General features: G+C 42.6%; 2 protein-coding genes across 3 annotated transcripts in view; both read left to right on the forward strand.

Moving 5' to 3' along the window:
• Positions 1-14572: 14572 nt before the first annotated feature.
• Positions 14573-41347, forward strand: HAO2 (hydroxyacid oxidase 2). Of its 2 annotated transcripts, XM_030327624.1 has the most exons (8): positions 14573-14660; positions 23807-23945; positions 25668-25819; positions 27737-28020; positions 29908-30117; positions 34745-34903; positions 35274-35343; positions 40761-41347. In XM_030327624.1, exons 2-8 carry the CDS (start codon positions 23815-23817, stop codon positions 40814-40816), a joined length of 1062 nt encoding a protein of 353 aa, XP_030183484.1. In that variant the 5' UTR covers positions 14573-14660; positions 23807-23814; the 3' UTR covers positions 40817-41347. The 2 variants fall into 2 exon arrangements, with proteins under 2 accessions (XP_030183484.1, XP_030183483.1); XM_030327623.1 differs by lacking the exon at positions 35274-35343 and having other exon boundaries at positions 14604-14660.
• Positions 41348-67518: 26171 nt separating this feature from the next.
• LOC115521812 (3 beta-hydroxysteroid dehydrogenase/Delta 5-->4-isomerase) overlaps positions 67519-72089 on the forward strand; it is a 7841-nt gene continuing 3270 nt past the window's right edge. The window contains exons 1-3 of the mRNA XM_030327263.2: positions 67519-67623; positions 67750-67969; positions 71797-71961. Of these exons, the coding sequence (XP_030183123.1) occupies positions 67825-67969; positions 71797-71961 (310 nt within the window). The 5' untranslated portion in view covers positions 67519-67623; positions 67750-67824. The remainder of the gene's footprint in view (positions 67624-67749; positions 67970-71796; positions 71962-72089) is intronic.

Consider the following 72089-nt stretch of genomic DNA (forward strand, 5'->3'; position numbering starts at 1 on the left):
ATCAACAAAGAAATAGAAAACATTAAACAAGTACCAAACAGAAATCATAGAACTGAAAACTGTGCTACAGCAGATTGTTGTTGGATGAAGTAGAAGAATGGATAAGTGACCTGGAAAACAGGGCAATGGAAATCAGCCAAAACAGGACAGCAAAAATAAAAAAGAATTTTAAAAAGTGAAGATACTTAAGGGACCTGTGGGACAATGTCAAGCAGTATAACATCTGCATTATAAGGGTCCCAAAGGAGAAGAAAGAAAAGGGGTAAGAAACTTATTTGAAGAAATAATGGCTAAGAACTTCCCTAACTTGGGCAAGAAAACAGACATTTTACTCTAGGAAGCACAGAAAGTTCCAAATAAGATGAATCCAAAAGATCTACACCAAGACACATTATAATTAAAATGTCAAAAGTTAAAGAGAGGATATTAAAAGCCCCCCCACCCCCCCACACACACACAAGACTACCAGTTCATTTTTCAGCAGAAACGTTGCAGGCCAGAAGGTATTGGCCTGATATATTCAAAGGACTGAAAGGAAAAAACTTCCAACTAAGAATATTCTACCTGGTAAGGTCATTCAGAATGATCTCACAGTTTGTGGGATCGAGCCCCATGTTGGGCTCTGGGCTGACAACACAGAGCCTGCTTAGGATTCTTTCCTTCTCTCTCTGCCCCTCCCCCCACTCTCTCTCAAAATAAATAAATAAGCTTTTTAAAAAAACTATTGTATAAGAGTTTTCCAAACAAGAAAAACTAAAGTTATTCATCACTACTACTAAACCAGCTTTAGAAATGTTAAAAGGACTTGTTTAAGCTTAAAATAAAAGGTACTAACTAATAACAAGAAAACATATGAAAGTAAAAATCTCACTGGTAAAGGTGAATATATAATAAAGGTAGTGGATTAACCACTACAAAGTGACTAAGAAGATTAAAAACAAAAGTGATAAAATTAACTATATTTAAAAGATAAAACAAAACAATGTAAAATATGACATCAAAAATAAAACAAGTGGTGAGGACAGTAAAAAAAAATTTGGAATGCATTCAAACTTAAGGTGCTATCAACTTAAAATGGATACATATATAATATTATATAATGTTATATGTGAACCTCATGGTAACCACAAAACAAAAACCCATAGTAGATACGCAAAAGAGAACGAGAATGAAATATAAACATAACACTAAAGGAAATCACCAAACCACAAGGGAAGAGAGCAAAAGAAGGGAACAGAGAGGAACTACAATAACAACCAGAAAACAAACAAATGACAATAAGTATATACCTATCAAAAATTACTTTAAAATGTAAATGAACTAAATTCTCCAACCAAAAGACATAAAAGTGGCTAAATGGATAAAAACAAACAGGGGCACCTGCGTGGCTCGGTTGGTCGGTTGGGCATCCAACTTCAGCTCAGGTCATGATCTTGCTGGTGGGTTCGAGCCCTGTGTCAGGTTCTATGCTGATGGCTCGGAGACTGGAGCCTGCTTCAGATTCTATGTCTCCCTCTCTCTCTGCCCCTCCCCTCCTCACGGTCTGTCTCTCTCTCTCTCAAAATAAATAAACATTAAAAAAACTTTTTAAAAAACAAACAAACAAAACAAAAAAACAAGGCTGATCTATATGTTGCCTGCAAGAGACTCACTTCAGACCCAAGGACACACACAGACTGAAAGTAAAGGGATGAAAAAAGATACTCCATGCAGGGGCGCCTGGGTGGCGCAGTCGGTTAAGCGTCCGACTTCAGCCAGGTCACGATCTCACGGTCCCTGAGTTCGAGCCCTGCGCCGGGCTCTGGGCTGATGGCTCAGAGCCTGGAGCCTGTTTCCGATTCTGTGTCTCCCTCTCTCTGCCCCTCCCCCGTTCATGCTCTCTCTCTGTCCCAAAAACTGAGAGCAATACAGTAATAGTAGGGGACCTTAATACCCTCCTTTCATCAATAGATGGAGAAAATCAATAATGAAACATCAGCCATCTGACACATTATACCAGATGGATCTGATAGATATATACAGAAAATCTAATCCCAAAGCAGCAGACTACACATTCTTTTCAAGCTCACATAGAACATTCTCCAGGATAGATCACGTTAGGTCATAAAACACAACTCAATAAATTCAAGAAGATTAAAATCATATCAAACATCAATTACAGAAAGAAAAACTGGAAAAAATGACAAATATGTGAAGATTAAACAATATGCTATTGAACAACCATTAGGTCAACAAAAAAAAATCAAAGGAGAATTTTTTAAAATATTTATTTTATTTTTGAGTGAGAGACAAGAGACAGAGTGTGAGCAGGGAGGGGCAGAGAGAGGGAGACACAGAATCTGAAGCAGGCTCCAAGCTTTGAGCTATTAGCACAGAGACTCATGCGGGGCTCAAACCCATGAACCACAAGATCATGATCTGATCATGATCATGATCATCTGATCACTCTCAACTGACTAAGCCACCCAGGCACCGCTCAAAGGAGATATTTTTAAAACACTCAGAGACAAATGAAAATGGAAATTTAGCAGTATAAAGTTTATCAGATACAGCAAAAGCAGTTTTAAGAGGGAAGTTTATAGCAATATGAGTCTACCTCAAGAAACAGGAAAAATCTCAAATAAACAATCTAACTCTACACGTAAAGGAACTAAAAAGAGGAGAAAAAACGAAGCCCAAAATTAATAGGCGAAAGAAAATAAGAGTAGAGATAAATGAAATAGAGACTAAAAGAAAGTCAGCGAAACTAAGAGCTGGTTCTCTGAAAAGATAAAGCTTTTCTCTGGAAAGCAAAATTGACCAACTTTTAGCTACACTCACTAAGCATAAAAGAGAGAGGATTCAAATACAGAAAATCAGAAATTAAAGAGGAGAAGTTACAATACCAAAGAAATACAAAGGCTACTACAATTATATACCAACAACTTGGACAACTAGAAGAAATGGATACATTCCTAAAAACATACAATCGCCAAGACTGAATCAGAAAGAAATAGAAAATCTGAATAGACTCATTACTAGTAAGGAGATTGAATCAGTAATCAAAAACATCCCAAAAAACCAAAGTCAAGGACCAGATGGCTTCACCAGTGAATTCTAACAAACATTCAAAGAAGATTTAATATCTATCTTTCTCAAGCTCTTCCAAAAATTTAAAGAGGAGGGAATGCTTCCAAAACTCAGTTTACAAGGCCAGCATTACCCTGATATCAAAACCAGATAAGGAGAGAAAAAAAAAAAATTACAGGCCAATATCCCTGATGAATATAGACTGAAAAATCCTCAACAACAACAAAATACCCTCCACAACATTAAAAAGATATGCCATTATCAAGTGACATTTATTCCAGAAAGGTAAGGATGGTTCAACACCCACAAACTGATCAACACGATACACCACATTAACAAAATGAAGGATAAAAATCAAATGGTCATCTCAATAGATGCAGAAAATGCATTTGACAAAACTCAACATCCATTCATGATAAAAACTCTCAACAAAGTGCATATAAAGGGAAATGTTCCTTAATATAATAAAGGCCATATATGACAAACCCACAACTAACATCGTACTCAATGGTGAAAAGCTGAAAGCTTTTCCTCTAAGATCAGGAACAGGACAAGAATGCCCACTCTCACCATTTTTTATTTAACATTTATATTTAAACATATTTAAATATTTAAACATAAATATTTATTTAGTATTGAAGTCCTATCCATAGCAATTAGGCAAGAAAAATAATAAAAGTCATCTAAATCAGAAAAGAAGAAGTAAAATTGTCACTATTTGCAGATGACATGATACTATACATAGAAAATCTTAAAGACTCCACCAAAAAATGATTAGAACTAATCAATGAATTCAGTAAAGTTGCAGGATACAAAATCAATATACAGAAATTTGTTGCATTTCTATACACTAATAATGAACTATCAGAAAGAGAAATTAAGAAAATAATCCCATTTACAATTCCATCAAAAAGAATAAAATAGCTTGGAACAAATTTAACCAAAGAGGTAAAAGACCTGTCCGTTGAAAACTATAAAGCATTGATGAAATTGAAGAAGACATAAATAAGTGGAAAGAGCTCCCATGTTCATGGATTAAAAGAATTAACATTGTTAAAATGTCTGTCCTACCCAAAGCAATCTACAGATTCAATGCAACTCCAATCAATATCCCAATGGCATTTTTCAAAAAATTAGAAGAAATAACTCTAAAATTTCTATAGAACAACAGAAGACCCCAAATAGCCAAATCAATCTTAAGAAAGAACAAAGCTAGAAGTATTATGCTCCCAAATTTCCAACATACTATGAAGCTATGGTAATCAAAGCACTGGCACTGGCATAGAAACAGACACATAGATCATGGGAACAGAATAGTGATCCCAGAAACAAACTCACACAAATACTGTAAATTAATTTACCAAGCCAAGTACTTGCAATGGGGAAAGAACAATCTCTTCAGTAAATGATGTTGAGAAAACTGGACAGCTACATGCAAAAGAATTAAACCAAACCACTACCTATACACCATACACAAAAATTAACTCAAAATGGATTAAAGAGTTGAAGGTAAGACCTCAAACTCTAAAAATTGTAGAAGAAAACATAAGTAGTAAGCTCCTTGTCATTGGTCTGAGCAATGTTTTTTTTTGTTTTGTTTTTTTTTTTGGATCTGACCCCAAAGACAAAGGAAACAAAAGCAAAAAAATTTTAAATTAGACTATATAAAATTTAAAAGCTTCTGCACAGTGAAGGAAAATATCAAAACAAAAGGCAGCCTACTGAAAGAAGATATTTGCAAATTATATATCCAAATAGGGGATAATATCCAAAATATATAAATAACTCATATAGCTCAATAACAAAAACAAACAACCCGATTTTAAAATGGGCAGAGGAGGGGCACCTGGGTGGCTTGGTTGGTTAAGTGTCCGACTTTGGCTCAGGTCATGATCTCACGGCCCGTGAGTTCGAGCCCCGCGTCGGGCTCTGTGCTGACTGCTCAGAGCCTGCAGCCTGTTTCAGATTCTGTGTCTCCCTCTGTCTCTGCCCCTCCCCTGTTCATGCTCTGTCTCTCTCTGTCTCAAAAATAAATAAACATTGAAAAAAAAATTAAAAAAAATAAAATAAAATAAAATGGGCAGAGGATCTGAAGAGACATGTTTCCAAAGAAGACATACAGATGGCCCACAGGCACATGAAAAGATGTTCAACATCACTAATTATCAGGGAAATGTGAATTGAAACTACAATGAGATATTGCCTCAATTTGTTAAAAGGACTATCATCAAAAAGACAAGAAATAAGTGTTGGAGGGGATGTGGACAAAAGGGAACCCTTAAATACCTTTGGTGGGAATGTAAATTGGTACAGCCACCATGTACAGAGATTCCTCAAAAAATTAGGAATAGGAATACCATATGATCTAATTATCTCACATATGGGTATTTATCTGAAGAATATGAAAACATTAATTCAAAAAAATATACGCACCCCCATGTTCATTGCTGCATTATTTACAATAGCCAAGATATGGAAACAACCTAAGTATCCCTCAATGGATGAATGGATAAAGAAGTTATGATATATATACAATGGAATACTACCCAGCCATAAAAAAGAAAGAAATTTTGCCATTTGCAACACTATAGATAGACCTTGAGAGTTTTATGCTAAGCAAAATAAATCAGAAAGACAAATACTGTATGATTTCACTTATATGTGAAATCTAAAAAACAAAACAAATGAACAAACAAAACAAAACAAAGATAAACTCACAGGGAATAGATTGGTGGTTACCAGAGGGGAAGGGGATTGAGGGGGAGTGAAATTGGTGAAAGGGCTCAATTATATAGTGACGGATGGTAACTACATTTACGGTGATCACTTGGTAGTGTATACATATATCAAATCATATTTTTGAACTCCTGAAACTTATGTTATATACCAACTTTATTTCAATAAAAGTAATTTAAATATAAAACAAAACCTAGGGGGAAAAACTATTTGATATCTAAAAGCTACTCAAGGGGGTTATAAAAAACAACGTCTATAAACATTGTATGTCAATTACACCTCGATAAACAAACAAAAGAAAAAAAACCCAATGTCTATAAGATCTTAATTTCATATTCTTCTCCAATCATGTGACTATTTGTTTATTATAAGCAAGAATGTGCAAATGTTTAGAATGTGTTTAATTCCACTGAATGTGAACACTAGACACAAAATACTAAGATCTTGGTATAAAACTGAGGTCTGCTTCTTCCTAGTTGCATGCTCTTGAGTAAGCTTCTTTTTTCCGAGCCTCAGTTTCCTCAGCTGTGAAACCCATAACACCCACTACAGAATGTTGTTCTGGAGATCCAATGGCACAATCCATGTGACTTTTGAATGAGGTGCTTCTTCTCTGACCTCACTGATAGATTCCCTCCCAGAGTGCCCTGTACATTACTTGGAATCGGTATGGTCCAACTACCTTGCTTACTCTCCTAATAAGAATTATTAAAATAACTGTAATTAAAAGGAACTTACATGGGAGATGTATTAAACCAGTAGATTTCAATGGTCTTTGAAAATTCCTCTTGCTGCCCAGTTCTGCATGCCTTGAGTCTCACTCAGGTGCTGAAGGAGTGAACACGCATGCAGCAGCTTCCACTGATGTCTGTCCCAGCTGCCCCCACGGCACCCACCTTCCCACCAGAAGGAGGGCTTCCTTCTTTTTCCTTTCCTGGACTGCCTGCCCCCAGCTCTTTTTGCGGTATGTTTGCCCCTCCACTTATCCCTGAAATCCACCATCCTTACGGAGAGGAGGGGCCTTGATAACCTCAGTTGTCTTTCTTTGGTCACCTCCTTTTTTGTTCCTCCTCTGGCACTTACATCCTGACTTCTCTCTTTCTGGTGGGGAGGGACTCCTTTCAATCTCTGTGTCTTAGGAAACTCCTGGCCCCAACCAGTTGGCTCATCATATTCTTTACGGCAGATTCTCCTCCCCTCGTTGTCAGCCTATCCATTCCCAATGACATTGTGGCTTCTAGTTCCAGGTCCAACTTCAACCACCTCTCTGAGGGTCGGGTTCTCACTTACATATATTTAAATTACATGCAAATCACACATATGTGAGTTACGTATGTATTATATAAAATGCATACACATAGGCATCTACACATCCAGTATAGCATTTGACATTGTGGAGTCCTGTGATTTTTGCCTTTATCTCATATCTACATGCTCAATACAGTAGCCACCAGTCACAGATGGCTATTTAAATTTTAATTAGTTAATATTGAGTAAAATGTAAAATTCAGTTCTCAGTCACACGAGCTACCCTTCAGGTGCCCACTCACCACCTGTGGCCGGTGGCTCCTATAGGAGCATCACTAAAGTTCTCTCAGACAGCACTCCTCCATATCATTTGTCCGTGTCCTTCTGGGTCTCTGGGTCATATTATCATCATCACATCCTTAGGAACCCAGAGGGAGGTATTCTTACTTCTAGAAAGTATTCATCCTTTTTTGATTCCATTCAGCAAAACCCAAGGCCAAGATGGGTCTCAGAACAGAGAGCCTCATCCCAACTTCTGGTTGGGGTCAGGATGCAGAGGACTGCTTTCTAGCCATTAGAAGGAACTGCAGGATCACCGTTTCCCCTCGCCGAGCTCCAGCCCTGGCTTGTGCGTGGTGCTCTTGATACTCTGAGTGAATGGCAGTGACGACATGTTTAATGAAAGGTAAATATTTATGGTCAGTCTCCAGCAGATGTACTCTGTGGGTGGGTGAGGGAGCGGGTGGGTCAGCAAGGCCATCGGCATAGACGCTGGGATCCCGTCGGTGGTTACCCTCTGGGTCCCACTTGATGTGTTGCTGTGTGCCTAAGCTTGACCCTGTTGTTCCAGAACCGGAGCAGGCAGGGAACGGGGCAATTGAGATGCTATGAGCAGCCAGCCAGCCAGAGCAACTTTCCTTGTGCTGTTTTGGAAACTCCCAGAGCCTTATGGCACAGCCATCCAGTCTCCTGGGGTGCTGCTGGCATCTAGTGGAAGACCAGGAAGTGGCTGGCATGCAGAAATACTTGGGGCTCACGCAGGGTCCCAACCAGACCTCACCCTGTGCTGTGGGGCTCACATCCGACACCCCTACTCTAACCAGAGCAGTTACCAGAAGCCATAGGCATGGAAAGATATCGCTCCATTTCACCCAGACAACACCCACAGCATTGGTTCTCAACACTGTCAGAACCAATGCCCCCTTTTTGCAATATAGATTTGGTTTTTGCCCCCTTTTCCCATCCCATAATTAACTCCACAGGTAATATACCTACCTGGGCACATTATTATAAAAATCAATATGATGTCCTGACTGTAACGTAACGATGAAAACATGGTAGCATGTGACCTGTAAAACTGTGTTTTGATATGTGTGTATCCACAGGCAAACTAGAACACATCATTGGGTCACATGCGTGCACCTACGTAAAATGATTGTGAATTTAAGAGAAGTAAGAATATCAGAAGCCACTCTCCACGAGAAGGGCAGGAAAATACAAGAGCAAAAATACAGACAGGTGCACACTGGAATAAAACCTTGTATTCAGATAAATAACAGCAGACCAACCTGGTTATTTGCATGTAATAAGATAGGAGGAAATAACTTTCACAGAAGACAAAAGGAGACGGTAAAATCCCTGCTGGGATCAGTGAAGAATGAAAGTGGGACAGTGTCAGGAGGGGAGACACAAGTGAAGACTGAGAATTCAGCAGAAGCCACCGAAGAACCTAAGAACCGAAGAACTCGGGAAGAACCAGAAGGAAACGGAAAGGTGCTGAGAACCCACGGAAGCTGAGAGGGGAGGGATGAGAACTCCCCACTCACGGAGATGGGAGCTAAGAGCAAGTTTATCTGCAATTTGAGTTGGAAAGAGGGTGGCGGCATGTGACTCGGGTTACATCACACCCCAGGCACTGTGGCTGTCACCTTGCGAGCCTTCTCAGCAGGACATCGTGCCTAGTTGGACCGTGAGTTGTCGGCTGAGTGGCTGTGCCGGTTGAGAAAGCTGCCTTTTGGTTGAGGGCGCCCGTAGGCGGCTAAATAGGTGCTTTCCATACATCACCTGATTCTTGTAACTACCTTGCCAGGTAGTCACTTGTTATCTTCACTTTACAGAGATTAAAACCCAAATTTGGGAAGTTAAATAAGGAACACAGTCAAGGTTTGGTAGGATGTGGCCAAGTCAGGGTTTGAATGCAGCTGTATCTTATTTGAACCTCACACCTGTCCTAGCAGGAAGGTGGGTAGAAATAGGAATCACTGTTCCCACTTTGGTTTGGGGGGACCTGACGCCAGAAGAGACATGACGTGCTAAATGCCATGCAGCTGGCGTGCGATGCGTCTCTATCCTGACTGCAAAGTCTGTACCTTCCATTTACCTATCACCTTGTGATCTTTACCCAACATCTTGTTTTAGGGATGTCAGAAATCAGCCACAAATTAAAGCGACCCTCCTGGCAGGATATGAGCACGGTAAATTATCCACTGTTTCATAACAGACTAGAAATGTAAATGTCATTTAGGGCATTTCGTTAAGATCCGTGCTCAGTATGGGAACAATTAGCTAACGGACTGCAAATAAATTTCTCTGATTACCCAGGAATGGGATAGTGACTTGTTGCAAAGCCACTCTTGAATCTGAGGGTGATCTGGCTTGAACACCTGTCATCAAATTGCTTGTTGGGTTTGATCCTGCATGGTGGGCTAAGCTGTATTGCCTTCCTCCTTTATTGCCCCTTGGATACCCTTCCTAATTTTGCATGCTGCTTCTAAGGTCCAAGAGAGTGGCAAATCCTTTTCCTAACAAGTATGAAGCATCTCTTGGGGACAGAACACTCTGAAATCTGTTTATAAGAACCAATGTTACGGTTCTTTGAACAGTTCCAAGTGGTAACTGTGCACTAGCAGAACAAAGCCTATATGAAGCCGAAGAACTAAAAATTTCATACTGTGGGGTTGGGAATGTGAAATGGTATAACCACTTGGAAGAAGTTTCTGTAACAAGGTTAAAAATACGCCTACTCTGTGACTCAGCAACTTTACTTTTGGGCATCTATGTAAGACAAGTAAAAACATGTTCACAAAAAGAATTGTATGGGGGCGGTGAGGGGGCGCCTGGGTGGCTCAGTCGGTTGAGCGTCTGACTTTGGCTCAGGTCATGATCTCACAGCTCTTGAGTTCAAGCCCCGTGTCAGGCTGTGTGCTGACAGCTCAGAGCCTGGAGCCTGCTTTGGATTCTTGTCTCCCTCTCTCTCTGCCCCTCCCTCCCTCTCTCTCTCTCTCTCTCTCTCTCTCTCTCTGTCTCAAAAATAAACATTAAAAAAATTAAAAAAGAATTGTATAGGTATGTTCATAGCACTTCCATTCATAATAAACCCCCAAACTGGTCACAAACCAAATGCCCACCTACAGGGTCATGGACAGCATATGTGCGGTATGCTAATACAACAGAACAACACTAAGCAACAACACAAAAATAAACTACTCATACAAGCAACAACAGAGGCGAATCTCCAAAGCATTTTGTTGAGTGAAAGAAGCTAAACATACATAAATAATCGTTTCAGTGATTCCAATAAATTAAAGCTCTAGAACAGGCAAAACTCTCAACCAAAGTGATAGAAATCAGAGCACAGCTCACTGCTGTGGCTGGGAGGGCACTGACTGGAAAGAAATAGGACATCTTCTGTGGTGACAAAAATATCCAACATCTTGATTGTGTCAGTGGTTACACCAGTTTTGTCAAAACGCATCCAAATGCACGCTTCAAATGAATTTGTCTTATTACGTGCAAATTATATTAGAATGTTTAAAAATGAAACCTAAGCCTGTTTCAGCAACTGGGAGACCATAGCTGTGTCTACCTCTGCTCCTGCTTTCTCTGGCACTTTTCTCATGCCTCAGGCTTTAAGGGACCAAGAATCACAGTCAATCCTTAGTGGAAATCGTTGGGGTGGGGGCCTGGGGCATTGGGGTACAACTGCAGCTTAATGTTTAAAATGATAACCAACCCATGCTTCTACGAAGCAGATCCAGCTTGTGGACCAAAGAGGTTCAAAGCCCAACAAATGTTTGCTGTCACCCCCCCCAGCAGAACAGCCAGGTGGCACATTCATGGAGCCTGAATTCCCCTACTTCACAGAGGGAGCCGTGAGCAGGCACAGAACACTTTCAGGGAAAGAGCACTTGCAAATTCAGTGTGGCAGGGTGGAAGGAGAAGGGCAGTCTCAGGCAGCCGCTTTCCAGAGGCACCAAAGACTCCTCTTACCCATAGTGGCGTGGCAGGCCTAATGCGGCTCATTCAGCGTCACCGTGGTTGGCTCCAGTGGGAGTCAGTGGTGTGGTGGTATGTGAGCGAGGGGCCAGGGGGCCGATCAGAACCTTAGGACTTAATAAAGCGACCTCCCAGGAAACTGATTGCATCAACAAAACCTGGTGCGCTCACTTGGAATTTGGCCCCTGGATCTACCGAGGTTATTGCAAGTTCAGGAATGTGAACATCAGTCAGCAGTCCAGGAGCCAAAGATATCCTGACCTTTGCATTAAACTGGCCACACTCCTCCAGTGGGACCCGTGGTAGAAAGGAGGAAGAGGAGGGCAAAGCGGGTAGGAATGGGCACGAATGATGCTGACTGCATTCTTTGCCTGCGTCTTTGAGAATTCAGGTTGTAATATCTGTTCCCCAATCCTACAAGACATAATCGTCATGTGCCTACCGTGTGCCAGGCTCTGTGCTGGGCATTGGGATTCAAGAATGAATACAACATGGCTTCTGGCCTCAAGGGACTCAAAATCCTGTAAATGCCACCACTATAGTGGGCCAACTGGAGTGCAGTGTGATGAGTTTCACACACACACACACACACACACACACGCGCGCGCGCGCACATGCATGCAGCCAGCTCTGCCTGGAAGCACTGGGGAAGGCTTCATGGATAGGTAGGCACATCAATTCAGTCTTTGTTTTTTAATGTTCATTTACTTTTGAGAGAGAGAATGAGAGCGGGAGAGGGGCAGGGAGAGAGAGAGACAGAGGATCCAAAGCAGGCTCCAGGCTCTGCGCTGACAGCAGCGAGCCCGATGCGGGGCTGGAACTCACGAACCATGAGATCATGACCTGAGCTGAAGTCGGAGGCTTAACTGACTGAGCCACCCAGGCGCCCCCACCGATTCAGTCTTAAGGACAAATGGGAGTAATGGGAATATTCCAGGAAGAAGGAATAGCAGAGGCGTGTAAACAATGTGTTTTCGTGCAAGTAGGCAAACGTTAGCCAGTGAGGCATGAACGTTTTCCTGGTACCGTGGCCGGTCTCTAAGAGTCCCTCACTAGTGGGGACAGCACGAAGCCTGCTTGGGATTCTCTCTCTCTCTGCTCCCCTCCCCCCACTCTCTTTCTCTCTCTCAAAATAAGTAAAAAATGTAAAAAATAAAATAAAATAAAAAATAAAGGGCCAGATGAAACTCCTGTTTATTCAGATCACTCACTTCCTTGGTCACCCCAGCCAGAACCTCTCTCTTTCTCTTCTGGTCTCTTCTCAGCTACTGTCTTTGGATTAATTATAGCCAAATAGTTACCAGCGTGAACTCTGAGCCCAGATTGCCTAGCTTTGGATCCTGGTGCTGCTGCTTGTTAGCTATGTGATCTTGGACAACTTATTTTACCTCTATGTGCCTCAGTTTTCTCATTCGTAAAATGGGGATAAAGATGATCCCTACCTCGTGAGTTAATACCTTAGAACACTGTCAGGCATATAGCCAATACTCTGTAAATGTTTTATTACTATTATTGACAATAATACTAACTACCATTTATTGGGCGCTTACCAGTACTAAGCACATTGCCAGGCCCTTTGCACACCGTATCACAGGTCAGCTATGAGGCCCTCTGGTGGTCTCAGCAGGAGGATGTCACAGTACGAGGTGACCGTAGGGAGGATATTGTTGCTTTCTCAATAGAAGAAACTTCCCAGCTCCAACCATCCCGCCCCTGCCACCTAACTCATATGTAAGTTATGGTTGGTCCTTGATCAACATAAACCTTCCCAAGGATGCAAACCCTCTTCAAGATGCCAATGGTTCTCCCCTCAGTGCTCTGCTGGTAGAATCCTGCATCATCTCACATGTGGCCCTCGAGCCCTCCACTGAGATTGATGCTCTTAGGCTAAAGCAGTGAAAGCTGACATGACCATGTGTCACTTTGGAAAAGAGGAGGCTCCTTAGCTCAGTGATCAAATTCAAAATGTCCCCCAAACCCTGTTTTAGGTTCAAACTTGAAAAATCTACTTTCAACTAGACTCAAACTACAAATCTAGTTATGAGACCTATATGTTGTATCTATTAACAGACCCTGAAAAGCAGTAACCCACTTACTTCTTAGTAAAGTGTGGGAGATGTTACGAGGAAACTGAAACACAGAGAAATGAAGGAAGGGATCACCGATTTAAGCTTGGGTATTATTCTCCGGTGTCTGTGTTCTGACCACTACGCTAGTGTCTCCTGGAAGTTAGGGACATGATTCAAGATTGGAAAACCACAATGGAAAGTCCGGCTCAGGGGACAATGAGCAGGCCAGGTGTTGGAAGAGCTGACTGTGGGCATGGCCTAGAGGCTGACTGTGGGGGAGTAAAAATTGCTATGGAATTTCCAGATCCCAGGGTATGGGCTCTTTGAAAAGCATTTCTGAGGTAACACTGCCATCTGGTGGTAAGACAACTGATAGCAATTCCTCTCCAAGCAAATCTAGTGTGGAAGAGCGGGTGGGCAAGGTATAGCAAATCAGCAGGGAAGTTATTTTTTTGCTCTAAAAGAGGTCTAAAAGAGGTCTAAAAGAGGTCTAAAAGACCCTAGAAGACAGACAAATCCCACTGCCCTGGTCCACAGAATTGCCTGCAATTTCCACGTGTCACTGAACGGTGGCTGCAGGCTAGAGTCAAATCCCAACTCTGCTCACTATGGATAACAGGGCAAGTTAAATAGCCTCATTTTCTCTTCTGAAAAAATGGGGAAAAAACCATCTGCCCGTATGACTTGGTGAGGATCAAGTGAAATAATGCAGGCAACACGTCAAGCAACATTGTAATAAGCACTTAAATGTTCATTGTTGTTACGGTACTAAGGAGATGTGACAAGGAGATGGGGACTGGCCCAAAGGGAAGGACCTGGACAATTATTAATTGGACTTAATTACTGACCTTCAGTAAACTTCCCCAACCTAGCCTTTCCTTTACAACACAGATGCTTTTGTAATTCTCCACCTGAAATCACCTGCTCCCTTTTCTGAACCATCTTTGATGAATTGGGAACATAATGGCTTGGGAGCAAATAGGCAACTATTTTATTTTGCAGTCTAATTTTGTAATGAACTCACTTAAATTGGAAGTGACCTTGCAACGCCCCCAAAGTTCATTTCAAAATTAACCTTCGCCTGGCCTAGTTGCTCATTTACTTCCAAGCTGGAAGATTAACTTGTAGCCTTGAACCTCTTCTAAACTCATAGAGTTATAGGTAGTGACCTACTGCTCCCTACCACATCCAGCAGCAAGCCAGGCTCCCACCAGCTTCCTCTGGACACCACTCTTCCCAAGGACTGGAAGACGCTAATCTCAGGTTTGTTACTGGGTGTCTTCTGTGTGCTTGCAACAGGAGAAGGAGACGAAGTCGCAGGAGATCTAGGAGAGAGGTCAGAGACTATGTGAGCATCATAGGTGCTGACTGTGAGTTTCCAAGGTGAATGATCCAGCAAAAAGGGGCTGTGTAGAGACAGGTAGGTAGAGGGACTCCAGGGAACTATCAAAGGAAGGCTTTGCTTCAAAGACACTACAGAGAAGGATATGTTTAGCAAAGTTAAGTCTTAACTCAGTGGAATATTTATGGGTGTCCTTAAGAGGGAAAAGTCTCAGCCCTCGGGCAGGTACTTTGTAACTTGACCATTGCTTCCTGACCACCAGCAGAGGAAACCAGTGACATGGCTATCACTTCTAAAAGGCAAAGAAGTTAACTTCTCAAACAACTGGACCAGGGTAGTTTCTTTGAAAAATAAGCTTGCATGGAACTAGATACCAATTCCCTCCAATGCAGAGCCTTCTGGGAGTGTGATTGGGTCAGACGGAATCTATACATCAATCTGGAGGGAACTGCCCAAGAACAGTGATTAAGTCAGCATGGTATTGGTAGAAAGATGGACCAATGGATCAGTGGAACAAATTAGAGAGTCTAGAAATAGCATCAGAGGAGAAATAGTTTTTTGTGATCTTCTACATCCAAACAGGAAGCAAAACTCCCAAAACTTGACTCTTAATCACTAGGCTATTCTGCATTTTATAAGATCCTTTTAGTCATACAAGATCTCTATTAAGATAGTCATATCCTCATTTTATGGATTGCCAAGAATTGGAGCTTGTCTAAACTAAATGGTAGTAGAACATCAGCTGTGAGACGTTGAGAAATATTATTGAGAAAAAAATGGGAATATTCCTAAATCCCCGGATAGTTACCCTTCCCCCAGAAAAGGACTCCTGTTACCCTCTATGCCATAGCAACTAACCGAGAATGAGCTATTGAAATCTGTCTCCTTCAACTTTAAGCTTCTTGAGAGCAGAGATTGAAATCATGTAAGTTTTTCAATCTCTATTGTTCAACACAACACCTGGATATATTAGGTAGGCTTGTTGTGCTGTCATAGAGAATAAACCCTGAAATCTTAGTGGGTTAGCACATAAATATTTATGTCTTGCTCATATAAAATCAACTGATCTACAGGGATACTCCTGTCCAAATGGTGCTTCAGAGACCCAAGCTGCCTTTATTTTATAGCTATGTCTTCTGGGGAACAGGGCCTCCACATTGTTGTAGCAGAAGAAGAGAAAGATGAAGGGGCACACATCGGTTCTTAAATTCCTGGCCCAAGATTTGACACATGTCACTTCCGCCCCAACCCACTGGCCAGAATTAGTCATATAGCCCTGTCTCTCTTTTAGCAACTGGGAAGGAAATGTCAGAGAACATATGATGAGTAGTAAACATCTCTGCCTTCATGGCTGACAGTGTGTACTCAGTGAATCTTGTTGGATGAACTGATAAGTAAACATGACACAGGGTTTAAATGATGCTGTCACAGAACTGAAGCAACTTTTACCTCCAGAGCCTCAGATGAGAATGCACATGCCGTCAACATGGAGAGTAATGCACTTGGATCTACCATTTATTAATGACTACTCTACACAAGGCACTTGTGATGGCACAAGAACTTGACACAGACTGTGGTGTTTAGTCCTCATATGGGCCCTATGGGATAGGCCTTAATATTCTTCTTTCACAAATAACTTTGTCATGGAACCACGGTGAGCAAGTAGCAGAGCTGAGGCTTGAGCCCCCGTGGGCCAAGTTTCAAAGCTTATGAGAGTCTATCTTCTCAACTCCATGGACTCCTTCCACTATGAATGCCTTTTGGAACATCATGAGCAACTGAAAGCAATGGCCTTCAGAATTCCAGTCCAGAGTCATTGCCCCAGTGAGAGTGCTAGGAGGAAGGCAAAGAGAGACAGGGCCATTCCATAGCGGGTTTTCCCCATTTCCAATGGCCTTGTCCTTTCTCATCTCTCTCCTGCTGCCTCCTCCCAGGGACTACCACCATCAGACAGAAATGTGCCTCTGACACTTCAAGTCCATGGTGAAAAGAGTAGAGGTCAGAGCTCATTGTAATCATTTGTGTAGTTTCTGAGATCTGTCTGTCTTGCGCCCTCCATCCTGTTTGAACAAATGAAAAGGTGAGAGCAGTGATCTCCATCCGGGACACGTTTCCCGATAGCCTAGATTGTGTGGGAACTGTGGCCAAGCCCACTTTATGCAGCTCTCCCAACCCTGCAAGACAGAGACCTGAATGTCTCCTAAGGCACCACTAACACTCCACAGCAGCACCACTATAGCCACGGCAAGTCAAAAGGATTCCTGGTCAGACTTTGTTCTTCTCATTGTGTGAGCATAGGTAATTCACCTGGATCCTCTGGGTTTTAACTTTTTCATCTATAAAATGGGATTGTTGTACATCTACTCTCTGATCATGATCTCACTGGGTTATGGTGAGCATCCAATGGAATAGTATATGTAAGAGTGCATTTAGATTGGTAAGACTGCTGAGCTGCTTAACTCGTTATTGTTTATGACCAGCTAAATAATGAAATTTTCTTTTCTTTTCTTTTTTTTTGGAATTTTCTTACTTGAATTGCATCTTGTTGAGGGAAGGGAGCAAAGCTACATATACCCATGGCATTTAAATGCCAACTCTTTCACTCTATAAACCACACTTGGCTGTACACATTTGCTTCTCTTCATGGTGTTTAAGCTCCAAGCTATGGAAGTCAGAACATTACCACATGAGTGATGTTGGGCACAGTATTAACTGAGTAATCTCTCTGAGCTTCTGGTCTCTCATCAATGAAATGGGAATAACAACATTTGTGTTAGGGAATTATCATAAGGGGTGAAATACTAACGCACATAAAACAATCTATATAGTGCATGACATCATGAAGCACGTGATAAACAGTTGCAATTTGATCGACATTTTATTATCAAGGAGCCATCATGCTGTCTCCAAGGGTCTTTGTGTAATCAAATGATCCCACTGCTTAACAGAATTAGAAAATCCCCAACCTTTCAAAACACTGTATGAGCACTTGGATCAATGTCTCCCCGTGTGCTCTCAACAGTCTCCAACACCCCATAGAAAGCACACAACTTACAACATGGCTGTGCTCCAAAACTCTACTTGGAAGTCATTTGTTTGGGACTCAACACATATTTTCCCACAGAAAGAATGCTATTAAAATAGTGGTTGGATTCCCAGGTCATTGGAAATACCCACTTGATTTGCAAAGTAGCAGAAAATGGGCATATTTGCAATGCAAATGAGTATAAAGCAATGCTGTTGCATTGCTAGTCATTGGCCAAAACCGAAAACTAAGAATATTATGTAATAGATAGTTTCTTTTATTTTTCATAAATGATGGCAATAAGGAAAGCAAGCTTACTTAGAGAAAGAAGAGGGTGTTTTCAAAGGCTTTGAAGGCTCTTTATTTGGTCTAATGTGACTTCAAAAATTTTAAACTTTTTTAAAAATTTTTTAAATGTTTATTTTTTGAAAGAGAAAGAGACAGAGATTGAGTGAGGGAGGGGCAGAGAGAGAGAGGGAGACACAGAATCCAAAGTAGGCTCTGGGCTGTCAGCACAGAGCCTGACGTGGGGCTTGAACTCACGAACTGCGAGATCATGACCTGAGCCAAATTTCGATGCTTAACTGACTAAGCCATCCAGGTGCCCCAAACTGTTTTGTTCGTGATCCAAGGGACTATGTAGCACTAATCTTATTGACCACGATGGAGTTATTTTTGGTTTGCAAACAGAAAAGGTCAAGGAAATGAGAAAGATCAGGGAAAGGGAAGACGTGAGAATGATTCCCTGGGGAAAAAAAATCAGCCAATGGTTTGGATACACTGAGGAAGGAGGAAGAGGTATACATATGGAGTAAGATAGATATTACTAAATAGCTATGATAGCTATTTAGAAGAACAGCTTCTAAAAAGAGAGGCATCAAGGCTGAGAGGCAAGAGGGAAGGAAGGCTGTGAGTACCCAGCTACTTGGTGTTAGGAAACAAGCCTAATGATGGGCTCATTCCATCCTGTGCTTCACTGCTATGAAGTACATGGTGAACTAGAATGTTAACAGCCACATCTAAACCAGGTCTTTGCATGTAAGGGCCAGGGAAGCACAGGATGTGAAAACCCCAAGGACCTCAGCCCAACCTTTAATTTCTGGTGCCTTCAAAGCTGGTAGAGATTAAATGGGAACATATGAAAACCTACAGCTTTCAAATGAGGAACTGAGGCCCAGGGAGAGGAAGTAACTTGCCGGCGATCATATCACTAGTTAGTGTCAGTAACCTCCCCAAAGCAGGCCACGTCTCAGTCTGCTGCAGCCACTACACTAGTTCCCTGACCTGGCCACTAGTCTGATTTGTGCTACACCTCGAACTTCAGCTCTTTCGGGCCGCTGTGGGCTAACCAAGCCGGGGCAGAAGGAGAACAGGAGGAACTGGAACGATCCAGGGTAGATCAGTCTCTGGAAGGCTTAGGTCTAGGCTGAGAAGCTAGTTCTCAAATAAGAAGTGAATTCCAGGTACCACTGCCAGACTATCCGGAAGGGACTGCGAGGGCACTGAGCGTGGAGATAGGAGACTTAGGTTGTTTTTCAATTCTGCTCTGGTATGAGCTTGCTCACATTTCTTCCTCCCTCTGAAGTCCCTCTCCACTCTGATTGTCTACTAATCCTCACCAGGCAGGATCTGTGGTCCTTGTGGCCTGGAGAGGTGGGCCAGTGAGTCACTAATGACCTAATTAGGTCACAATAGCTCAGACCCCTTCCAGGTCATGGTGGCCATTTTTTGTTTTGCTCTGTTCCGTTTTTTGCAATAATCATCTCTCTTCTTCAGCCCACCACCCCGCAACCACTCCTATTAGCTGGTTTTCCTTTTCAGTGATTAAACTTCTCCTGGCCTGTAGTCATGTTCCACCATGGGGAGTAGGATGTTTGGGCCACCGTGGCCTGGAAGGGGTCCTGTGTCCTCACTCATACTATGTGAGGGCTCAGGGGAAAGGCCAGAACTGATCCCAGGCTGACAGAAACAACTAGGCTGGCCCCGTGTCCCCTCACTCCTACGCAGATGTAAGTCTTGGTTCCTTAGGCCACTCCAGGGTTAGGGACACTCTGATATCTGACCAGATATTTCTAGAATTCCAACTCCTATACCCTGACCTTTCTGCCCCATTTGGAGGACTCCCTGGGGACTCATGTGCCTCAGTTACCGGCATTGTCGTCACTGTGGCCCCAGCCCTGCACTCCCCTCCCAGGGCTGCCGTTGCTATGGTGATGGCTGTAGGCTTTGCAGCCACTCTCCTTGAGGCTGTCACTTCATATACAGTGATTAAAGCACTTTCAGCCAACCTTGACTGGTGTAATCTCTCAGGCAAGGTCCCCAAAGTGTAGCCTTGATGCTATCTCTACCATTCCAATGAAAAACTTGGCTTAAGTTCTGGCTTGAGGACCAAGCCAGAGGGTCTTGAAGGACACCACCTTTCAGCATCAAGCACTTGCACCTGGAGCTGGGCCCTCAGAGGCAGACTTGGCTTCCCTTATATCTCAATGACCTGCCCTGTGAGTTCCGCCCCGAGATCTCTTAAAGAACACCTAGGGGTTTCTCACACAAATAGAAGCTCTCATATCCCAGAATCCTCAAGTGACATCAACATGTATTATGAATCATTTAAAATCTTCAAAGAAAGACAACTTGTTTATCTAACCTAACTGCGTTAGATCAAATGGCAATTATCTGCCTTGAAACGCCTACTGGTTATAGTCTATGTCATTCTTTCTTCCCCCGTCAAGGAAAGCTGTTTGAACTTCAAGTCATTAGCAACGGGTACCACTGAATGTCCTTGCTTTTATATTTGTGCTTTCTTATCACTCATATGCTAGTTGTACTTCATGATTTTCTACCAAGAGACAAAAAGCCTGAAGAAATTACATGAACTACAAGGACCTAAGGCTCTTGGTCAGTGCACCAAAGACTTTTACCTTCTTTATGCTTCCTCTGCTTTCTCTTCCTCTTGGGCAGTTGGGATAGAGGAGAAAAGAAGAAAAGATAATGCAGCAGAGATCAAATAAAATGGGAATACAAGAAAACCATTAGATAATCTGGATCCTCGCTTGAATTCCTGGTGGCTTTAAGTCTGGTATTGATCAAACGGAGATACATAAAAACATGGAGTGCTAAGTCTTTCTTCCAACTTTGGGGAAAGCTTTGAACAATGAAGTTGTCCTTCTGTTCAACTACAGGCCTTATATTGGACCTCTAATAAAAATAATGGGCTCAGTACTTTACTAAGCTGTAAAAAATTTCACCCTACAAAATTATTGTAAATTCAATAAAACAAGTAATTTATGTGAACCAACTATTTTGCCCGGCATCATGAAAGCAAAAAAGGAGAATGTCTATCCTTAGGGGCTACCGGAAGGCATGACTCTGACCCTTCCCTTGTCATAATTTACTGCCTGATCTTTCAGAATTTATTCCATATCCTAGGCCTCATTCTCTTCAAATGCAAAATGAAGACACTAATACCTTCTCTGTCTACTTCACAGGGAAGTAGAAAGAAAATAGTAGAAAAAGAAACAGCAAACAGAAATGTGATAACAATGTGTTTGGTATCTATAAAGATGCTGCCTTATTTCTTTCTTTCCAAGCAGGTTCCAGATGCTTTAATTCCCACTATTCCAGGCAAGTAATTCTGAGTGAGTCTAAGCCATTTCTCTTGGATTAGACTCAAGTGTTGTTGGGGTTTGATGCTAGAAAGCTGCAGAAGAGCATTTCTGTGAGTGTGTAATATATAGAATATGGGGGATTTGTTGAGACATCAGGAGTAGAAACCTGGTGGAGAATTCTCATCCAACAAGGCAGAGAGAGGACAGACAGGGGAATGTTAAATTCAAGTAATGAACATTCATGAACAGCAACTCACTGTCACATACTATCCTAATGCCTGGGGATTCAAAGCATGTTGGCGGCGGGGAGGGGGTCCCAATCCAGTGATTCGCTAGGAAGACTCAGAGGACATAACATGTAGTTGAAGCTATGATTAATTACAGAGAAGGAATGAGAAGCAAAATTAGCAAAGGGAAAAGGCTCGTGGGGCAAAATCTAGAGGGAAACAGGTGTAAGCTTGCAAGAGTCTGCTCTCAGTGGCATTACACAGGATGCACTTAATTCCTCCAGCCGTGAGTTGTGACAACATGCGTGAAGCATTGACCACCAGGGAGGCTCATTTTAGAGACTCATTGCCCGAGGCTTTTTGTTGGGGGCTGGTCATATTGACATTCTCTGCCAAACTCATGCCAAAACTCTAGACTCTCAGAGGGAAAGCAGATGTTCAGCATAAACCATGTTGTTTGTACAGTTTAGACACAGTGAGCCATGCCATTCTTATCAGGGAGTACTGGGAACCTTCTTGAAATCCAAGTTCCCAGACTCCAACCAAGGTCTAACTTTGCAAGCAGGCTTTTTGAGGGATAGCATTCTGGATCCTGTTATGTTAACTCTTTTGTGCACAGAGAGGTTTAAATCAGTGATCACAATACAGATGGATAAATACAATGATTAATTCATTTGGCCAAAGTCACTGAGACTTTAAAGGGCCGGACAGGGATGAGATAAATTAGATATGGTTCCTGTGCTTTGTCAAACTCAACTCAGCACCTCAACAACTCCCTGCCCACCCACTGACAAAGTGTGTTGCTTATAAAAAGCTCTATGGCTGTGCTCCAAATTCCTGCTGCTATCCTCCCCATCCAGAACCCACTGCACATCCCAGGGGCTTTGTTTTCTGCCTGCCATAACTTCTTTTTGCTTAGCCCCTTGGGTAGATGTTTGGGGCTACTTCTCTGTTTGACTTGACTAGATTCTGGTGTGGCCCTGGATGCCTTCCAGCCAGTTCTGCCCCATCCCTGCCCCCACCAAGATCTCCAACACTCCATATTTCATCTGGCCTCCTTGGCCCCTTGTCCACTAGAGGAACCACTCCATTCATGTTTGAAGCCCTAGGTCCTGGGGGCAATCCCTATCCCTCAGTCAATGATTTAAAAGTCATTCCGTTTCTACTCACAGACTTTTTTGGTTAATTTTTACCCCACTGCCAGCTGCCAAGGAGATGCCCAGGACTATGAAGTACAGATTTCTCAGCCTTTCCTACTGGAATCCTCTTATGAAGGAGCTCCACATGCTGTCTCTGACCACAACCAGGGCCTTTAGCATCTCTGCAGCTAGAGTTACCCCTGTCCTTGCCCCTACTAGAGGGATTTACCCTCAAACCCTACCTTCTTTCCTCTTTTAGGGGAGTGAGGGGTTTATCAGAAGCACCGGGTTCCAGGTCTGCTGCAGATTGGGGGTCACATAGGTTGAATGCAGGTCACATAGTTGTTTTCTTGGTCTCAAAGCGAACATGTTCAGTGACCCAGCCAAGGAGTCAAAAACAGTCAGCTTTCTCCCTGATGTCAAGCAGAGCCCCAAGCAATTAGTTCACCCAGAGATGCCTGGGAACTCCCAGGTGATAGTTATCAGTTTAGCCCCAATTTCCCCAGCCTGATGGATCTCCTCCCCCAAAGGCACAGAGGTAGGAAAGAGCCCTTGGGCAAGTTCAGGAAATGCTCATAGTGACTCAAATGACAAGGAAAAGCCACATAGAGATGAAGTTGGTGAGACAGTTAGGAGCTGGTCCAAGAAAGCTGTGAACACCATCATAGGGGCACTTGATCAGACTCGTGTTTCAGAAAGATCCCAGAAGCTGGAGGGAGACAAGATAGACAGTGAATCTGGAGGCTAGGAGACAAAGATAAGAAGCTTTTGTAATAATCTTACAAGAAATGGCAAGGCCTCAACTGGACCTGAGGTGGCGGATGTAGAGACGAGGGGACAGACGTGAGGGATATTTAGAAAGCCAGGCAATCAGCAGCTGGGAATGGGGGTGGTAGAATGGGAGCAGGGGGGTGGGCATCTTTGGCAGTTACCTTCATTGAAAGAAGGAATCCAAGGGAGTTAATGTTGAATCCAAATAGCACCAGGCCATACAGAGCCCCCCACATTCACCCTGTCCTCTATTTCTGACATATTCTGACTGGGTATTTGGTTTTGGATTTTCTTCTGAAGGTCCAGAAATGCCTTTGGCATGTTTGACAGACTTTCAGGCTTTTGCCCGGGAGCGTCTGCCCAAGTCAACTTGGGATTTTATTGAAGGCGGAGCAGATGACAGCTTCACGCGGGATGACAACATGGCAGCCTTTAAAAGGTCTGGTCTTCTGTATCCTTTCTATTGTTAAGTTCATGTGCACCAGTTGAGAAGTCCTTGGAGCATAGCAGCCCTGCTTTTTGCCTGCAGAGGACACAAAGTAGTCAAGATATATTCATTTTGGGCTTTGCCAGAGGCTAATTTTTTTTTTTTTTTTTTTTTTTTTTTTTTGTGGGGAGTGGGCAGGTGGTTGGGAAGAGGATGGATGGAGAGAAAACTTATCTTAGTGGCTCTGCAGAACTAGCGTGAGTCACCCTCCCTCTATATCCCAGCAACTCTGCCACCTGACAAGATAGGACAAGAGTCCAGGGTCCCCAGTTACCTGGGCCTGGAGGAGAAGCTGGCTGGGTAAGCCTAAATCTCCTGAGTTCCTAAACTTCTGGCTGGAAGGAGAGACTGTACATCGAGAAATACGTCCATGGGACATATGGAGACCCAAAGAGTCTTAGGGGTGGAAGGAGGTAGATTTCAAGGGAAAAGAACTGGGCTGGAACAGCAGCAGGTAGAACACGGGGCAGCAACGAGCCCACAGGCCACATTGGGCCCACCACCTAATTTTGGATGGTCCACAAGCTGAGAATTTTTGTTTCCCATCTTTAAATGGTTGAAAAAAATCGAAAGAAGAATGATAATTTGTGACATGTAAAAATTATATGAAATTCAAATTTCGGTGTTTATAAAGTTTTATTAGAACCAACCATTTAAATTACATTTGTCATCGACGTATTGGCTACAGCTGCTTTTGCATCACAACAGCAGAGCTGAATAACTGTGACAGATGCATGGTCCACAAAACCCAAAATACTTACTATCTGGCCCTTTACAGAAAAAGTTTGCTGACCCCTGTAGTAGAGAGGTAAGGAGAAAACTGAAAAATGGGATACAAGGTGAACACGATGTTCTGTATTTTCATACTTGTTTAGCACTACCTTTAGGCCCCTTCCTTGCTTTATCTCATTTTGCTTCTGTGAGACAATGATGAAATTTGGATTACTACTTCCATTTCACGAAGTAACACAAGTTTGTACAACCAGTATTTCTAGCAAACCTTTCTATGTTTGTGTATGATATTTTGTGAAAAACAAGCATTTTTGGACCCTGAGGCTAAGTATCTATTGGACTTAAAAGTGTGTTTTATATATTTATGATTTATGAATTTCCCCGCCTTCTTCTAAAGAAGTAGTCAAGTCAAATCTTCAAATGAATTAGCCTCTAGCAAAAAACAAAAACAAACAAAACAAAACAAAACCTCCGCCATGATCGTGCTCTGGGATTTGTCCTCCTTCGGTGACCTTTTCTTACTTTATAGAGGCTTGTTTGTAACCCATGAGGGAAGATCCTCGAACTCCTTCCTGCTTATTCTTTTCCTTTCTAATTCTTGCTAGGTATGGTAAATCAACCAAAGCATCCAAGTGCTGAGAGTCTGCTCAGACAGACAAAACTCAAAGACACAGACCTGTGCCAGAGCAAAGTCAGAGGCAATATGAACCATAGGTGCACTGGGGGTTTAGAGAAAGTGGGGTTAAGGTGGGCCAGGGTGTTGGGAAAAGCTTTCTGAAGGAAAGTTGGTCTATGTGGCCTAATGAGCCCACTGACCCCCCACCCCCAGAGGTTTCTTGGGTCCCAGTCTGGTGTATTCCTGCATGGGAATCTGGAGGCCCGGCACCAGGCAGCACCTGCATATAACCCCACCAACAGAAAACTCTTTGTTGCTGAGCACAGAATCCGCCTCCGTCCCCGGTACCTGAAAAATGTGGTAAACGTGGACACCCGGACCACAATCCAAGGGGAGGAAATCACTGCCCCCATTTGCATCTCACCCACGGGTTTCCACTGCCTCGTCTGGCCGGATGGAGAAATGAGCACAGCCAGAGGTATGAACCAACCACACCTTGAGGCTCCCTTCCCTGGGGGCCCCAAAGCATGCAAGTGTCCTTCAGAGCAGTAGCAGGATTTCTCTTAGGAGGAGTTCAGGGACAGCAATCTGGCCACAATTTAAGAGTGTGTGGGAAAAAGGATGCTTAACGCTATGTTTGTATAACATTTCACCTAAGAGTGAGAAAACATCCATTTCCATAACATTGGGTGGTTAGAGAGGGGGCTAAGGATAAATGGATGTGGAAATCGAGCAAGCCACCCTTCAAAGGAGGGGTGCAGGCCACCGTAGTCTGTGGGGAAAGGGGTTCTCAGTGTGACTTCAAAGACAGGGCTCTCTTTGACCTCTCGTGGGTCAGGGCTGGAGCTGAATGGTCTCTGGATTTCGGATGAGGAGGGATTCATGGCATGATGTCCTAACAAAGGCCCTGACAGGTGTTCCTGCCCCAATGTTGTGCTTCCCTTCTCATTGACTGATTTCATCATCTTATATGACAAAAAGGCTTTTATTGGGTGTGTCTTCTTCTTGGGAGCCCCTTATTCTCTTCTCTCATCCCTCTCTGCCAAAGAGAGAGAGAAAGAGAGAGAAGAGAAGGAAGAAGGGAGGTGAGAGGCTAAAAATAGTCTTATGACTCCCTTTGTAATTTTTACTATAGGCCAAATCTAGGAAATAATTTATTTGCAGGTTGCCCAGGGCCTCTCTGGGATCTTTTCCTTTGACTCTGTGATAGACGAAGTAAGGAATCCAAGGATTCTAGAGTCGCAAATGACATCTGTCTGGTTAGGAACCCAGTCTGGCCAGGCTGAAATACGAATGTCCCACAGGACAATGACTACTTTCCCAAAAGTTCATGCTTGAACGTGTGGTGTTGTTGTTGGAGTGGGGCAAAAGAATGGGGTATCTCCTGTTGACATTAGGGATTGAAAATATTAAACCTTTTTTATAAAGTTATTTATTTATTTATTTACTCACTCATCTATTTTGAGGGGAAGAGAGGGACAGAGAGAAGGAAAGAGAATCCCAAGCAGGCTTCGAGTCGTTAGCACAAAGTCCAACGTGGGGCTCGAACTCACCAACCATGAGATCGTGACCTGAGCTGAAATCAAGAGTTGGCCACTGAACCGACTTGAGCCACCCAGGTGCCCCAAAATATTAAATCTTGATTAGGCCAGATTCTCTGCCCTTAGGCTGCTGAATGGTAGTGACATTAACCTGCTGGAGAATCCTACTGAAAACAATGATTAAAGTAGGAAATGAGAAATATGCCGCAGTGTCAACATCACTGTCACCACCACCCTCGCCAGCCTCGTTATCACTAACATATGTACAGCATGTCACTTAGTAATTTTAAAAATGCTTCCATGTTTAGTATCTTGTTTAATATCCCAACAACTCTGTAGGAGAGGTAGTAGTAGCTCCCCCACCCCCATTTTACAGACGAAGAAAATGAGACCCAAGGCCACACAACTAAGAAGGGGAGGAGTCGACATTTTTCTAACTCAGATAGCATGCTTTTCCCAGGACAAAGCTCAGCCTTCTCCACTGGAATCACGTTTCCTCACCCTTGGTTCCCTTCTGTTTCCTTAACAAGTTCACGAGCAGCCCATTCTCCCATCTGAAAGCTGTAGCAGGTCCAACATGGTTCTGGGGACTAAGTGACACCTCCAACTGGAAATACCGACTATGGACAACAGGGTTTGGAAGACAGGTTATACAGCAGGGGACCCAGACAGGATTGGGCCTCCCAGCCTGATCTAAGGCCCCCTCTCCCTCCTACCCCAGCGGGAAGCAGAATGAAGTCAAGCTTTACCTTCACTGTCAGGGCAAGCTGGTCAGAGCGGCACAGACTCGGAGGGCTTCTCAGCCCCTTCCAGAATCCTGCCCTCCCACCTGAGCTGTACTGTTTGCTTTGCAGCGGCCCAAGCAGCCGGGGTCTGCTACATCACCAGCACATTTGCCACCTGTGCCCTGGAGGACATTGCTGCTACTGCCCCCAGGGGCCTCCGGTGGTTCCAACTCTACATGCATCCAGACCGGCAGCTCAGCAAACAGCTGGTCCAGAGGGTGGAATCCCTGGGTTTCAAAGCTCTGGTCATCACTGTGGATGTGCCCAAACTGGGCAACAGGCGACATGACATCCGAAACCAATTGGACTTAAAGCTGAACTTACTGCTCAAAGACCTTCACTCGCTTAAGGAGGTAGGAAAGATACCAGATCCGACGGGCAGGCATTACAGGAGGCAGATTTCCTCTTTTCCTTCCTCCCTTCTCTCTTTCCACGAAAGTGCATGGAATGCCTGCTCTTGCCAGATGCTGCAGATGCCACGTTTCCTGCTGTCCAGGGCTTCCAGGAAAACAGAACGTAACACACAATGTCCTCACTGCTGGCGCTATCCACTTGTCACCAGAAAGAAGTGTTCAGGCCAGGGCTGGGCGCTAAGAAATAGGAAAGCATCGGAAAGGATTTCTTCATGGCATAGGAGAGTAAATTAAATAAGTTCTTCCTACATTTTCTACTTTATGGGACACTTAGAAAATGATAATTTGGGGGACGCCTGGGTGGCTCAGTTAGTTGAGTGTCTGATTTTGGCTCAGGTCATGATCTCGGGGTCCATGAGTTGGAGCCCCGAATAGGACTCTGTGCCGACAGCTCAGAGCCTGGAGCCTGGGGCCTGCTTCGGATTCTGTGTGTCTCTCTCTCTCTCTCGCTCTCTGTCCCTCTCTCTCTCTCACACTCCGTCTCTCTCAAAAATAAATAAACATTAACAATTAAAAAAAAGAAAATGATAATTTTGGATGACACATTTAAGTTAACTAACCCCCTGAAGAGGCTGCTCGTAGACAGGGTGACTGGCCCATGGAGTGTAGTCAGCCCAGGCCCCACCCTGCTGCCTTAAGAACTGAGGGTCAGAATCTCTCTACACCTGGAACTCATTCCTGGAGCTGCAAAAGCACACTTGTTTGGAATCTCTGAAATAGGTGACTGCAAAGGCCACTTCCCCATTAAAACCCTACAGTCAGGGGGACCTGGGTGGCTCAGTCAATTAAGCATCCGATTTTTGGTTTCAACTCAGATCGTGACCTCATGGTTCGTGGGTTCAAGCCCCACATTTGGCTGTGTACTGACAGTGTGGAGCCTGCTTGGGATTCTCTCTCTCTCTCTTTCTCAAGAATAAATAAACATTTTTTTTAAAAATCCTAGTCAGATGCAACGGAGTGCCCCAGAGACAGAAAATCATGGGAACATTGGAATGCCTTGGCTGCATCAGCAATAATGATACCGGGCTTTTCAGCTAGTGAATGGCTGTGATACAGAGCCAAGTGAGTTAACAGTTCTACTCATTCACCACAAATTAGCCTTGGATTTTCTGGAATCCTTATATCAGATCCCAGAGACACATTGGGATTGATGGATATTTTATTCACATGGTAAGCCAAGGTTAAATATGAGGTAGTATCTGACTTAGGGTTATTGAAGTATTTCTTAGCGCTTATAACCTTGTGCCTATCTCAAACATAACATGTTACACAGGCCTAGACGTGCCTTTGCTTATCCACCTCATTACTATATTCTAAGTTCTTTTAAAGTAGGGATTATGTCTTATTTGCCTTTGTATCTGCAGATTCCGGCATAGTTATTGATCAGGGACACAATTAAGGGTTAATGAATAAGCAGTTGAAATAGCAGTTCTTTTGCACAAAGTTTGTTAGGAAAAGGAGCCGGCAGTGTTGTTGATTCTGTGGCTCCTCTTTTAAGGCTAATGAAAGGTGGCTATCTGACTGTCTCATTTTGGAATGGATCAAATAATCTTAAAGGAGCTCAGGTCTAAGTTCTCTTTTCTTGGGGCGCTTGGGTGGCTCAGTCGGTTGAGCGTCCAACTTCGGCTCAGGTCATGATCTCATGGTTCATGAGTTTGAGCCCCGCGTCAGGCTCTGTGCTGACAGCTCAGAGCCTGGAGCCTGCTTAGGATTCTGTGTCTCCCTCTTTCTGCCCCTCCCCCATGCTCGCTCACTCTCTCTCCCTTTCTCTCTCTCTCAAAAAAAAAAAAAATTAAAAAAACCAAAGCTCTCATTTCTTCCCCACAGAGAACTTCAATACCTTATTTCCAGATGTCCCCCATTGACTCATCCATCTGCTGGAATGACCTCTCCTGGCTTCAGAGCATAACTCGATTGCCCATTATCCTTAAAGGGATCTTGACAAAAGAGGACGCAGAGTTAGCCGTGAAACACAACGTCCATGGCATCATTGTTTCCAACCATGGTGGGAGGCAGCTAGATGGCGTTCTTGCTTCTGTAAGTAGGGTAACTTCAGAGGCATGTGTGTGTGTGTGTGTGTGTGTGTGTGTGCATGCGTACCCACAGGAAGGTACCCTGTGGAGTTTGGCCTACGCTCTCGTCTCCCTTACTAGGTATCCGCATATACCTGTGAATTGCAAGGACTTTTCATCATTAACAGCCTACTGTGTACCAGGTTCTTTTTCCAAACTTCACATACGACATCTCTAAATCTCACAATGGTCCTACAAGAATAGGATCATTATCACTTTTTTACAGATGGGGATCCTGCAGCTTAAGGATGTTGAGTAACTTATCCAAGATCACACAGTTAATTAGTGGTTAAATGTCAATAGGAGAGACGTTCCAAAGGCGCTGAGGTTTCCTACCTTCTGGAAGAAGTGTTCAGTCAGAGACCGCCTGTGTGCATGGAGTATAAGGACATATTTTCTCATGTCACACATCCTGGGAAGGAACACTGCCTCACTTAAACTAATAAATAACCATCTTTCACAGTAAAACTAAAAAATGCCATACGAACCCTCTTCTAAAAATCTGTGACAGTCTGTAATTCCCCCCCATCTTTTGAATGTACGCCCATTACGGAGGAAAAGGAGGCAGGCAGAGAAAGAATCTTTAAATGGGAATGAATTGTTGATTTACTTTCATGGACATATATCACTTATATTTTTCAAGAGATTCTTCTATTCCTACTTGATTTATTTTAAGAAAGGGAAGTGGGGTTTTTTCTCTCTTTCAGGCCTTTTTATTATGTAAATAAAACATGTTCACTGCAGCTAAATTATAAAATATACATATGCAAAAAGAAGAAGATAAAAATCACCCCTAACTTCATCACTCTCATTAGCGACAATATTTTGGTAATGGTTTTCATCTACTTCTTAAGGCAAAGATGACATCTTGGGTTTAAAAAGCTACACACGGTTTTGTAATTTTTCTCTTTTCACTTACCAATGTGTTAAGAGCATCACTTCAGTTCAATATATATGTTTCTCTCATTTTTAACGGTATAGAGTAGGAATGGGCAATTTATACAACCAACAGCCTATCGTCGAACATCCGACGACTTCCAAGCTTTCACTATTTTAAACAATAGCATCAAACACTGTCCTTAAATCTTTAGCACTCTCTCAGTCTTGAAGATGAATTCCGGGAGATGTAGGAGGTTCATTAGCCAATCCGTACGTTTCAAGGCTTGTGAAGCTTGGAGGTTTCAGGTGCCAATCACTTGCCCCTTCTTCCTTTCCAAGGGAGAACCCTCCAGGTTCTCACTGAGAGAGAACAGACACAGAATGGCAAGCCCACATGGAGAGCAAGGGGCCCCGTGTGCCATGCCTCTCCGTAAGGGCTGATTGAAGGGAATAGTCGGGCCTCCTACTTCTCATCCCAAATCTTGACCTATGACCCTTGGAGAAAGTAGATCTGCAGAGCACATGCTAGCTCTCTCACCCAATTCCCGTGAGAATGCCCACAGGTTTCCTCCCACACACCCAGGAACTGGCAGAACAGGCTGCAAAAGATTATAGCAGGTCCTGGGCAGTCGCAATCGTGTCTATAGATAGGAACAGAAAGCAAGAAAGAGCCCATCACCAGCAAGCAGCAAATAGAGTCGAACGTTCACCCTTGAAATAACTCTAATAAAACACGATGCAGTAGGCTCTCTCTCATGAGTCATTTAGCCACTCTTGCTTCCTTGGGGAGGACTGAGTAATACGTGGTGAAAGAGGCTACACTTCTCACTGCACTTCCTCAAGAGAGAATGCCTCTTGCTAAAGGCAGGAGCCAGAGAGAGAATTTCTCCTTCCCCATCATGCTGATCCACATGTCCTTCTCCCAAGACGTCTGACTGAACAACCAAAACCAAGGTCATCGGGGGCCAGTGCCGAGATTAGTGTGAAGCTAGTGAAGTACCCACTTCTGGCTCAAAATTTGAGAGGGTGCCAGAAACGCTTAGTAAGATAAATAATAGTTTAATGCACTATTTAAAACATTTAAATTAATGCCCAGTAATCCACGGTGAATAAAATATCAACATTTTTTTAATGTTTATTTTTGAGAGGGAGAGATAGAGACAGAGACAGAGAGTGAGCAGGGGAGGGGCAAGAGAGAGAGGGAGACACAGAATCTGAAGCAGGCTCCAGGCTCCGAGCTGTCAGCACAGAGCCCAACATGGGGCTCGAATCCATGCACCATGAGACCATGACCTGAGCCGAGGTCGGACACTCAACCGACTGAGCCACCCAGGTGTCCCTAAAATATCAACATTTTAAATAAAGATAGGATCTGTCCTTGTATTTGCATAAACTACCTCCACTCATCTCACCACTGGCCTGGCCCCAGATCCAGTAAATTTTATTTACAAAAACAAGCACACACGCGCACACACACACACACACACACCCGCTGCCCTTCAGCTCACAGGTCAAAGTTTGCCATTTGATTTTTTAAATATTGCATTCAAATGTTATTTATCTGAGTGTTTGGGCACTGAGTGTTTGGGCATTTATCTAAGTTTTGTGCCTGAGGCCAGTGCCTCACTGTGAGGAGTATGACTCTTTGAAGTTCCCATTTTTAGAAGGTTCCATGTCTAACACTCCTTGTATTTCTTCCTGAGACCTGGGAAAAGGGTAAGCTAGCTGTAGCCAGAAGGCTCTAATGAATGTCCTCTCATGACCTATTGAAAGTAACTCTAAAGCAATACTGTATCCGAGGCTCAAATTCACTCCTTTGTTCTCAAATTCCTTCACCTCCATTGTCCAATACGGCTCATTGGAAGAGTTTGCACAGATACATTTATCTCTTTTTCACAACATCATAGGAATATTCCAAATAATACCACACTGGGGCTATAAAAATACCCCTTATTTGGACATGCATTCTTGCCAGTTAGCACATGTAAGTCTAAAATGTATTCAGTTAGGGCACCTGGGTGGCTCAGTTGGTTAAGCGTCCAACTTTGGCTCAGGTCATGATCTCACAGTCCGTGAGTTCGAGCCCCGCGTCGGGCTCTGTGCTGACAGCTCAGAGCCTGGAGCCTGCTTCACATTCTGTGTCTCCCTCCCTCTCTGCCCCTCCCCTGCTCATGCTCTGTCTCTCTCTGTCTCAAAAATAAATAAAAACATTAAATAAATTTTTTTAAAAATAAAATGTATTCAGTTCTTCTCCACTTGTAAACTAGAGTACAAAGTCCTTTCCTCCCTGATTTCATATTCTGTTCAGTCTAGGCCAAGGGATCTCATAGAGGTAGAATTCCCACGGATTCCTTTGGCAGCAGAAGTCCCCCGAGCGTCCAGTTTCTCCTCCTCTCCAGTTGTCCCTTCAAGAGGCACAGAACAGGAGCCCATAGGTAGTTCCAGAATGCTGTCCTCAAGGACCCTCCTCCCAGACTCTCCCATCAGCCCTCCTCTTAGACGTAGAGGCGCTGAGGGGTGCAGCCCGGTCTGGGGCACCATGGGTCGGTGAGGCCGGGGACTGAGGAGGCAAGGTGAGAGACAAAGTCTGGGGAGAAGCCAGGCCAAGTGATAAGCTGCTTTATTTTATTTTTTTTTTAACGTTTATTTATTTTTGAGACAGAGAGAGACAGAGCATGAATGCGGGAGGGTCAGAGAGAGGGAGACACAGAATCCGAAACAGGCTCCAGGCTCCGAGCTGTCAGCACAGAGCCTGATGCGGGGCTCGAACTCACGGACTGCGAGATCGTGACCTGAGCCGAAGTCGGCCGCTCAACCAACTGAGCCACCCAGGCGCCCCGATAAGCTGCTTTAGTTTTGCCTTTCCTTACTTCTACAGTACTGCTGCTTTTCCATCCCCACCCCCCCCATGTCTCCGATAACCCACACGGGAGCCAGGAACAAGTTGTTCATGTGTGGTATGCAGGGAACAAGGTGTAGCCCAGTTACACAAGACAGCCTGAGGTCCGGACACTTGGGCCAAGGCTGGTCACATTCTCTGTGCCAACGACACCCACTGCCTCAGTGATGGAGAACACTCCTGCCTGTGCCGCCCTAGAAACAGAGAAGGTAGAAGAAAATCAAAAGTCAAAACGTCCTTTAGAAACAAGAACAGGAAAGGGACGCCTGGGTGGCTCAGTCGTTTAAACGTCTGACTTCGACTCAGGTCATGATCTCACGGTTCATGGGTTTGAGCTCTGCGACGGGCTCGCTGCTGTTGGTACAGAGCCTGCTTTGGATCCTCTGTCCCTCTCTCTCTCTGCCCCTCCTCTGCCTCACACATACTCTCTCTCTCAAAATAAATAAACATTAAAAAAAAAAGAATATTAAACTGAACACCATAAATGGAAATGTCTCCTTTAGGATGTGAAGAGGAACCAAGAGTTTCTTCCAAGCTACAGACAGCTGAACGAGTCAGAGAGGAGCTGTGCTCTGTCAGGGCAGAAAATGGCAAGAAGGAGAGCCTGTAGGAAGTCCCCGGGGCTTGGGGACACAGCTGCACTGCTCTGGGAGGGGAGGGGAAGTACAGCTGGGGCATGGGAAGGGAAGACACTGGTAGACCTCACCCACACTTGGACTTCCTGTTCCTAAGCCACGGTGAGGGGCCATCTCTGTCCCATGACCCCCAAGAGTGAAAACGGAACTCCCTCCAGCCCTGCGTGTCTCTTTTTCAGATTGACGCCTTGGCAGAAGTGGTGGCTGCTGTGAAAGGGAAAATGGAAGTGTACCTGGATGGTGGGATCCGAACTGGCAACGATGTGCTCAAGGCTCTGGCCCTTGGGGCTAAGTGTGTGTTTCTGGGGAGACCAATCCTGTGGGGTCTTGCCTACAAGGTGAGAGTGGCAAAGTGAGACCCAGCCAGGAGATACTGGGCTTCTTGTTTGTTTCCACACTTTCCTGTGGTCTGCCCTCCAAGCTTAGCCGTTTCTCAAGGTGCCACAGATTTCTGAGGACCAGTCCCCCCTTGCCTGGATCCCCACGCCTCCTCTGCCACAGGGTACACATTCTCAGGCGCTCTCACCCCATCTTTTCCTCTTTGCTGCCCCGTATTCCCAGCACAGTTCCAATTCCGCAGACATCCCTGTTCTGCAACCCCCCCAGCTGTGAGCACACCCAGACCTGATACTCAGCCCATGGTCAGAACATTCCTTCACGCTTCTTTTTGTGTCCCCCCCACTCCCCCGCCCTCATTCTTGGGAGCAGGGTGAAGATGGTGTTAAGGAACTTTTGAACATTATAAAAAACGAGTTCCACACTTCCATGGCCCTCACAGGTAAGTTTTTACAATTATTTTTGTTGTTGTTATTGTTGTTTATTTATTTATTTTCAATTTACACCCAAATTAGTTAGCATATAGGGCTACTATAATGATGTCAGGAGTAGATTCCAGTGATTCATCCCCTGTGTAAAACACCCAGTGCTCACCCCCACAAGTGTCCTCCCTAATGCCCCTTGCCCATTTACCCCATCCTCCCACCCACATCCCCTCCAACAACCCTCAGTTTGTTCTCTGTATTTAAGAGTCTCTTCTGCTTTGTCCCCCTCCCTGTTTTTACATTATTTTTGCTTCTCTTCCTTATGTTCATCTGTTTTGTATCTTAAATTTCACATATGAGTGAAGTCATATGATATTTGTCTTTCTCTGACTTATTTCACTTAGCATAATACCCTGTAGCTTCATCCACGTTGTTGCAAACAGCAAGATCTCATTCTTTTTGATTGCCGAGTAATGCTCCATTGTATATATATATATATATATATATATATATATATATATATATACCACATCTTCTTTATCCGTTCATCCATCAATGGACATTTGGGCTCTTTCCATACTTTGGCTATTGTTGATAGTGCTGCTATAAACATGGGGGTGCATGTGTCCCTTTGAAACAGCATACCCATATCCTTTGGATAAATACCTTGTAGTGCAATTTCTGGGTCGTAGGGTGGTTCTATTTTTAGCTTTTTGAGAAACCTCCATACTGTTTTCCAGAGTGGCGGCACCAGTTTGCATTCCCACCAGCAGTGCCAAAGAGATCCTCTTTCTCCGCATCCTCGCCAACATCTGTTGTTGCCTGAGTTGTTAATGTTAGCCATGCTGATAGGTGTGAGGTGGTATCTCATTTTGGTTTTGATTTGTATTTCTCTGATGGTGAGTGATGTTGACTCTGTTTTTATGTGTCTGTTAGCCATCTGGATGTCTCCTTTGAAGAAGCGTCTATTTGTGTCTTTTGCCCATTTCTTCACCGGATTATTTGTTTTTTGGGTGTTGAGTTGATAAGTTCTTTATAGATTTTGGATACCAACCCTTTATCTGATATGCCATTTGCAAATATCTTCTCCCATTCTATTGGTTACCTTTTAGTTTTGCTGATGGTTTCCTTCGCTGTGCAGAAGCTTTTTATTTTCATGAGGTCCCAATAGTTCATTTTTGCTTTTGTTTTTCTTGCCTCTGGAGACATGTTGAGTAAGAAGTTGCTGCGGCCAAGGTCAAAGAGGTTTTTGCTTTCTTTCTCCTCTAGGATTTTGATGGCTTCCTGTCTTACGTTTTGGTCTTTCATTCATTGTGAGTTTATTTTTGTGTATGGTGTAAGAAAGTGGTCCAAGTTCATTTTTCCGCATGTCGCTGTCCGGTTTTCCCAGGACCACTTGCTGAAGAGACTGTCTTTATTCCATCAGATATTCTTTCCTACTTTGTCAAAGATCAGTTGGCCATAGGTTTGTGGGTCTATTTCTGAGTTCTCTAGTCTGTTCCATGATCTAAGTGTCTGTTTTTGTGCCAAAACTTTTACAATTCTTTTCCTGATTTGGAGGGGAAGGCATGAGGGCTGCGGAATAGGAGTGGCGGCCCCTCCTTCTGGCTTAGCTTTCCCCGGCCCGGTGGCCACCGAAAAGAGAGAGAAGGGAAGAGATGTTCCAAAGATGGAGCACAAACGCAGAACGTGATACCTTTGCTACAAAAGCAGATGCAATTTCAGGTTATGGGAAAGAGGGTCCCATTATACTCTGGCCTGTTCAGGTCATGTCAGGCTTGTTGGGTGTGTTTCTGTGAATCATCTTTTAAGTAATATTCATGGACTGTGAGGAGTTGAGAAATTATGTCCAGGAGGAGGCATGGAGGAACTGGGGAGATAGATACAACAGGAGGAAAGAAGGGGGGAGAGGGAGAAGTGTCATCCTGTGTGACCACAGCTGGACAAACGTGAATGTCTCGAAGCTACATGCGGGTGGATTTCACTCAAAAACGAAGTTATTGTAAAGCAGCGCTCATAGAAATGTACAAGTTTTTAGCAGAGCCTGGGATCCCAGTGACCTATAAAATAGTAGTTTTTAAACTAAGATGATGACTGCTGTCTTCAGAAAGATTTGGTTTGGAGTTTTTAGTTTCTTTCTAGTCGGCACAAGATGGCAAGGTGGGTATTGCAGGTAGTTAGTGCTGGGGGACTAGAGGTGCTAAATGTCCTAAAATGCCTGGAACAGTCTCACAGAAGAGAACCACCTACCCAGTGCCAACGGCCAATGGCTGTGTCTTTGATTGTCTTTGTCTGCTAAGGAAACAATCAATCAAGAGCTCTGATGTGAAATCAAGACCATTTTCTTTCATTAACTTGTTACCATAAATGTTACGGAGCGTCTGTTGTGTGCCAGGCACAAGGCAAGGCATCCAGGTTCTTCTCAAGTCTGGCTTTGGTCTGATATTTAGACAAGTGTCTTGCCCTCGAGCAAGACAAGTTGTGTTAGTAGTGCCCATTTGGGCTGCGGACTCAACCTTTTGGGCTTGAATGATACAAATTAGAAAACTTAGATCAGCATTAACGCCAGCACCAGCCTCCTTTCTGCTGAGCAGATTAATTCAAGAAAAAAAATTCAGCTTTGAACTGGAATCATACTATTCAAAGCCTATGAAGATAAGTCAGTAAATGACATGGGGTCACCAAGATCCCTCCTCATGGGCATGAGCCCATGAGGCACGAGTGTGAATAGATATCATATTGGTGTGTTTTGCCCCTGGGACGGAAGGGGGTGAAAGATGGGAAGACCCATGAGCTTCTACAGATTCCGGGAGGTTGAAATGACTTCCGCTGCTCCCCCAAATTTTTTTTCCATCTTTGCCAATGATGCCTGATCTTCTTTTAACAGAAAGAAGCCTGTTGGGGGGGATTCACAATAACAAACCTCTTCTATTCTGCCCAAAGTTTACACTTCACAATCACTGGGCTAGAAATGGGGGCTGGAAAATCTTCTGAAATGGAGTGGAGAGCACCCTTTTTTTAAAGGGGGCAAAGAAAGACACCAAACTGTGAGCACGTTTATGGCAGACAGTTTATATTCCCCTCCTTCTAACTGTTCCGCAATGAGAATGTATGGTTTTAAGTGTAGATACAGAAAAATTAGTAATCGCAACCAAATGTGACACAGGGAAGAAGGAAGAAGAGAAAGAATAAGAAACTGAGGCAGAAGGGCTTCCATTGGCATCCTCTGCATAAGAGTCCCTCCCCCAGAGAAGACCCCCAGACTAGTCCCCGGGGTGAAGGGATCTTGGACAGGGATTTTGGTAGAACTCACTAAAATGCAAAATCACGGCGTGAACCCCCTTAGATTCTGTCACCCCCTAGCCCTTCCACACACAATGTGCGTTGAGACACCTGACACAAAACCGGCACTCAGGAGGGATCAGTTAATATGATTTCTCTCTCCCAATTCCCCTGGAGATGTGCGATATTTTCCCTTATGACCCTGTAACATACAGTCTCGGAAGGAGAACCCTATACTGATAGCAAAATAAGTTTAAGAGTCACGCTTTTTTGGGGTGCCTGGGTGGCTCAGTCAGCTAGGCGTCCAACTTCAGCTCAGGTCACCATCTCGCATTTCGTGAGTTTGAGTCCCGCCTGGGGCTCTGTGCTGACAGCTCAGAGCCTGGAGCCTTTTTCAGATTCTGTGTCTCCCTCTCTCTCTGCCACTCTCCCCCTTGCTCTCTCTCTCTCTCTCTCTCTCTCTCAAAAATAAATAACTATAAAAAAATTTTTTTAGGTCATGTTTTTCTCACCGTGAGACCAATTGCTGAAATTATCTTACAGAAAGGTTAGAACCAGGACCGGTCTTGGAAAATGTCCACATATAAATCACACCAACACGAGGCTGCACAGACCTAAGGCCTTGTCCTTCATAAGGGGACGAGGCTGAATTAAAAAGTCTATGAACCTTCTTGAGGTTTATTGTTTGTCATTACCCACTCCGGGTTAAAGTAGCCAGAAACATTTTAGTGTAAATAGCCTCCTAATTTGCAGTAATGAAAAAGCAGGAAAAAGTTATAAATATGCATTCTCTCCCCACCTTTCATGGAGTCTCTGCCAAGTGCAGGGCGGTGCCCTTGGTACTGCATGAGACCCAGAAGCCAATCTGAGGAGAGTCGAATAAGTACAGAAGCATTACCAAAGCTTGTGTGTCCAACTGTCCCAAAATGCAATCGCAGCATAACTCTGAGGCAACTATGGAGACATTTTTACATCGTTTGCATATGATTTTTATTACAATACGTACCGGCGATTCTGTTTTGGCATCTCTGTGCTCCTTGAGTAGGTCTGCCTGCTGTGGAGACCCACTATCCTCTGCTCTGGGGAAACCCAAAGCTCTTAAGACCACTGTCCATCCTCAGGAGAGCCGCCTCTGGCATCGAGGTCCTGCTTCTGCTGTATGAGTTCAGTTTGTGGGTTATTTATGTATCCCATGCCTGACACTTCTGTCCACTACAATCAACCCAGGCGTGAAACCCAAATTTTTCCTATGTTTCCTTTTTTAGGGGGAAAAAAGCCTTTCATGGGTGATATTTTGGTGAGTGATACATTATGCTAAAGCTGTGTTTTGAGAGGTGAGGGTACACACATCGCCCATGTGGAAACAGCTTAAATTAATCATTACACAACCCGGCCTTCAAGTCCTTCTGCTTCATCATCACCAGAGATTTCCCTTCTACTCAAGGCCACAACTCCCCGGTCTGTACCAACACGCTACCCTCTCTTCCTCCCCGCTCCTCGTGTTTCTTGTCTGATGTCACTGTCTTCACTCACTCCCTGTGTCTAATCTCATCTACAGTTCTAATTTTGCATTTTAATGAAGCTCCTCCACTAAAGAAGTACGTTTCGTCTTGCAGAGCTTTCCCTTGGAAGGCAACTGCTGTATGAAATATTCATCCCATCTCTTATTTCTGACTCATACTTTTCCCTGAAAGATACTTCCTATATCCATGAGCCTTATCAGCACTCAGATAAAGGTCAAGTGTATTTATGGCCCATATGAATTGATTTTTTAATACTAAAATGGTGTTTACATATTTTTACTGTGCCATTTTGACATGGCTGTGTTGAAAGAGGACACGGGCACAGGCTCACAAAATAATTCTCAAGGCAATCAGAATAACATTACTCATCCAGTATCTTCATCTACCTTTTTTATTTATTTATTTATTTATTTATTTATTTTATTTTACAGAGGGAGAGAGAGCGTGAGCAGGGGAGAGAGCAAGAATCTTAAGCAGATTCCATGCTCAGCGTGGAGCCCCACACGGGGCTCGATCCCACAACCCTGGGATCACGATCTGAGTCGAAACCAAGAGTCGGATGCTCACCCGACTGAGCCACCCAGGTGCCCCACAGAGAAATAAGCTTTTTAACTGCTTTGTTCTTTTAGGTTGCCAGTCGGTTGCAGAGATCAATCAGGACATGATCCAGTTCTCCAGGCTGTAAAGGAAGAAGGCCAATGAGCAGACTGCTGAGGTTGCCCACAGAGAGAAGACAAACTCACAGCATGGTGTGCAATGCCTTCCTGCCTTGCCCCTATCCTACCCAGAGGCTCATCCCCTGCACCTTCAACCACTCTGTCGCTTGTACTTTAGGCCCCAGACCCCTCCTCTTCCTCAAAGGTGACATGCTCTCCTTTACCTCACTGTTTGTTATATGCTCTTGCCTGAACTCCTCCTCTGAAAGGAAAAAAACCTTAAAAACATGGGCCAATAATGACTGAAATGGCTAGCAGATTTCTTTTTTTTTTGAGTATCCTATATAACTCTGTGAACCAACTATGTAAATTGACACTCTGTACAGAAGAGCTATATGTATAAACTGTTCTCCCACAAAAATCCTCCTCCTGTGTGTAGATAATAGGGAAACCATACAGGTAAAAACCTAGGCTTTGGAGCCACACAGGCCTGGATTTAACAGTCAGGACTGGTACTGACCAGCTCTGCAATGGGAAAGTTTTTTCAATCTCTCTACCTAGCCGGCGAGGTCGAGAGAAAGAAATGAGATAATGTGTGTCAACCTTACAGCACAATGCTTAGCACCCAGTAGAAGTTTAGGAAATGGTAGCTTTTATTGTTTGGCAAATTTCTATTCATCTTTCAAGACCTTGCACAAATGTCACCTATCCTCACTATGGGCTACTTTCTAGGTATTTCTTCCTATTGTACTTCGCACATTCCGCTATTACAACACCTATTATAATACGATATGTTTGTGTAGTTAGTTAGTTAGTTGCATGTCTTTTTCCACAAGTAGATTGTACATGGCTCCAGGCAAGAAGCTGTACACTTGATACTGGGTTTGGCATTTGGCAGAATCTTGATGAATACCTGTAAGATAGATGGATGGATGGATGGATGGATATGTGGGTAGACAGATGGATGGGTGGACAGACTAAAGATAAATGGATGAAAGGAGAGATGAAAAAAATGAATAGATACCCTCGCAGGGTAACTCCCCACACCAGTAGTCAGCTAAAATAGCCTCCTAAAGCAGGGGTACCTCACTAAGATCTGACATCGTAGACTTCAAGAAAGTTAGGGATGGAAATCAATGTTGTAAATAAATAGCCCCTACACTCATTTCTCTGTGGTCTCACTTGCTCCTTTTTTACATTCTGTTCTCTATCCAACAACCAAAGAGATTGTTTTTCAAGTACAAGCAAATCCTCTGTCTCACTTGTTCAAAGCCTTTCTGTGGCTTCCCATTTCATTTGGTGGAAATGCGAACTGATCCCCAGCTCTTCCCTGGGCACTGCATGTCTGGTTCTTGCAGACCCTTCCAGCACTCTACCCTTTGCTCACCATGCCCCAGCCGTACTGTCTCCCTCTTATTCCTTAAACAAGCAAAACTCTTCCCTGCCTCTGGACTTTCACACTTACTCTTCCCTCTGCATAAAATATCCTTCCCCATCCTCTTCCCATGGCTGTATCTTTCTTGACATTTAGATCTCAGCTTAAATATCACCCCTCCCCCATGAGGTGAGACTTCCATGACTATCCTATCTAGAGCAAGCTCCATTTGACCCATGCCACCCTGGCTTCCCCTTCTCAGCACTCACTGCAATCTGCCATTAACTTATTCTTTGTTTGTGTGTTTACTGTTCATCTGTAGCAGCACAGGGACTTGGATCCATCTTGCTCACCACGACATTCCCAGAGCCCCAACCATGCCCAAGGCCATAGCAGGCTTTGAGGACATATTTTTTTTAAATAATTCATTCAGAAAGGAGAAGCTGGATCAAACTGCATTGTCACATCTGGAGAACGATGGCACTCCCCAAGGAAGACAGTGTGTTAGGACAGAACCAAGCTGAATGGGTCACTACCTAATCCGGAAGACATGGAAAGTTTCCCTTCATTTCTGGGCTGGACACATTTCTGCAAGAACTCATGCCATAGTACAGTCCCACTTTTGCCCAACTTCTCCCACGTACCCAAGGGCCCAGTCAAGGGAGCATTAGATGGCAGGGAACACACTGAAAGAGAGAGTGGTCCCATAGCAACCTCCCTGATCATAACTCCTAATGCTATAGCTGTTGCTTAACCCAGATATATGAGACATGTGCCACCTACATATGTAGAAAGGAAATAAACTATGTGTTAATAGACAGTCCTGCACTGGGCTGTATTCAGAACCCAGAGTCAAGGGACATGAACACCCAGACTCCCATATCACCAACCCCTTTGATTCTTCTCAGAATAAAAGATCTTAAAGGCAGATCAATATAATATGCTAGGTATTCAAAATAATCTGCTAGTTATTTCAGTTATTGAAATTACTAGCAGATGTTTTGCACACTGTCTATATCTCTATGAGATAACTATGAAATTTTGCACTCTCGACAGAAGAGCTATCCCTAGAAAAGACTCCCTCAACAAAAATCATACTGTCTGTCAAACAGGGCAAGACAGGCCAACCAGATGAAAGAAGGAAAGTAAAGCAAGTGTGGGGTGCCTGAGTGGCTCAGTCAATTAAGCTTCTGACTTCGGCTCAGGTCATGATCTTGTGGTTCGTGGGTTCGAGCCCCACATCGGGACCACTGCTGCCAGCGCAGAAACCGCTTTGGATCCTCTGTCTCCCTCTCTCTCTGTCCCTCTCCCACATGCACTATCTCTCTCTCTCTCAAAAATAAATAAAAACTTAAAAAAAAAAAACTAAAGCAAATGTAGTTAGAATACTTAGAAGAGTACTAGGTACGTTACAGAATTGTGGTCTTTGAAAAGAGGCTTGAGCGGCTGATTTAAATGTCATTAATGGAAAGAAAAAGGGTAATTGACCATGATCCTTGTGTTAGACCCTAACTTTTTATTCAGTTAAAATTTTGAACTGGCGCCTGCACTGGTGTGCTGATGGTCAGTTTGAGGCCAAAGAGCAGTCCTAATTTGACAGCAAGGATGGGGTGCTTGTGCTGAAAGTTTAGGGACACGCTAAGGAAGTGGCACGTCGGAGGGCAACTGCCTGGCAGTCACAGTTTCACTATGGGACAGGAAGCCAAGATTACCCTCAACGCACGGATCAGAGTAGCACCGTGTGCCTTGAAAAAGATGTAAGTTTCACAATATCAAACAGGGATATAGGTCAGGGGTGAGCCTGGTGTAGCCCAACTCATTTACTGCTACCAGTGGTCTCGGGAAACTCTTTTACTTTTTTAGTTCACAGAGCCAAGGCCAGAGACATGAGAGAACAGAGGAGCAAAAAAAGCCTAAAATATTTGTATTCATGACCTACGATACTACAGGATCTTCCAACCCATAAAATAATGTCTTTCTGGGCAGTGCACTGACCTCCAGGAGAAGCAGCATAAAGAGAGTTTTGACACAAGAGATTTGAGGACTCTGGAAACAAATTTTAAAAGACCATAGAAGTCCTTTGCCAGTAAATGAGAGAGATCTTTACTTCAGTCATATTATATAATCCTACTGGACAGATGTAGGCTTTTTCAATAAAGTACCAAAGAGCTAAACCACCTGAAGAGATTAAAGTCTGAGAAAGATTCTATTACTCAAGGGTTCCCAAGAACATGGACTGGGAGGCTATGTTCTCCCAGCCTATGGTGGGCAGGCTGTAGGCAGACTCATGAGAGAAGTGTATAACCCATGTTATACATGGTTATAACCCACTTCATGTAGCATGTGATCTCACCCAGATAGATTTTGCTCCTCTCTGGCCTATTCCTCAGCCCTCACACCCCTGTCACCCATTAGGACTCAGCATCAGATACAGTGGCACTTGGTGCTGATGACCAGATCATCTCTTTAACCCTGAAATCACCTGCTGGGGGCTTGGCTGTGTCATCCCAGATTGGTTTGGGAGAAGAGCGAAACAAATCACAATGGCATATGGCACTCAGGCAATTTGGTCTGCAGAAAATGGAGGTAGCTTCCTTTTCAAGAGAATCTAGTACAAGTTCTCCCTGTATATCCATCTTGGTGATAACTGCACAGACACGTGTGTGCTATTTTTTAGGTTGTTTTTCCTTCTGGATTCAGAGAGCTAGATCCAAGATTCCATGGGCAATGAGCAAGATAGTAGAAAGACAGTACCAAAAGGCTGTTCTTATTGCCTCAGAAGCGTGGACAGAGGAATGTCTATAGTCATCTGAAGAGATGCATATTCAGTCTCACAAGGGACTCCTTGACTCCCAAAAATGTCCTACATCAAAACGGATGGTAAGGAAGGCAAATAAACCTTCTCCAATGGAAAGCTTTGAACAGTTGAACAGAATACTGGGTATCTAAGAGATAAGCACTGTGTCCTGATAAAGAGAATCAGCTTCAGGGTCATCCCAGGGCCAGGCTGCTTGGACTCGGACTCTGGCTCCACTGTCCTCAAGATGTTTGGTAAGACTCAAAATGTCTTTGTCTTTATCTATTAAATAATACTAATCTTCTTGGATTCTCACTGTGAAAATAAATGATATGGGGGACTTCTGATTCTCAGTCCAGGGTGTAAGGAGCTTGGAAGTCACCACTCCATTTTAGCCAAGTAAAAAGCTGAACAAACTGAAAAATCAACAATTCCCCTAGATAACTTAGAAGAGTGAGGTCATAGGGAAAACCACTGTCCCCAAAGTGGAGACACAGGCAAATACAGAGAAGCACAACTTATTTCAGCAGAAACCTCCATGAAAATCAGTACTGGGGGCGGAAAACCTGAACTGTAATTGATGAAATGCTGGAGGCTCTGTGAGCAATTCCAAGAGTTAAAAAAGGTCCCTTCCCTCATACTTTTGTTCTACCTGTAGGAACGCTACCAGATTCTCACAGTAACATCCAAGAAAAATCCCCTAGGGCTTCTAGCAGGTGGAGGGAAAAAGCAACCATTTTGCAATATGCCAGAACATTATGTTCTCAACAAGCCTACCCTCACGAGAAACCATTTTCCCACATCCTAACCTACCAGGGTTTATCAGAACTTAACTAACCTGGAAGGTGCGAAATACCCAACTCTATCTTCCTCCAGCCACCCTGCCCCACATTAAGGGGAAGGTAGGAGACTGAACAACACTAGTAAAAGTCACAGTCCAGGGGCACAAGCCCACCAAAAGATTGAGACCAGTCACAGAACTATAGAACACTCCCCCACGCGTACACATACCTTACCACCACATCACTATAGGCCTATTTACCAAAGCTCCTTTTACCTATCACATCCATCATTACATCATATCTGGCTTTAATCAAAAAAAATTTCTGGGGCCCCAGGGTGGCTCAGTTGGTTAAGTGTCCAACTTCAGCTCAGGTCATGATCTCACAGTTTGTGAGTTTGAGCCCTGCATCGGGCTCTGTGCTGATAGCTCAGAGCCTATAGCCTGCTTTGGATTATGTATCTCCCTCTCTCTCTACCCCTCCCCCCGCTCATGCTCTGTATCTCTCTGTCTCTCAAAAATTAAAAAAATTTTGAACAAAAAAATTTCAAGGCATACTGAAGGCACAAGATACTATCTGAAGAGGCAGAACCAGACTCAGATATAGCAGGGATGTTGGAACTATCAGACCAGGAATTTAAAATAACTATGGTTAATATGCTAGGGACTCTAATGGCAAAGTGGACAACATGCAAGAACAGATGGGTTATATAAGCAGAGAAATGAAAATTCTAAGAAAGAACTAAAAAGAAATGCTAGAGCTCAGAGACACTAACCAATGTGGAGAGTATCTTTGATGGGCTCATTAATAGACTAGACATGGCTGAGGACAGAATCTCTGTGCTTGAAGATATGTCAACAGTAACTTCCAAAACCAAGAAAACAAAGAGAAATAAATGTTGAAAAAAGAACCCAGAGCAGAATATCCAAAAACTGTGAGACAGCTGTAAAGGGTGTACTGTATGAGTAATGGGACTACCAGAAAAAAGAAGAAAGAGAAAAAGGAAGAAAGAAATATTTGAAGCCATGCTAAGGATTTCTTCCCAATTAATGTCAGACACCAAACCACAGATCCAAGAAGCTCAGAGGACAACAAGCAGGCACACTATCTTCCGGTTTCTGAAAATCAAAGATTAAAAGGAAAAATCTTGAAAGAAGCCAGGGTGGGGGCACATAATAGTAGCTCTAGAGGAACAAAGATAAGAATTCCATCCAACTTGTCCTCAAAAACCACACAAACAAACAAACAAAAAAACATACAAACAAAAAGAGGGTGGAGTAAAATATTTAAAATGTTGAGAGAAAAAATAAAGCACTGACATAGAATTCTATGCCCTGTGAAATTATCTTTTCTAAGTAAAAAAGAAATAAAGGCTTTCTCAGACAAACAAAAATTGAGGAATTTGTTACCAGGAGCCTCACCTTGGAAAAAAATGTTTTAAAAGGAGCGCTTGGGTAGCTCAGTCAGTTAAGCATTTGGATCTTGGTTTCCGCTCAGGTCACAATCTCACAGTTCGTGAGTTCGAGCTCCAAATCAGGCTCTGCGCTGCTAGCACTGAGCCTGCTTGAAATTCTCTCTCTCCTTCTTTCTCTGCCCCTTCCCCGCTTGTGCTCTCTCTCTCTCTCAAAATAAATAAATGAACTTTAAAAAGTGTTTTTAAAAAAGTTCCTCAGGGGTGCCTGCCTGGCTCAGTTGGTAGACTTCATCTCAAGGCCATGAGTTCGAGCCCCATGTTGGGTATAGAGATTACTTTTTTAAAAAGTTCTTCAGAGAGAAGGAAAATAATATAGGTCAGAAACTCAGACCTACACAAAGGAAGAAAGAGCATTAGAGAAGGAATAAGTGAATGTAAAATAAAAACTTTCATTTTTCTTATTCTTAATAAATCTAATAGATAAGAGCTTGCTCAAAATAACAATAGTAACAGTGTGTCCCATTGTTTTAATATATATGCTTGTGTACAAGTGAAATGAATGACAGAAATGACAAAAAAGACAGGAGGGGGGAATTGGAAATATTTTGTTATCGTGAAGTACTCACACTACCCATGAAATGGTATGGGGTTATTTGAAAGTAGAGTTGGATTAGTCGTAAGTTAATGTATATTACAAACATTAGGGCAACCACTAAAACAAGAAATATAATTGATATGCTGAGGAAATGGAATAATATGGATGCTCAATTAAAACCACAAAAGGCAGGAAAAGAGTGGAAGACAAAAATAAGAACAAAGAACAGAGGCAATAAATACGGTATGTGTGTACATGTAGACACGCACCCACACACATGCACACATAGCTATTTTTATACTGGACTGTTGAGTAGGAATGGAATGACAATTTGCCTAGGGCAACAGGATGATTACAACTAAGCTTTTTGTGTTAAACAGATATTACATAGTCACTTGAAATGACACAGACCACCATGGGCTCCTTACTATTTAACAGATTTTCTGTTAGAGGACTGTACATTTGCAGGGAACTAAAGGCAATTGGACAGAGCTTGAAATTTTGAGAGCTTTGTTTATCAAGTGTCGGGGTAAAGAAGCCTTTTCTGAGTTTCAAAAAACAATTTTCTCCCTGGCTCATTATTATTTCAAAGAGCGCTTAATTTAATAATCTGTTTTTTAAAGTAAAAGCCTTGGCTATTCAAACACACAAAAATAAGTGCTCCGAGAGCAACACTTGGCCTACTTTTTGGACTTCAAGAAGAAGCCACAATCCCATCTCCACCTGTTATTAGTACTAAATGGACTTTGTATTCAAAGGTTGCCATATGAGTAGTAACCATATGCATGGACATCACGAACTGGGCAAAAAAGTTGCCTCACGAAAGACTACTACTCTCTTCAACAAGTTCTGTTTAGAGATAGACCAAGGTCAGCAAACTTCTCTCCAGAGGACCAGATGGTAAGTATTTTAGGCTTTGTGGGCCATACAGTCTTGTATCTACTTAACCCTGCTGCTATAGCCTGGAAGCAACCATAGACATAGCTCGTGAACAAATGGGCATGGCTATGTTCCAATAAAACGTTACTCAAAAGACAGATGGTGGGCTGGACTTAGCTTGCAGGTTACACTCTGCAACCCAATTTAGACCAGTAACAAATGATATAAAATATTAAGAATACTCGGCAATCAAAAAGAATGAAATCTTGCCATTTGCAACTATGCAGATGGAACAAGAGGGTATTAGGCTAAGTGAAATTAGCCAGAGAAAGACAAATATCATGTGACTTCACTCACATGAGGAAATTAAGATACAAAACAGATGAACACAAAGGAAGGGAAGCAAAAATAATATAAAAACAGGGAGGGGGACAAAACAGAAGAGACTCTTAAATACAGAGAACAGAGGGTTGCTAGAGGGGTTGTGGGAGGGGGGATGGGGTAAATGGGTAAGGGGCATTAGGGAGAACACTTGTGGGGATGAGCACTGGGTGTTATACACAGGGGATGAATCGCTGGAATCTACTCCTGACTTCATTATAGTAGCACTATATGCTAACTAATTTGGGTGTAAATTGAAAAACAATTAATTAATTAATCAATTAATTAAAATATTAAGCATAATCCACAAAACGTCTGCTTTCATGCTCTTTCTCCTCTTTCCTGTCTGGTGTCCCACTAATACGAGATAATCCCTGCCACTCTGTCTTTATTATCATTATTTGGAGGACTATCACCCTGGACTTTGTGTTGGGCTGTGGGTGCTGCATTTTAAAAGGTTAATGCGGGGCGCCTGGGTGGCGCAGTCGGTTAAGCGTCCGACTTCAGCCAGGTCACCATCTCGCGGTCCGTGAGTTCGAGCCCCGCGTCAGGCTCTGGGCTGATGGCTCAGAGCCTGGAGCCTGTTTCCGATTCTGTGTCTCCCTCTCTCTCTGCCCCTCCCCCGTTCATGCTCTGTCTCTCTCTGTCCCAAAAATAAATAAAAACGTTGAAAAAAAAAATTTAAAAAAATAAATAAATAAATAAATTAAAAAAAAAATAAAAAAAATAAAAGGTTAATGCGTTCTTTCAAGGACACAGGGCATTTCATGGAACTGTTCCCGGGAAGTTCTGACCGACTGGTCGTCTGTAATAGTCCTGACAAGTGGGAGAGAGTGCTGCAGATCGGGCAGGTGTCTGCCCTTTCCCTCAAACATGTGGCCTGCTGGCCATCAGGGACCCTCACACCACCCACCGTGTGCCAGCTCCAGGGGGCAAAGTATGCGTATTATGACATGATACAAGCTGTTTTTCTCCTGCCTCTTATGAAATCAGTTGAGCACAGCATGGAATATGGGTGTGAGTTTGAACCAGAAGGTTCAATGGGCTTTCAGGGGTATCGTGACCCAGACAGTGGCGGTAGGACCATGATCTGTGTGCCTGGGATGTGGTCTGGAAAGAGGGCGATGTGATCTTTCCTTTTATCTCTCCTGAGCCCATGATCTTCTCTCCACCTCCATACCGTGACTTTAACGCAGGTTACCATCCTATCTTTTAGACTTTCAAAATTCTTTCTCTGGATTTTCCAATCAAATCGCATCTAATCTGATCTGTTCTCTGTATAGCATCCAGAGTGACCTTTTAAAAATGCAATTCTCCTCGTGCCACTGCATGACTTAAATTCCCTTCGGGGCTTCACTCTGCTCTTAGGGAAAAGCCAAAATCATTATGACGAAATTCTCTCAAGTTTGTGCATGCTCTGGCCCCAGCTCACTTCTGTGATCTCATCTAACTCCACTGTCTCCATGCTCTGACATTTCAGCCACACTTGCATGGTTTAGCTCCTTAGACGAATTCTCCATACTGGCTCCCACCTAGGACCCCGTCATTTCTTTCACCTGCTATTGTACTATTGATCTTCTGTCTATAGTTTTGCTTCCTTTAACCTGTGGACCCCCTTCACCCATTTCTCCCACCCCTCCCCCCACCTCTGGTACTCACTAATCTGTTCTCTGTATCTATGAGCTTGGCTGTTTTGTTTTTGTTATTCAGATTCCACGTATTAGAGGATTTGAAGTAGTTGTCTCCCTCAGTCTGACTTATTTCATTTAGATAATGCCTTTGAGGTCCATCCATAGTATTACAAATGGCAAGATTCCCTTCTTTTTTTTTTTTAATGTTTATTTATTTTTTGAGAGAGACAGAGTGTGAGTAGGGGAGGAGCAGAGAGAGAGGGAGACACAGAATCGGAAGCAGGCTCCAGGCTCTGAGCTGTCAGCACAAAGCCTGATGTGGGGCTTGAACCCACAAGCTGTGAGATCATGACCTGAGCTGAAGTCAGATGCTTAACTGACTGAGCCACCCAGGCACCCCAGATTCCCTTCTTTTTTGTGGCTGAACAATGTGTGTGTGTGTGTGTGTGTATGTGTGTGTATCACGATGTCTTCATCCATTCATCCACCAGTGGATTCTTAAGATTGTTTCCATATATTGGCTCTGTGAACATGGGACACACATATCTTTTTAAAGTTAGTGTTTTCATTTTCTTTGGATAAATACTCAGAAGTGGAATTGCTGGATCATGTGGTAGTTCTACTTTTAATTTTTTGAGGGGTCTCATACTGTTTTCCATAATGGTTGCACCAACATTACGGTCTCACCAGCTGCACCGTTTTCTCCACATTCTTGCCAACACATGTTATTTCTTATAATATGGTAGACATTAATCCAACTATTATCAACACTCCCCTTAAGCAAAAGTGGTCTAAACAAACCAATTAAAAAAGAGAGATTCTGAGTGAATCAAAAAAGGAGACCCAACGAAATGTTATCTGCTAGAAATCTACAATATTAAAAAGAGGATCCTGAACTCACTTCCTCCCACGGACACACCAAAGCAACAACTACGCGTATTGCAACTCACTCTGAAAACGATCTGAAGACTGGCAGAACAGATCTCCCATAACTGAAGTCATAAAGAGAAGGCCACATTGAGAAGGGTGAAAGAGGCACAGTCAGAAACCGAAGCCCTGGTGCGGTGACCCACGGTGGGAGGGGCATCACAAGCAGCAGGAACAAGGGTATCAAGTCCCACAGTGGGCACCCCAGCTCTGGGGGCCTGCACTGGGAAGATGAGTCCCCATAGAGGCTGGCTTTGAAAATCAGTAAGGCTTGAACTCCTGGAGAGCAGTTGGGCTTTAGGAAACTGAGTCTTCACCCTTAAAAAGCCAGTATGCTTTATCATTCAGCCCAAGACCCAGCACAGAAGCTGCAGTTTGAAAGGTGCTAGCTTGTACACGAAGGGCTATACATACTGACCCATTTTAGGGTATGTGCCAGAGGGTCAAGGACCCACAGGAGATCTCTCTAGGAACCAAAGTGCTGGGAGGTGCCATTTTCCTTGCCCTCCCTTGCCCAGATACCTAGATACCTAGATACGTGTGGGAGGCAGTTTTGACACTCCCATCTACTTGCCAGTACTGCTTGCCCCACCCCAGTGCTCTTTTGTGGACTCACTCCACCCAAACCATCAACCCTTGCAGGTGCCCATCCAGAGCAGCTCCCATTCTGTCACACCAGGCCAGGTTTAGCCGGGACAAGCATCCCCAGCCCTGAAGTGACTACTGCCCCACCACACCCAGTAGTCAGCTCTGGCCAGGACAGGCACCCCTCCAAAGCAACTCCTGCCCCAAAGGGGGATTGGCTAACTCCACACCTGCATACCAGGGGCAGTCATTACAGACAGCTAGGCTGAGGGCCAGCCCACCCACCAGTGTACCTACAAGGGTCACAGCTCAGCCATAACAGGTGGGCACATGCAGCCCACACAGAGGACAGCTGGTTCTGGTGATGAGGAGTATGGCACTATGGCACTACAGGGCACTACAGGACACCTTCTACATACGACTGTGACTTTCAAGATCAGAAGACATAGCTGATCTACCAAAGACATACACACAAACACAGAGAATCAGACAAAAATGAGAAGACAGATATGTTCCAAGTAATACATTCCAAAAGAACAGAACAAAACCACAGAAAAAGATAAATGAAACAGAGGTAAGCAATCTGCCTGAGAAGGAGTCCCAAGTAATGGTCATAAAGATGTTCACTGAACTTGAGAGAAGAATGGATAAAGTCTGTGAGAACATCAACAAAAAGATAGAGAATATGAAAAAGCAGCAGTCAGAGCTGAAGAATACAATAATTGAAATTAAAAATACACTAGAGGGAATCGACAAAAAATTAGAGGATGCAGAAGAATAGATCAGTGATCTGGAAGACAGGGTAATAGAAAGCAACCAAGCTGAACAGCAAAATAAAAAAAATTAAAAAAAAAGAGGACAGGCTAAAGGATTTCTGTGACAGCATCAAGCCTTATAAAGTTTCCAGAGAAGAAGACAGAGATAAACAGGCAGAAAATTTATTTGAAGAAATAATAGCGGAAAACTTCCCTAACCTGGAGAAAGAAACTAACTAGGAAGGACAAAGAAGCACAGAAGCAAGATGAGCCCAAAGAGGTCCACACGAAGACACATAAAAATTAAAATGTCAAACTTAGAAATAAAGAGAGAATCTTAAAAGCAGCAAGAAAAAGGAAACAGTTATGTACAAGAGAAACCTCATGTGACTATCAGCTGATTTGTTAGCAGCAGCTTTGCAAGCCAGAAGACAGGGGCATTATATATTTGAAATGCTGCAAGGAAAAAAAGCCTACAACCAAGAATACCCTACCTGGCAAGGTTATCATTCAGAATTAAGAGAGATAAAGAGTTTCGAAGACAAAAGTTAAAGAAGCTTATCACCACTAAAGCAGCCTTACAAGAAGTATGAAAGGGACTTCTTGGGGTGCCTGGGTGGCTCAGTCGGTTAAGCATCTGACTCTTGATTTCTTCAGCTCAGGTCATGATCTCACAGTTTGTGAGTTCGAGCCCCATATCAGGCTCTGCACTGACAGGGTGGAGCCTGCCTGGGATACTCTCCCTCTCCCTCTTTCTCTGCCCCTTTCCCACTACCCCTCCACTCAAAATAAACACATAAACTTAAAAAAAATAAATAAATAAAGGGACTTCTTTAAGTGGAAAATGATGAAGTTTTAGGGTGATGGGGGGGGCAGTTCATGGGGTCTGGAGCTGACCACCAAGAAAGAATTCTTAAAGACATCCTTGGTGCAAAAAAAAGGTGATTTTATTAAAGCACAGGGACAGGATCCGTGGGCAGGAAGAGCTGGGGAGTCTGGGGAGATAAAGCCAAGAGGGAGTTTCCAAAGAGACTTTCACGTGCCAAAGACTTACTGGAGGCCTAGCTGTTGTCAAGCTAATGTTGTCTTTCCCTCTAGCAAAGCATTAACATTAAAACAGTAGGGAGTTCCTGGACTTTAGGCTATTGAAGGGATTGCCTTTTTCTTGTAAACTGGTAGAGATTTTTTTTTTTTTTTTTTTTTTTTTTTTTTTTTTTTTTTTTTTTTTGTCCTTTCTTGTTTTGGGGCTGTCAGGAGTGTCCAAGGAATATCATGTATGTCCCAGCTGGGGGCAGGGCATGGTGTGAATACTAGCTTGTGCTTTGCCCCTCAGCCTGCCTCCAGCTCCTTCATCAGAAAAGAAAAGGCCATAACTAGAAGTAAGAAAATTATGAAAGGAAACAATTTAACTAATAAAAGCAAACATATAGAAAAGGTAATAGATCAATCACTGATAAAGCTAGTATGAAGGTTAAAACATGTAGTAAAATCAATTATATCTATAAAAATTAAGTAAGAAACACACAAAATAATAATATGTAAAATATGGCATCATATATATAAAACAGAGAGTGGGGGGTAAAAATGTAGTGCTTTTAGAATGCGTTTGAGAACTTACAAACATCAATGTAAAATAAATTGCTATATTCATAGATGTCATATGTTAACCTCATGGTAACCACAAACCAAAAACCTATAATAGATATACAAAAAATAAAGAGAAAGGAATGCCAGCATAACACTAAAGAAAGCTATCAAACCACAAAGGAAGAGAGCTAGAGAAAAATAAACAGAACCACAAAAACAATCACAAAACAATGAACAAAAAGGCAGTACATACCTATCGATGATTACTTTAAATGTAAATGCCCCAATCCAAAGACATAGGGTGACCAAATGAATAAAAAACCAAGACCCATCTATATGCTGCCTACAGGAGATTCACTTCAGATATAAAGACACATACAGACTAAAAGTGAAGAGATGGAAAAAGATATTCCACGCAAATGGAAGCAAAACAAAACAAAACCCTAGGGTAGCAATACTTAGACAAAATAATGGTGTGTGTGTGTGTGTGTTGTTTTTGTTTGCTTGTTTTTGAGACAGATAGTGAGAGTTCATGTGACAGCACGTGCAGAAGAGGGGCAGAGGAAGAGGGAGAGAGAATTTTAAGCAGGCTCCACATCCAGCACAGAGTGCATTGCAGGGCCCAAGGTAGGGTCCAATGTGGGGCCCAGCATGGGGCCCAGAGTGGGCCCTGATCTCACAACCATGAGATCATGACCATGAGATCATGACCTGGGCTGAAATCAAGAGTCAGATGCTTAACCGATAGAGCCACCCAGGCGCCCCAAACAAAATTGAGTTTAAAACAGATGCTAACAAGAGGAAAGAGGGCAGCACATAACAATAAAGTGATCAATCTACCAAGAGGATATAACAATCAGAAATATTTATGCATCCAACGTAGGAGCGTCTAAATATATAAAGTATATTAACAGATATTCTACAGAATGAGAAATTGACAGTAATATAATAATAACAGGGGACTCTAACACCCCATTTACATCAATGGATAGATGATTCAGACAAAAAATCAATAAGGAAACAGTTTCCAATCAGAAAGTCAATAAGGAGGGGCGCCTGGGTGGCTCAATCGTTAACTGCCCCACCTCGGCCTAGGTCATGATCTCCTGGTTTATGAGTTCACAGCCCACATTGGGCTCTGTGCTGACAGCTCAGAGCCTGGAGCATACTTTGGATTCTGTCTCCCTCTCTCTCTGACCCTCCCCTACTCACACTCTGTCTCTCTCTCTCTTTCTCTTTTTCTCTCTCTCTCAAAAATAAAAATAAATATTTTTGGGGCACCTGGGTGGCTCAGTCGGTTAAGCAGTCGACTTCGGCTCAGGTCATGATCTCGCGGTCTGTGAATTCGAGCCCCGCGTCAGGCTCTGTGCTAACAGCTCAGAGCCTGGAGCCTGTTTCAGATTCTGTGTCTCCCTCTCTCTGACCCTCCCCCGTTCATGCTCTGTCTCTCTCTGTCTCAAAAATAAATAAACGTTAAAAAAAATTTTTTAAAAATATATATATTTTTTAAAAATTAAAAAAAAAAGAAAGTCAATAAGGAAATAGTGGCTTTGAACAATGCATTAGACCAGATGGACTTAACAGATATATATAGAAAACTCCATCCAAAAATAGCAGAATATTCATTCTTTTCAACTGCACATAGAACATTGTCCAGGATAAATAGATCACATGACAGGCAACAAAACAAATCTCAATAAATTTTAAAAGACTGAAATCATGTCAAGCATCTTTTCCAATCACAATGGTATAAAACTAGATATCAACTATAAGAAAAAACTGACAGAAATTCAACGAGGCCAAACATGTTACTAAACAACCAATGAGTCAGTAAAAAAATCAAAAAGCAAACTTCAAAATACCTTCAGACAAATGAAAATAGAAACACAACATTCCAAAATCTTTGGGGCACAGTGGTCCTAAAGAGGGAAGTTTACAATGACACAGGACTAACTCATGAAACAAGAAAAATCTCAAATAATCTAACCTACAGGAAATAGAAAAAGAAGAGCAAACAAAGTCCAAAGTTAGTAGAAAGAAGGAAATAATACATATAAGAACAGAAATAAATAAAATAGAAACTAAAAAAAAAGAGAGAGATAGAAAAGATCAATGAAACTAGCAGCTAGTTTTTTGAAAATATAAGCAAAACTGATAAAACTTCACCTTGACTCATCGAGAAAAAAGGAGAGAACCCAGATAAATAAAATCAGGAATGAAAGAGAATTCACAACCAACACCACAATAACACAAAGAATTATAAGAAAGTACTACGAAAAATTATATGCTAACAAATTGGACTACTTAGAAAAAATGCAAATTCCTAAAAACATACAATCTTTCAAAACTGAATCATGAAATAATAGAAAATCTAAAAAAACCTGATCACTAACAACAAAATTGAATCGGTAAACAAAAAATTCAACAAACCAAAGTCCAGAACCAGATGGCTTCAGACGTAAACTCTACCAAACATTTAAAGACCAGTTAATACCTGACCTTCTCAAACTTTTCCAAAAAATGATGATGAAGAAATGCTTCCAAATTCATGCTATGAGGTCAGCATTACCCCGATGCCAAAACCAAAAACACTACAAAAACGAAAATTACAGACCAATATCCCTGATGAGCCTAGAGCAAAAAAATCTTCAACAAAATGTTAGCAAACTGAATTCGAAAATACATTAAGGGGCACCTGGGTGGCTCAGTTGGTTAAGCCACCCGACTTCAGCTCTGGTCATGATCTCATGGTTCATGGGTTCGTGCCCCATGTCGGGCTCTGTGCTGATAGCTCAGAGCCTGGACCCTGCTTCGGATTCTGTGTCTCCCTCTCTCTCTGCTCCTCCCCCACTCATGCTCTGTCTCTCCCTCAAAAATAAATAAACATTAAAAAAAATTTAAAAAATACATTAAAAGAATCATCCACCATGATCAGAGGGGATTTATTATAGGGGTGGAAGTGTGGCTCAATATACACAAATCAATCAATGTGATACATCACATTAATAAAATAAAAGATAAAATTATATGAATATCTCAATAGATGCAGAAAAAGCATTTGAAATTATTCAACATCCATTTATGATAAAAACAACAAAGTGGGTATAGAAGGAACATACTTTAACATAATAAAGGCCATATAGATCAACCCACAGCTAACATCACACTCTTTCAGTTTTTTCTCTAAGATAAGGAATAAGACATGGATGCCCATTCTCAACCACTCTCATCCAACGTAGTACTGGAAGTCCCAGTCACAGAAATCAGACAAGAAAAGAAAAAAGGTCAACCAAAGCAGTAAGGAAGAATATATATATATATATATATATATATATATATATATATACCATATATATATATATATATATATATATATATATATATAAGCCCTGGGGCACCTGGATGGCTCAGTTGGTTGAGTGTCGAAATTTGGCTCATGTCATGATCTTGGGGTTTGTGAGTTCAAGCCCCACATCAGGCTCACTGTTGTCAGCCTGTCAGCACAGAGCCCACTTCAGATCTTCTGTCCCCCTCTCTTGCCCCTCCCCTGCTTGCAATCTCTCCAAAATAAATATTTAAAAAACCCTAAAGACTCTACTGAGAAAACCTGTTATAACTAATAAATGAATTCAGTAAAGTTGCAGGATACAAAATCAATACACAGAAATCTTTTGCATTTCTATACACTAATAACAAAATAGCAGAAAGGGAAATTAAGAAAACAATCTTATTTACAATATCATCAAAAAGAATAAAATACCTAAGAATAAATTTAACCAAAGCAATGAAAGACTTGTACTCTGAAAACTATAAGATAATGGTGAAAGAAACTGACGATGCACAAGTAAATGGCAAGATTTACCATACTAATGGATTGGAAGAATTAATGTTGTCTAAATGTCCATACTACCCAAAGCAATCTATAAATTCAATGCAATCCCTATCAAAATACCAATAATATGTTTCACAGAACTAAGACAAAAAAATCCTAAAATTTGTATGGAACCACAAAAGACCCCAAAGAACCAAAGTAATCTTGAGAAAGAAAAACAAATCTGGGTGTTTCACAGGCCAGAGTTCAAACCATACTACAAAGCTATAGTAATCAAAATATTATGGTACTGGCATAAAAATAGACACAGACCAATGGAACTCTTGAGAACCCAGAAATAAACTCATGCTTCTATGGCCAATTAATCTATGACAAAGAAGGCAAGAATATACAATGGGACAGAGACAGTCTATTCAATAAATGGTCCTGAGAAAACTGTACAGCTACGTGCAAAAGAACGGAACTGGACCATTTTCTCACACCACACACAAAAATAAACTCAAAACAAAGTGAAGACTTAAATATAAGACCTGAACCCATAAAACTCCTAAGAGAAAACATAGATAGTAAACTCATGGACATCAGCCTTAGCAATATTTTTCTGAATATGTCTCCCAGGCAAGGGAAACAAAAGCAAAATAAACAAATGGGACTACATCAAGCTAAAAAAATCTTTTGCACAGTGAAGGAAACCATCAACAAAACAAAAAAGCAACCTACAGAATGGGAGAAAATATTTGCAAATGATATATCTGATGTTGGGTTAATATCCAAAATGTATAAAGAACTCATATAGCCCAATGCCAAAAAAGCAAATGTTCTGATTTTAAAAATGGACAGGAGACTTGAATAGACAATTTTCCAAAGAAGATATACAGATGGTCAACAGAAAAATGAAAAAATGTTCAACATCACTAATCATCAGGGCAATGCAAATTAAAACTACAATGAGATATCACCTCACACCAGTCAGAATGGCTAGTAACAAAAATACAAGAAATAGTAAGTGTTGGCAAGGATGTGGAGAAAAAGGGACGGTTGTACACTATTTGTGGGAATATAATTTGGTGCATCCACTAGGGAAAACAGTATGGAGTTTCCTCAAAAAATTAAAAATTAAAGTATGTTACACAATAATTTCACTAATGAGTATTTACCCAAAGAAAATAAAAACACTAAATTGAAAAAATATATGTACTCTTATGTTTGCTGAAGCATTTACAATGGTCTAGATATGGAAGCAACCTAAGTGTCCACTGATAGGTGAGTGCATAAAGAAGATGTGGTATATATACACAATAGAATGTTACTCAGCCATAAAAAGGAATGAATCTTGCCAGTCACAACATGGAAACCTAGAGGTTATTATGCTAAGTGAAATAAGTCAGACTGAGAAAGACAAATATTGTATGATTTCACTTATATGTGTAATCTAAAAAACAAAAGAAACAGACAAACAAAATCAGAAATGACTTATAAATACAGAGAACAAACTGGTGGTTGCCAGAGGGAAAGGGGTGAGGGGAGGGGCAAAATAGGTGAAGGAGATTAAATGGTACAAACTTCCAGTTATAAAATAAATAAGTCACAGGATGAAAAGTACAGCATAAGGAATATAGTCAATAATATTATAACAATTGTGTATGGTAGCAGATGGTAATTACACTTACTGTGGTGTGGCGATCATTGCATGTATAGAATTGTCAAATCACTATGTTGTACACTTAAAACTAATATAACACTGTATGTCAACTATACTTCAATTAAAAAAACACAATCTGTCAAAGTCACACAAGACAAAATAGACAATCTGAATAGGCCTATATCTATTGAAGAAATTGAATCAATAATTAATAACCTCCCAAAACAGAAAGCTCCAGGTCCAGATGGGTTCACTGGTGCATTCTACCAAACATTTAAGGAAGAAATTATATGAATTCTCTATAATCTCTTCCAGAAGATAGACACGAAAGGAATATGTCCTAAGTCATTCTGAGACCTGCATTACTCTAATACCAGAACCAGACAAAGACATCACAAGAAAAGGAAACTACAGCTCAATATCTCTCAAAACATAGATGCAAAAATCCTCAATAAAATATTAGCAAACCAACAATCGTATTCAAATTCAAAAATACTCAATAAAATATTAGCAAATCAAATTCAACATTCAAATTCAAATCAAATTCAACAATGTATAAAAATAATTATACACCACAACCAAATGGGATTTATCTCAAGTGTGCAAAGCTGGTCCAATATTCAAAAATCATTTAATGTAATCCATCACATTTATAGGCTAAAGAAGAAAAATCCAATGATAATGTAATTATATGCAGAAAAAGCATCTGACAAAGTCTAATACCCATTAATAATAAAACTCTCAGCAAATGAGAAATAGAGGGGAACTTCTTCAACTTGATAAAGAACATCTACAAAGAACCTACAGCTACCATCATACTTAATGGTGAGCAATTCAAAGCTGTCTCGCTAAGATCAGGAATAAGGCAAGAATGCCCCCTTTCACCATCCCTTTTCAACATGATACTGAAAGTCCTAAGTAAAAAGACATGAAAAAGAAATAAAATGTGTACAGAGTAGGAGGGAATAAATAAAACTGTCTTTGTTTCCAAATGACATTTGTCTAAGTAGAAAATCAAAAAAAAAGACACACACAAAAAAGTCTCCTTAGAACTAATAAGCAATTATAAAGGACTACTGGACATAAGGTTAACAACACGTCAATCACCTTCTTCTATATCAGTAATGAGCAAGTGGAATTTGGAAGTAAAAACAAGATACCATTCACATTAGCACCCAAGAAAAGTAAATACTTAGGTATAAATCTAACAAAATGGGTACCAGATATAAGGAAAACTACAAAATTCTCAGTAAAGAAATCAGAGAAACTAAATAAATGGAAAGATGTTTCATGTTATACATAAGAAGACCCAATATGTTAAGACGTCAATTCTTTCCAACTTGATTTATAGATTCAATACAATTCCAATAAAAATCCCAGTAAGTTATTTTGTGGATATTGATAAACTGATTCTAAAGTTTATATGGATAGTCAAAAGACCCAGAATAGCCAACACAACACTAAAGGAGAAGAAAAAAGTTGTAGTATTGTCACTATCCAACTCCAAGACTTACTATAAGTCTACAGTAATCAAGACAGTGTACATAGGTGAAAGAATAAATAAATAGATTATCATGGAACAGAATAAAGAGCCCAGAAATAAATCCACATAAATATAGTCAACTGATCTTTGACAAAAGAGCAAAGATTGTCTCTTAAACAAATAGCGACAGAACAACTTGACATCCACATGAAAAAAAAAAAAAAGAATCTAGACACTGACTTTATACCTTTCACAGAAATGTTAACTCAAAACGGATCATAGACCTAAATGTAAAATACAAAACTAAAAAACTCTTGGAACATAACACAGGAGACAACCCAGGTGACTTTGGGTATGGCAATGGCTTTTTAGATACAACACCAAAGGCACAATCCATGAAAGAAATAATTGATAATGTGGACTTCATTAAAATTAAAAACTTCTTCTCTGAGAAAGAAATTGTCAAGAGAATAAGAAGACAAAATCCATATCTGATAAGGAATGTTATCCAAAATTTATAAAGAACTCTTTTCTGTACATATCACGTTTATCTATTTTACTTTTGAGAGAGAGAGAGAGTATGAGCAGGGAAGGGGCAGAGAAAGAGGGAGAGAGAATAAGTAGGCTCCATGCTGTCAGCACAGAGACCAGTGTGGAGTTCAAACTCACGTACCATGAGATCATGACCTGAGATGAAATCAAGAGTCAGATGTTTAACAGACTGAGTCACTCAGGCATCCCACAAAGAACCATTAAAAGTCAATAAGAACATGAATAACCTGGGGGCACCTGGGTGGCTCAGCTGGTTAGGAAACCGACTTCGGCTCAGATCATGATCTCATAGTTTGTGAGTTCGAGCCCCACGTCAGGCTCTGTGCTGACAGCTCAGAGCCTGGAGCCTGCTTCAGATTCTGTGTCTCCCCTTCTTTCTGTCCCCTCCCCTGCTCACACTCTGTGCCTCTCTGTCTCTCAATAATAAATAAACATTAAAAAAATTTTTTAAATTTAAAAAAAAGAACATGAATAACCTGATTTTAAAATGAGCAAAAGACCTGAACAGACACTTCACCAAAGAAGACATAGAGATAGCAAATAAGCATATGAAATGATGCTCCACATCATATGTCATTAGGGAGCTACAAATTAGAACAACAGGACACTACTTCATACTAATTACATTGGCAGAAAATCCCAACCACTGACAACACCAAATGTTGATGAGGACGTAGAGCAACAGGAATGCTCACCGTTAGTGGTAGGAATGCAAAATGACATAACCAATTTGGAAGGGAGTTTGGCAGTTTCTTATAAAACCAAATATACTCATACCATGAAACCCAGCAGTTGTGCTCCTTGGTTTGTACCCAAATAAGTAGAAAACTTACACACACACACACACACACACACACACAACCGCATGTGAATATCTGTAGGAGCTTTATTCATAATCAACAAAATTTGGGAGCAACCAAGATGTTCTTTAGTAGGTGAATGGATAAAATGAGGTACATCCACACAACGGAATATTGTTCAGAGCTAAAGAGAAATGGCTCACCAAGCCATGAATAGACATGGAGAAATCTTAAATGCATGTTACTAAGTGAAAGAAGCCAATCCAAAAGCGTGCCCATATTATTCCAACATGGCATTCTGAGAAAGGCAAAACTATAAACACAGTAGTAAAAAGGTCAGCGGTTGCCAAGCATTAGGGGAGAGGCAGGGATGGCTTAGGTGCAGCATAGAGAACTTTCAGTGAAACTGTTTCACTGAACTTTCAGAGAACTTTCAGTGAAACTGTTCTATATGATATTGGAATAGTAGAAGCATGTCACTATGCATTTGTCACAAGCCATGGAATGGATACCACCAAGAGTGAACTCTAATGTGAGTTATGGGCTAAGTGTTAACACAAGATGCAGCTTCACTGATTGTAACAAAGTTGCCACGCTGGTGCAGGATGTTGATAACGGACCAGGTATGCATGCACGTGTACATGGGAATTCTTTGTGCTTTCTGCTCCCTTTTGCCGTGATCTCAAACATGTCCTAAAAACAAAGTTTATTTTGGAAATTAAATGAGATAATACAGGTAGGTTCCACGTCTAAGGAGTTTGGAGGTCACAACTCCATCCTGACAACAGATGAAAAAGCTGAACAGACTGAAAAATCAAGAACTCTTCTTGGATCTGCAAGAGAGGGGAGCATACAAGGCAAATCGTTACCTCTGACACTGGAGACACAGACAGGTAAATCCAGGGAGGCACATTAATATGGGAAGCTTTCTAGTACATTTATTTCTGTGGTCACTGCTCTCTTCTATCTCCTTTCACCTGTTAGTCCATAAGGTTTTCAAAAGCATTAAGACATTTCAGAGTCCCTGATTGTTCATGTATGCTTTCATTCATTCATTCATTCATTCATTCAGCAAACATTAATTAAGTTCCTATTATGTGTTGGATATTGTGCTATTTCTTATAGGAACATAAAGATATATAAGGCATAGATACTTCATTCAGTTCAAACACTCAACAATTTTTGAACATCTACTATGTGCCATACACTGTGCTAGGTGTTAAGGATTCAGCAATGAAGGGAACAGCCCATTTTCAAAACAGTGTAACCACCACCACAACAAACTCTTGACCCCACTGGCTTTAACATGTTTTTAGTGAGATCTTCACAACTCCTTGAACAGGTGGGTTTGTCTGTTTGTCTGTCTGTCTGTTTGTTGTTTGGTGTGTGTGTGTGTGTGTGTGTGTGTGTGTGTGTGTGGTGGTACCATTGTTTTGTAGTCATTCTCTTAACTACTTTTGGACTCAATGCACTCCAATTGGATTTTCAGTACAACACACTCCAGGAGGACTTTCAACACAACTTAATAGAAATTGCTCTTACCAAGTTAATTATGAACTATATGTTGCCAAAACCAAAGGTCAATTCTTTTTGTCATTGCATTTGATGCCTTTGAAATATCCAGCATAACCGACCACACTTCCCCTCTTGAAACACTTTCTACACTTGACTTTCATAGTGGCATACCCTTCGAATTTTCTTCCTGCTTCACACCCCTCCTGTTCAGTTTCCTTAGCTGGCCCCTCCTCTTCTGTTCAACCTCTAAGTGTTGTTACGTCTGTCCCAGGATTCAGTTCTGCAGCTTTTCCTTTTATCCATGAATATGCTCTTTTCTATATTTCATCTAATCCTGTGACTTCAAATACTATTGTATGCTTCCATTTCCCAAATTTACCTCTATAGATGGCATAAGGAGTATAACTGTCCTAAAGTGATCCAGGAGTGGTGTGTAATAGCCCAAAAAGTGGGAGAACTCCAATTATTCATCAACTGGTCTATCAATAAACAAAATGTGGTATACGCATACAATGGAATAGTATTCAGCACCTAAAAAGAATGAAATACTGATACATGCCACGACAGAGATGAATCTCAAAAGTATATGATGCTAAGTAAAATAAGCCAGATGCAAAAGACCATATATTGCATGACTCCATTCATAGGATGTCCTGAAAAGGCAAATTTATAGAATCAGAAAGTCAATTCGAGGTTCCTAGAGCTGAAGAGTAGGAATGAGGAGTGGTTGCTAAAGGACACAATAGGTATTCTGGGGGTGATAGAATGGTTCCAAAACAGGACTGGGGTGATGGTTACACAAGCCCATAATTTTATTTAAAATAGTTGAATTATACACTTAAAACAAGTGGATTTTATGGCTTGTAAATTATATCTCAATAAAGCTGTTTGGAAATAAAAGAAATGTGATATTGTGGGACCCATCTGCCTTCCCCTTTATTTATTTCTTATTTTCTATAGAATTTATATTGGTTCCACTCAGAGACTCTAAAGTCTCGTCCTATTGGCTCTTTGGCTGAAAGCAATTTCCAGAAGACACTAGCTGACTTCTGCCAGCCTCCAACCCTCCCAACAGCTGGGGGAATGAATTCCCCGGTCCTGAAGGAGATGGGGATGTGCATGGTTCGCTTAGTACATCACTCTGCTAGGCAAAGAGGTATGATGCACCTTGGTGGCCTCAAGTAGGGCTCCACAGGTCTCGGCAACACCGAGGGCGTTTAGCTAGTGCCGACAGCTTCAGATACCAAGCTGCTACAACTCTGTGACTGCAGTCAACCTTCCCTAGGCAAATGTGTTTGCAGCACGAGGATTCAGTTCTCAAGTAAGAAGAGGAGAATGTCCACAACACAAGGAAAAAGAGAGACTCAGAGGAGGGTGTCAAACCCAATCATTGCAGGGCATTTCTCCCAATATCTTTTTTTTTAATGTTTTTTTTTTATTTATTTTTGAGACAGAGAGACACAGAGCACATGTGGCAGAGGGGCAGAGAGAGAGGGAGACATAGATTCAGAAGTGGGCTCCAGGCTCTGAGCTGTCAGCACAGAGCCCAGTGTGGGGCTCGAACCCACGAACTGTGAGATCGTGACCTGAGCCGAAGTTGGAGCGGAGGTTGGACGCTTAACCGACTGAGCCACCCAGGCACCCCACATTTCTCCCAACAACTTAAGAAAACATTCTCTTCAAGTGCATGTGCTGTTTTCACCAGGACCATATGCTGGACTTCAAAACAAGTTTCCATAAATATCTAAGAGTGAAAATCATACCACAATAGTATTAAATTAGATGTCAGTAAAAACAAGATATTTAGAAAATACCCAGTTTTAGAAATTAAACAACATACTTCAGAACAACTCATGTGTTAAAGAGGAAATCATAGATAAATTAGAAAATATTTTTACCTGAATGATGATAGAAATCTAATACATCAAAATTGTATGTGGCTGGCACAGTAAGTACTTACAGAGAAATTTGTTCTTTAAGTGACAATAGTCACACACAAAAAAGGGATAAAGTCAATAATCTAGCTCTGACCTTAAGAACCTTGAAAATCAAGAGTAAATTGAACCCAAGGCAAACAAAAGGGAACAAATAAATAAAAGAAACAGATGAAATAGAAAAGAGACAAACAATAGAGAAATACAACAGTAAATGAAATCCGCACAGAAAATTTAATTTCACATGGATTCTATATTTAAGTGTATATCCAGAACCATAAAGACTTTAGGAGAAAAAATGGGAGAGCATCTATCGTAACTAAAAATCAGAAAATCATTGCTTCTGGGGTAGATTGCAGGCAGGGTGGAAGGTGGGAATTGACTAGAAAGGGGCAAGAAAGAACTTTTCGAGGGTGAAGGAAATGTTCTGGAGGTTGTCTTGGGTAATGGTGACAGTGGTGTGTACATAATTGTCACGCTTCATTGAACTAACCCTTAAGATCTGGACGTTTTCATGCATGTAAATTACACCTCAATTTTTTAAAGTAGAGAAGAGGCAACGTCTTGAGGAGCTTTTGGTGGTGGTACTGGGGCATTTCTGGGGCGCAGGCTTCAAAAGCATCCATAGTATCTTGAGTTTAGGACTCTGCTAAGAGTGGTTTTGCAACCAAAATGTAGGCTTACCGCAAACGACCATAAGATCCACAGTGACCAGAGCTACGGATCCCTATTCTCATTATCCGGATCACAGAACTAGACAGCTACCACTAGATAGCTTCCCTTCAATGGTGATCTTCCCCCATAAACCCAGAGCTCTCCAAGGGGAAATCGAAATTGAGGTTCTGGATATGTGGGGTTGGAAAGAAAGTCATTTCCCATACAACTCGGTGTCTGGAGCTGCCACCAAATGCAAATGTCTACACTTTACAAGACAGTAACATTTCAAATGGCACTCTGAGAGAGGAGATAATGGACTATAGTAGATTTTCTCCCCAGATGTATTTGCTGCACAAGGCAAAAATTGCCATTGTGCTGGCAGATTTCTTCTCTTCATTTAAATCCACAGATTGTGCATCCCAGACAGCTGGCATGGACCACCGGATGTCTTGTTACAGGGAGGACCCAGCCTTTATCACACCGTGGCCCTGAAGCCTGATTCCTGTGCCTTGGAAGAATGAGAGCTATGTTAAAGGTCAGCACTTTTTAGGGAGGAGGGACCCTGCAGGAGGCATGAGCAATGGGTATGTGGTAAGAGTTCAAGGTGAACAGGCTGAGCCAGAAACAAGAGTGCATAAAACTCCAATCCTGCCTTTGGGACATAAGGGGACCAGAACCCAGGCTCTTTCAACTGGCTTCCAACCATCTAACAGGTTAGAGCTTTCTCATTTTCTTTCAACTATTCCCGGGCATGGGCGTTTTGCAGAAATAAAGTGGAGGGAACAAAATTTTTTTTGTAAACCTGTAACTACTTGATCTCTCTTTCTGGCCTTCTCCAGGATCACGCTGTAATCTAATCTGCTCCCCAGTGTTTCTGATTCCTGGAGAGTGCTTCTTGATACCCCGGTTTGACCATGGCTGGGTGGATCTGCCTTGTGACAGGGGCAGGAGGGTTTCTGGGTCAGAGAATCGTGCGTTTGTTGGTGGAGGAGAAGGACCTACAGGAGATCCGGGCACTGGACAAAGTCTTCAGCCCAGAATTGCGGGAGGAATTTTCTAGTAAGTGAACTTGGGTTCATGGGTGGGTAGCTCCATCTTAACCCCTGGGTACGTGTGGGGAGAGGGTGGTTGTCTAGCAAATCAAGGAAAGTGGTAGCTAAATCAAGGCTAATCCCGGGTCCAAAGTCATCGGAAAGGAAAACACAAGTGGTGTAGTGTAAGAGATACAAGGCTATCAGGAGACTGGGTCTGACTCTGATCCAGAACTGGAGAGGAATGACCGTAGGTCAGCCACTTTGGCCTCTAGGTCTCTTTTCTTCTCATTTATAAAATCATGTATCATTTCTCTCCCTTGTCAACAACTCTTTAATGTTCTGAAGATTTCAGACTTTGCAGCATCTGCAAAGGGCAAACGAGCACCATTAACCCAGAGACTCCAGCAGTGGGTCCCCATGCCTCTTGATTGTCCTGGTCCTTCTGTGGCTTCATTTAGCATTGCCAGTGAAGGTGAAATAAAAGGAAGTGAAGGTGAAGCTGAGTGTGTGTGTGTGTGTGTGTGTGTGAGAGAGAGAGAGAGAGACAGACAGACAGACAGAGACACAGAGAGACAGAGAGGGAGAGAGGTAGGGAGGACACACAGCGTGCAACGATGAAGCCAGAGACAGAGTGCGGATTCCTCTTGTGGATTCCCTGAACATCTCTTTTTACCTTTTGTCTCCACTCATCACCATGAGAAAAGTGGCTGCAGCATTTGCTGGACAACCTCACTGCTCTGCTCTTTTCCCAGATTGCTGACCCTGGAGCAAATGCAAAAGCTAGATTTATAAGACCTATTTCACCCCTCCAGATCCTCAAAACAACCCTGAGAGGAAGGTAGGAAAGGGGTCTCACCCCACAGGACGATGAGGAAATCGAGGTAAAGGTAAAGCAACTTACCGAGGCCCTCTGATTAATGGAAGGCAGGGCTCAGAGTAGAGCCTCATCGCAGAGGCCCCTGTCCCCCCTCCCCGCCCTCCCAGACAGTGCCCGTCACTCTCCTTGTCTTTCCTGTGCTCTGAATGTCTCAAATGTCCTATTTCCTCTACCTTCTGCCGCAATGGTGTCTCTGGTGAACACACAGGAACATACATGATCAACATCGACTGGGTGTAACTCTTATGTCTCAGCAATACTTACGGTCTGACAGCTGATGCCCCAAACAGGAGTCGTTTAACCTAGAGAAGCAGTCTCCCAGGGTGACAAGTCACGTGGTGTCAGAGACGGGCCGGGGCCTCTGTCAAGATCACAGGGGAGAAGACTTACAGTGGTTTTTCTGTGCCAGGCCCTGTGCTCGGTGTGCTACATGTGCCAGCTAGTTTGCTCCTCATGACATCCCTGTGGGATAGGTAATATCGTCCTCCTCTTTTTAGAGATGAGAAGGCAGGGCCGCCTGGGTGGCTCGGTCAGTTGAGCTTCCGACTCTGGTTTTAACTCAGGTCATGATCCCACAGTTTCATGGGTTTGAGCTTCCGCCTTGGACTCTGTGCTGCCAGCACAGAGCCTTCTTGGGACTGTCTCTCTCTCTCCCTCTCTCTCTGCTTCTCCCCCACTTGCGCTGTCTCTGTCTCTCTCAGAAGAAATAAATAAGCTTAAAAAAAAAAAAAAAAAGATGGGAAAGCAGGCACAGAAAGGCATCTTTGTCCTGTCAAGGCTGCTATAACAATACACCATAGGCCGGGTGGCTTAAACCCAATTTATTTCTCACAATTCCGGGGGCTAGAAGCCCAAGAGCAAAGCAGGAGCTCTCTTCCTGGCTCATAGCCTGTGCCATCTTGCCATGTTATCACATCGTACAAAGGGGGAGGGATCTCTCTCTGGGATCTTTTATCAGAATACTGATCCCATTCATAAGGGTTAAACCCCCATGACCCGATCGCCTTCCGAAGGCCCTATCTCCTAATACCATCGCGGTGGCATTAGGATCTCAACGCTTGAATGTGGGAGGACACCAACATTCAGTCCATACACAGCCAAGGCTAAGGTGTTCAGGGTCCCACAGCTGAAAAATAGCAAAGCTGAAACTGAACCCAGAAGGTCTAGCTTCAGCGGCTGTGCTTTTAACCACTAGTTTGTCTAGTAGCTTCTCTTAGGTCTCCCTACAGCGCAGCCCGCACCGCATAAGCAACTGTCTATTCAGTCTAGCAAAATACTTCTCAAGTTCACAGAGCCTCGGAGAGGGCGCGAGCTGTGCCGCTCCCACCAACACGGCCGCAGCGCCCTCTGCTGGTGTCTCTGCGCCCCTCCAAGCTAATAGGGCAAGAGCCCTTTCTTCTGGCTTTGGGCCTCTCCCCCCTCAACTTGTCAATTCCTCGGAGCCAGCCTGTGGAAGTCAGCAGCAAAGAAGAGGCAGAGGAAAGGAGGGGGAAAGGCAGAAGTGGAGACACAAAATTCCCACTGATCACCAGCAGCTTTTCCTCTGCTTTCTTCCTCTTCGGGGAGTCTTGGAGTTGCCTGAAAAGGGAAGGGGCGGGAGGAGGTGTCGCAGAGCAAATTTGGCAGAGGCTTAAGCAGAGCAGATGGTTCCTCCAAGTTGTAACCCAGGAAGGAAATTTCTCAGCCCTGAGTTTTTCACTCTGAATTTCTCTCTCTCACTGTTCTCTGGTCTCCATTGCCAATTTCAGTTAAGTTGCCTTATCCTTTAAATACACACATACACACATATGTATATACATAGACTTATCCTTAATCTGCCTCAGGAAAAAAAAAGTGCTAATCCTGCATTTGGGTGACAGGGGGAAGAGAGCAAAGCTTGAAGGCAGCGGGCAGGCTTGAGTCTTCACTAGAAGTGTGACTTAGACCTGCCCCTTAACCTGCCTCAGCCTCAGTTTCCTTGCCTGTATAGTGGAAATCAGAGTATCTTTGTCATGAGATAGCTGTGAAGGAAAAAACCAGACAACTGTACAAGTTGTGTACAAAGGAGAAAGCACAAAGTAAATGTGGGCAATTTACCCAAACTATATGCAGTGCCATGTTTATCCCATGGGTTTATCCATTGCCCTTGGCTAGATGGTCAGAATGCTAGTTCCTTGGCAGCTGAGTCATTTGCAGCAACGATACCTGCTTTAGATGATATCTGACAAAGCGTTCCCTGTCAATGGCTCCACTATCCTGGTCACCCAAGCAGGAAATACTCAGGCTAACATTGACTCTAACAAAACCTCTTCCTCTTAGCCTATCTCCAATAAGAACCAGGACCTGTCTGGGTAAGGTCTGGAAAGTCAACCCTGCCTATCTCTCCCTGACCCTACTCCCTCTGTGGGAGCCCTGGTTCCAGTCCGTCTCATCTGAAGTTTGGTGCAGACATTCTGATTCATCTCTCGAATGCCCTGCTCTCTTTTAGATGTACCACACCAATCCATTTTATATACCGCAGCTGGGGTTACCTTCCTACACCACCACTCTGTTGGCTTCTTTCTCTTCTTGTTCCAAACCCGTGCATGATTCCTTATTCCCTACAGAATTAAATTCCAATTCTTTCCTCATAAGAGGAGGAGCGGATATAAATCCATTCTTCATAATCACCCTACTCTCCTTAATGAATTTTATGAATTTCCCATGAATCACTTTAATAATTTTTGTCCCAGGTGCAGTTGATCCCTCACTGCTCAAATTCCTTTTTTTTTTTTTTTTGGAATAAAATGGGGTGGAAACAGATGTTTGCTCTATCCCAATAAATGTTACACATCCTGATTTCTGTGCCTTTGTTTACTTGTTCCTTCTGTGGATTTGCCCCCTATCCCCACTCTCCCCTCAATGTACCTGTCCTTGAGACCTGGGTAAATGCCACCTGTATCAGGAAACTTCCAGATCCCAAAAGACTTCCAATGACCTGACTCATGTTCACCCAGAGCTCCAGAGCAAGATCAAGCTGACCATTCTGGAAGGAGACATTCTGGATGAACAGTGCTTGAAGAAGGCCTGCCAGGACACCTCAGTCATCATCCACACCGCCTGTATCATTGACTTCATGGATGTTATTCACCGAGAAACCATCATGAATGTCAATCTGAAGGGTACAGTACCCCAGGGAGGATATGGGATGATGTGGGCAAGTGAGGCTCAGAAAACAGAACAGGAGGGGAGGGGAAGCACCCATCCCTGAGCACCTGCTGAGCCCGTGCCAACTGCTTTTTCTTATCAC

Source organism: Lynx canadensis, chromosome C1 (assembly GCF_007474595.2).
Source record: "Lynx canadensis isolate LIC74 chromosome C1, mLynCan4.pri.v2, whole genome shotgun sequence".
Lineage (NCBI taxonomy): Eukaryota > Metazoa > Chordata > Mammalia > Carnivora > Felidae > Lynx > Lynx canadensis.

Coding starts and splice junctions, on each gene's coding strand:
- HAO2 (XM_030327624.1), top strand. CDS start 23,815: ATGCCTTTGGCATGTTTGACAGACTTTCAGGCTTTTGCCCGGGAGCGT. Junction 25,820..27,736: donor AGAAATGAGCACAGCCAGAG/GTATGAACCAAC, acceptor TTTGCTTTGCAG/CGGCCCAAGCAGCCGGGGTC. Junction 35,344..40,760: donor CACTTCCATGGCCCTCACAG/GTAAGTTTTTAC, acceptor TTGTTCTTTTAG/GTTGCCAGTCGGTTGCAGAG.